Here is a 60948-nt window from a genome sequence, read left to right as displayed (position 1 = left end):
TTCGCTGTGCCGGTCCTATGCTGTGGAACACTCTTCCAGCAGAAAGTTGGCACTAGGGATGGAAAGATCTACCAGTTTCAGTTCTCTCAGGTCCTCATTTTTCCAACCTTAAATTCAATCCTCCACATTTCTGCAGCAATCTGATTTTTTTCTTTTAAAAAATCCTCCTGAAAATTCTCCAGCATTTTAGTGTGAATTTCTAATAAACACATTTTATAGGCAGTTTTGACTCATGTACACACATTGCAAGCCATTTCTCATCATATAAAGCATTTTGTATGCTATTCTCACTTGTAAATTCATTTTTATGCACACTTTCCCCTAACATATGCATTTTTCTAAACATTGGTTGGCGAACTGCATTGCAAAATTCAAAAAAGTGTGAATTTTGAAGGATGGCTGTGTTTCAGTTCTCATATTGTTTTGGAAAGTGCGAATGTAATAGATTTGGCTTGAAATGAGAACTGAATCAAATTTCTTGCCCATCCCTAGTTGGCACAGGCATCCTTGCTTTTGACTTTCAAGCACCTCCTGAAAACTTTTCTTTCTGTGTTGACAGACTTATGCAATTGTTTCAATTTAACATTTTTTTTGTTGAGTAGTCAGTCATTTTAAGTTTTGTTCTATGTTGCCTTTAAAGGTTTTCTTTGTTGCTTTTTAATGAGAAAATGGCATAGAGTTTTATATATATATTGTTCTTTATCCACTAGCCACTGCTTTTGTTGATTCTTGGCTTTTTCCCGCTAGGAAAAATATTGATATTTTGAAGGAAATATTGGTATTTTAAAAGGAAATATTGATAAAACCATTCTTAAAATTGATGTTGTAGAGGCAGATTTTTTTTTAAAGTCCGTTTTCAAAAATAGCTGTGGACATTTGCTACGTTAAAATTCGATCTTCAATGATTGAAAATAAGCGAATTAATGGGAAATGCGGTACAAAATCCAAATTGGGTGGAATTCTAGCACATCCCTAAATGGGACAGAAGTTGATGGGAACAGCCATCTAACTGGAACTGGGTTTGGGGAAGGTGTGACCCCAAAGCAATGGCATGTGTCAAGAGGGCCTAGAAGCAGGCTCTGGTGGGATGGCATTTTATTTATTGTTGATATAAGCCAACTATCAGGAATAGGTCAGGACAGAAAGTGTGGTGTAGTGGTTAAGGTGTTGGGCTACGACCTGGGAGACCAGGGTTCGCATCCCCACATAGCCATGAAGCTCACTGGGAACCTTGGGCCAGTCACTGCCTCTCAGCCACATGAGAACCCTATTCATAGGGCCGCCATAAGTCGGAATCGACTTGAAGGCGGTACATTTACATTAGAAAGATAGCATTTGAAATTGTTGTTCTGTTGTTTACTGGATTGTTGCGTTGGGTCTTGAGAGGATTTAGTATTTGATTGTTATTGCAGTTATGTGCCTCTTTGTCACTCTGTTGTGAGTTGCTTTGAGCACATTTTTATGGACTCGTGGCCTATAAATTGAAAGAATCAATCAATCAATCAATCAATTGAGAAATGGAAAATGTCAAGTTGCAGGCAACCATTTTCCTTCAGGGAATTGAAGGAGTGCTGCTTGTGGTGTGTACCTTTGCTTCTGATTAAACAGGTTAGGCATGTGTTTTTTTTTAATTGCTCCAAAAATCTGCAAAACTGGTTTTACTGGAAGTGACAGTGAGTCTAAAGAATTATACGCAGTGAAAAGGGAAACCTATCTCAGACTGTTTGAGTCCCGCCTACTTAAATGAGTTTTGCAAGTCTTCTTGTGCAAGTGTTGTGTGTGAGCAGTGTCTGTACGAGTGTACAATATAGAAGGTTGCCATATGCCAAGAGACGGAATGTTGGCTCATCTAGTTCAGTATTGCCAACACTGACTGGCAGCATCTCTCTAGAGTTTCAGGCAAGGGACTTCCCCAGTCCTATCTGGAGATGCCAGGAATTGAACCTGGGACCTTCTGCATATAAAGCATATGGTCCACCACTAAGCTACGGCCCTTAACTTTCCTACACACACACATATATACACACACATTCTGGCCTATACCATCCCTACTAACATTTAGAAGGGGTGGAAAAATAGTAACAACTTGTTGTGTACGATGTTAGCAAGCCAAGAAAACGAAGTGTTCCCATGGGATCTGGTGCCAGCTTTTGCCAAAGTTCTTTGGAAGGATTAATTTCAAAATAGGTTCACTTACAACCACAAATGCACACCTTCCTCTTGTTTACATGGCTGCTGTCAAATGATGTACCCCTCCCCCAAATGAATGTATTGTTATAGAATTGGGGGGTTGGTCTGGATTATATCTGTGAGTTCCCTCCCAGCCTATATTCCTGTGCCTGCAGAGACAAAGCATGCAATTTTTAGCAGAGAAACCTGCTCGACCTGTCAAACAAATTCTTTTCATAGGCTAATGGGTTGGTGAAGTGGCCCCATTAACACGTGCAAGGACTTGGTTAAGAGAAGATCTGTTGCCATGCTTGGATTCTCTTACTGCAACCAACAGGACAGTGGTGGCGAACCTTTTTCAGTCTTGAGGGCCACATTACCTTCTGGGCCACCTTCTGGGGGCCACATGCCAGTGGTGGGCACGACCAGAGGTAAAAGTGGACGGAGCAGCAAACGTAGATAATACCTTTGTACAATAGGTTCATTTCTATGCACAGTTGCTCGCACCTGTCTCTGTCCTCCATCCAAGCAAGCAAGAGGCATTATCAGAGCTCAAAGACACATTCCATCTGGGCAAAAACACTCAAGTAGGCTGTGAAATAGGGGAGGAGAGGGGTGGGAGGCAGGAAGAGGGGTTGTGATGTGGAGAGAATCCTGAGGGTCACATAGAGCAGCTTGGTGTGCATGAGGTTCCACACTACTGTGGTAGGACATAAGTACACAAGAGGAGCTCTGCTGGACCAGGCCAATGGCCCATCTCAAAATGGCCAATGGGAAGACTTAGAGACATACTTACTGTTGTGCCGGTTCCAGTGCGTCTCCACCTCTCTTTTCTGAAAACGATGCTAGTCAAACCCCTCCCCTTTTTCCTGTACAACCTGGTGGGAGCAGCTCGAATATGTTCTTTCTAAAATTCAGCTTCAGGCAGATTTTGCAACTGATTGGTAGACTGACCCCTTTGTCTTCCAGGTGTGGCCAATGGAAACACTTTGCTGCAGGCTCAGGCAGAGACAGTGATTGGCCCAACGCTTTTCTGTGGGTGGTCCTGAGAGGTCTGAAGGCAGCTGTGGGGAAGGGAGGTTTGGCCAGCAGAGGGCAGTTGCTTCAAAATGCAGCCAGAAAAACCATTCCCGCTGCTTTTGAGGTGACTAGTGTGCCCACAGCCTGACTAAATGTTTATGGGAAACCTGATAGCAGGACTTGAGTCCAACAGGGTTCTCCCCACTTGTGATTTCCACCAACTGGCATTCAGCAGCAAACTGTGACGGTGGAGGTAGAACATAGACATTGTAAGCTAGTAGTCTTTCAAAGCTCTTAACATTGGCTGTATTGGGCCCTGCTGAGAGAGAGAGTATGGAGTTGGAAGAAAGTGGGCTGTTCATAGGCAGTTTGGCAGGGGATTTTTTTTGTCTGGGAGGGCTGTTTAATTATTATTAGCATTGCTCAGATGGTGGAGGAAAAGGTGGAGGGGCTGGGCTTAATAAAGTTGTCAAGCCCCATCCTCCGACTCCTATTCTTTGGTGGCTGGTGGCTCCATGTCAGCGGGGCAGTGGAATCCGCTCTGGGTTTTAGTCTGAACTTTCAAGGAGCCAGCTGGTGGGATTCAATGGCATACCAGGAAACTCAGGTTGTGCAATTCTAGTTGATTGGGAGGTTTGGTACTTTCCCTAAAGATCAGACTTTTTACAAACAAACCAGGATACAATAAACAAGTTGTCTGAAATGTCCACTGTCTAACCACCATGTTGGCGTTATGGAAGCATATTAGGATAAATGCTGGAATGAACAGGCAATCTGGAGGAGTTCTAATACATAAGAACAGTCCTGCTGGATCAGGCCCATGTCCCATCTAATCCAGCTTCTGGTTCTCACAGTGGCCAATCAGATGCCTCAATGGGAAGCCCAAAAGCAGGACCTGAATGCAAGAGCACTCTCCCCTCCTGGAGTGTCCAGTAACTGGTATTCAGAAGCATATTGCCATCGACAGTGGAGGCAGAGCATAGCCATCCTGGCTAGAAGCCACTGAAGACCTTATTCTCCATGTATGTGTCTAATCCTCTTTTAAAGCCCACAAGTTGGTGGCCATCACTGTCTCCTGTAGGAGAGGATTCCACAGTTGAACTGTGTGAAGAAGTCCTTTCTTTTGTTTGTCCTGAATCTTCCAACATTCAACTTCACTGGATATCTGTGAGTTCCACTGTTATGAGAGAGGCAGAAGAACTTTTCTTTGTCCACATTCTCCATGCTGTGCATAATTTTATATACTTCTATCATGTCACCTCCTGGTTGCCTTCTCTCTAAACCAGGGGTTCCCCAACCGCGGTCTGTGGACCACCAGTGGTCCATGAACTTCAATCAGGTGGGCTGCATCTTGTTCACACTGAATATTTGTACTGATTTTTCATTGTATTTTTGTTGCTTTTAAAAATTATTTTATTACACTACCATTTGAATTCTATGGAATGTAAACTGTAATACTATGAAATACAATAAAAGAAGGAATTAAATACAGTTTTAAAAAATCACACAGTGTCTTAACACAGTGTGTTACAATTGTTACAATAGGCAGAAACAATCACCAAGTGGTCCACCAAGACCATCAGCAATTTTCAAGCGGTCCATGGGGGTAAAAAGTTGGGATCCACTGCTGTAAACTAAAAAGCCCCCAAAACACTGTCTGCCACCCCTCTGGGAGCTGTTTCTTTACTAAGAATTTGAATCAAAATCCTCAGGGCTGAGCTACAGCCAAATGGCAGGTTTTGTAAAAAGGCTGTACCCTCCCATGGTGCAAGGCAATTATGGTAATAATGAGGCACAGCAACTAGCTGGCTTATGGGAGGGCCCTTGTGAATCCTGGAAGATGAAGATATGACTGGGAATCCTGCTGAGAGCTTGGAGTCGGAGCTGCACTTTCTGGCAAAGCATAGCTGTGCTTGCTCCAGAACAGCATCCGGTTATTTACAGGGCAGTCAGAGCCAATCTTCAAGAGCATCAGCCCAAAGGAGGAAGGCAGGGAGCTTTCCTGCGAAGCTGGAAACTGAGTCACTCCTGGATAGAAGATGAAGGAATCCAGGCAGAAGCCACTGCACTTCAGACCAGAGTCCACGGTAAGAGCCCCTGGATAGATAGGAACTTAAGAAATTGCCTTATACCAAGTTCAGACCGCTGTGCCATCTAGTTTGGTATTGTCTACACCAGAGCTTGGAAAAGTTACTTTTTTGAACTACAACTCCCATCAGCCCAATCCAGTGGCCATGCTGGCTGGGGCTGATGGGAGTTGTAGTTCAAAAAAAGTAACTTTTCCAAGCTCTGGTCTACACTGACTGGCAGTGGCTCTCCAGGGTTTTAGACATGGGACATTCCCAGACCTACCGGAAGATACCGGGGATTGAACCTGGGATCTTCCGCATGTTGAGGAGATGCACTGCCATTCTGACGGATAGGCCTCACCTGAGCTACTGCAGCAAGGCAGTGAACATATCCTCAGCCAGGGCACAACGACCCCCTTGCAAGATTGTTCCAAGACAATCTGTCCATTTTGGATGGCAAGCACAGCTTCCTGTAAGGCTCTCTCCCTTCACTCCCCCAAATAATCCCCCAAGGATGGGGAACCTATTGCATTTCAGAAGTACTTGGACCACAATTCTCATCATTCCTGACCATGGGACTAGTGGGAGCTGGTGTCAAGCAACACCTGGAAGGTCACAGGTTCCCACCCCTGCAATAAATCAGAGAAATTGACAAACGGCCCTTTGGTAAGGAGAAGGGGAGCCTACCCTCTGAAGTGGTTGTATATTGGGGAGGATTCTGGAGATATCTTTTTAAGAGGCATTCTTGGATCAAAAGGGGAAGTCTGTGGGACCTTGCTGATGCAGGCCTCCAAGCCCAAACTGAGGATGCACCCCAGAAATGTGCTGTACACTGCCCCCTGCAGTGCATCGCACTGCCAGTCAGTATACCCCAGTGCATTGCAGGGGAAGATAAACAGCCAGAGACACTCGTGATTTTCAGGGAAGCTTATGAGAAGGGAGCCTGATAAGCTTATGAAAAACCCCACAGTTCCTAGGAACAGACTTTTAAAACCTTCAACTGCTCCATAGCCAAGATTCACCCCTTAACTTCAACCTGCAATATGGCTCTTGTTTTCAATGTTGTTATCCTATGTGCTATTTTTTCCTTAGCTATCACCTTCTCCCATGCACTTTCCCTCTGGGAGCTTCCAGAAAGGTATTTGTTGTGGAATGGGCACTCCTCATGCATGGAAACTTACACAACGTTATTGGCATCAAAAGGCCAGCCCATTTAATCTTAAATATTAGATAGGCGCCATCTCTGTTATCTTTCCGGCACCTACTGAAGACCTTCCTCTTTCAACAAGCCTTTTAAGTAGACACCTTATTCCAGTCTGTGTCTCTCCTGGAATTGCTTTTTAAGATGTTTTTAAAGCTTTTTTAAAAAGAAGTTTTAAAAGATGTTTTGTTTTAATATATTTTAAATTCTGTTTTTAAGATATTTCAGAATATTTTTAGTGTTTTGTTTGTCATGCTGGATGGACTCCTACCGGGAGAAAGGGCAGGATATAATAATAATAATAATAATAATAATAATAGTAATAATAGTAATAGTAATAATAATAATAATAATAATAATAATAATAATAATAATAATAATACCTTTTCCAGGAAGCATCCATAAGGGCCCCTCCAGACTGGTGTTTTATTGAGGGTCTATTGTGCCAAATGTTCTTGACACAATAATAGCACATTAGTAGTGGATTTATTCCCCTTTTTTAGTTTGTTCTGGGATGTTTCCCCAATGCCACCACATCATTGCCGTCTGAAAGGACCGTAAGCAGAATGAAAATAAACCACAATATTTGTGGTATAAAATAGTATGGAATTTTAGCAAGAAGTTATGGGAAATGCACTGCCTGGAAATGAAGCCATGTGACTCACCCAAAACTTTTGCAGACACAAATAGTATTGAAAATGGGATCTCATGTGAATGTCCCGATAGCAGCATGAGCACAAATCTTGGTAAATGCTCAATGAAAAGGACATCTCTGGTTTAAAAAATAATAATAAAAAGCAATTCCAACACAGAAGCAGACTGGGATAGGTCTCAACTTAAAAGGCTTGTTGAAAGAGGAAAGTCTTCAAAAGGCACCAAAAAGATAACAGAGATGGCACCTGCCTAATATTTAAGGGGAGGGGATTCCACAGTGTAGGTGCTGCCACACTAAAGGTCCATTTCCTATGTTGTGCAGAACAGACCTCCTGATAGGATGGTATCTGCAGGAGGCCCTCACCTGCAGAGCGCAGTGATCGACTGGGTATATAAGGGGTAAGATGGTCTTTCAGGTATCCTGGTTCCAAGCTGCATAGGGCTTTGTACACCAAAACTAGAACTTTGAACTTGGCCCTGTAGCAAATGGGCAGCCAGTGCAATTCTTTCAGCAGCGGGGTGACATGTTGGCAATACCCTGCCCCAGTCAGCAGTCTCGCTGCTGCATTTTGCACCAGCTGCAACTTCCGGACCAACCTCAAGGGCAGCCCCACATAGAGCGCATTACAGTAATCCAGCCTGGAGGTTACCTGTGCATAGACAACAATGGTCAGGCTATCCCGGTCCAGAAATCGCCGCAGCTGTCTTACCAGCCGAAGCTGGTAAAAGACACTCCTATCCACAGAGGTCACCTGGGCCTCTAGTGACAAAGATGGATTCAGGAGCACCCCCAGACTACGAACCTGCTCTTTCAGAGGGAGTACGACCCCATCCAAAGCAGGCAACTGACCAATTATCCAAACTCGGGAACCACCAACCCACAGTGCCTCTGTCTTCCTAGGATTCAGACTCAGTTTATTATTTTATTTTTACAACAACCCTATGGGGTAGTTTAATCTGAAAGATGGCCAATGACCCTGCTTTAGGGCTGAGCAAGGATTTGATCCTGGATCTCCGTGGTCCTAGTCCTTAGAATGTTTTGATTTGCAACTGTTTTTAGAAAGTTTTAAATTGTTAGTATGCTCCTTGTTGTTAACATGTTTTTCTTGTAAATATGTTTGCTGCCCTGGTCTCCTGTGGGAGGAAGAGCAAGATATAAATTTAAATAAGAAATAATAATAATTGTAAATGGTCTAGCTGAGCACCCTGGAACTTCCCCGCCCCCTGCCTTGCCCTACCAGTATATCTCTCTCTCCCCCTCTCCCAAAGATGCTCTCATGGTCTGGCGTGACCCATCTTTGGTCAGATTGCAGCTCAATTGTCTGGGCAATCCATCACCTAAAGATGAATGTTGTAAAGTTTCGGAGATGAAGGGGCACGGCAAATCTGCCAGTGAGAATATTTCCAAGGTCTTGCATTTTGTAGCCAAACTAAAGACACCTTAGGGTTGGAAATTGCAACCTGCTAGATCCAGAGGTGATGCTGCGCAGAAACAGGCCAGCCGTTGGCGTGAAATCTGCAGAAATGAACCAGAAATTAATCTCTGTGTGTCCAAGGCTGGAACTAACCTAGCCGCATCAGTGCCTTCCAAGTCATTTCTTTGCTTTTCTACTTGCTTGGTCTCCTTCCTTCCCACCCTTCTGAGATGAGTGAGAGGCAGGCTGTACAAAAACAGGGGAGAAAACAGACATTAAAACCCCCTTTTCATGCGCAAAGAGGTGGCTCAGAGGCTTGGAGAAATACAGCCTGGTTTTTCCAGTACATATAAGCTCATTAAAGTTTCCAGGGCAAGTAATCCTGGGTGGCTGCAGAAGATGTGGGTGGAAAGTTTAGGAAGCAAATAGCTTGTCTTGTTGTGTGGGCTGTGTATCTTTCAAGTTGTTGTGGGCTGGGTGGGAGGGATGGCTAAGTTCAGTGAAACTTGGCAGGGCTCAGAAGGAAATTATGCAGGGCATGAGAGAGTAGATTGAGAAACGTTTCCTTCTCTCATAACACGAGAACTCGGCGACATCCGAGGTTTCTGAATACCAGTTGCTGGAAACCACAGGAGGGAAAAGTGCTCTTGCATGCAGGTCCTGCGTGCGAGCTTCCCATGGGCATCTGGTTGGCCACGGTGTGAACAGGACTTTGGACTAGATGGGCCAATGGCTGTTGGGGTTTATGGGAGTTGTAGTCCAGCAACATGTGAAGGTTGGCAATCACTGTTCTGCAATGTCGATTACACTGCTACTGGCTGGGTAAGCCTGTTCACCAGCAAATACACGGGAGGGAGGGCTGGCAGCTTTAGCGGTGCTGTTGCCTAGAGAGCCCATGTGGTTGCTGGTGCCGGGCCCAATCAGTACTGGTTGGAAGCAGCTACGGCAGCCTGCTCAGCACCCTCCAAGACGCGGAGCTAGGTCTGCTTGCGTCTGCTTGCCAACGTGGGGCTCAGGGGTGCCCATGGGCCCACAGAGTCCCCTCTGCTGAAATGTGGCTTGAAAGAAGCAGTCTGTTGTAGCCAAGAGAATAGGTTGTTGTGTGCACTTGTGTTGCTCATGATAGCTTCTGCAGTTTGCATATGGACCCATAGGCCCACCAAGTTTCTGGCCCCTGGTGTATGGGGTCGTACCTCCTGCCCACAATGGCGACATTCTGTCCTAGAGCTCTGGAGGGATCCTTTTGCCTGCCTTCTTCAACTGACTCCTGCTGGAGGTCAGATCATGGTACTCAGTGAGGAGCTTTGCTTTGGGGCAGCCGGAGGGGGCGGGGCATGGAAGTAGCTCTGGGTTAGTTCAGGGCTATGAGCAGCGGAGCAGCCAGCAGGGCGAGTAGGGCGCTCTTGCCTCTTCTTTCACCCTGGCCTTGCTCTCTGTTGCAAAATGGGCCCTGACAGCAGGTCATGTAGCTGACAGGCAGCTTGGGCATCAGGGCTCCATAGAAGGCAGTATCCTGGCAGAGCCGCTGGTTGGCGCAGCCGGCTCGGATCCTGGCACGGCGGACGTAATCTGTGTTGGAAGAGAGGAATGGAGAAAGTGTGTGGATATGGCCTGCAGACCATGAGTTAACCAATCCTAAATTTGGTATCATGGCACATCTTGCATGCTGATCAGGCGAGAGATTCCACTGAGCAAACCTTAAATACAATTTGTGTTGTAATTATCTCTGAGACTTAATCAGGGCGCTGTCTGTTTTGAGCTCAAAATAAAAGCAAATATATATACCTTTAACAGGATAATCCAAACCCTTCAGGCCACAAAAAGCCAAACCATGTGACCAGGTTAAATTATTCAAAATGGAGCTATTTGCATATCTTGGCTTATTTTGCATACCTTATTAGGGAAGCGCAAAGAGCTCTCTGCTTAGCTCTGAAGCCTCATCGTGGCACTCACTGGAGAGTCTGCTTTGGGCTACAATTTGCCCACATGCTTTCAAGTCCAGCAACAAGGAGGCAAACACCCTGGTATGGTTAGTGGTCGATTTTATACGTGACTTTCTTCTTTGCGTCAGCAGTGTTTTCTTCTTTCGCCCCTTGCCTTTGGTTCAACGTGAGTTGCTTTATCTTTTTTTTTTTTTTAACAATATGCCCAAAGCAGCCTAATACCCAGAGTTTTTCCCAGCCCCACCTAGAGATGCCGGGGATTGAACCTGTGACCTTGGCAGATGCCTGTATGAAAGGCAGGTGCTCTACCACTGAGCCCTTGCCCCATGCCCAAAAAGGAGCTGTCAGCAGATTTGGGAAAATTGCAGTAGTACAATTTTTATTTGAGAAAAAAAAACCCTGAGTGTGTGTTTGTGTGACTGCATAAAACAACCCGAGCATGGGCACAAAACTGCAGGCCCAATTAAGGGACACATCTTAAAAATAAGGCTCTTAAAAATTAGGAGTAAAATCACTTAACGCAGATGGAGTCCAGAGAGAAAAGTCCTGGTAATATTTTAATGAGCAAACTGAACAAAAAACAGTGTATAATTTGAGGAGGAAGGATCAGAGAGGTTTTGTCTTTCACTTTCAGCCTTGTACACAGCAGGAAAACATACAACCAAACATACAGAAGAAAACTCCCCCAGAATTACATAACCAATTGAAGCATGTGCTACCTCAGTGAACATCATTCCACCCTGGTTGGTAAGCAACACACACACACACACACACACACCCTCCCTCCCTCCCTCTTAGTTAACTGTCGTACTAACAGAATTAACCCTTAAGTTACAAACTGAATGATCCCCAATACATCCATAACCCTTCGAAATATATTACCTGGCAGCCATTGGCGGGAGATTTTCACGCAGTGGTTCTCTTTACCTCTGCACTGGGTGCTGGGCATGTCTGTCTCATTACACTCCTCTAAACTGCTGATGCAACTGTAGCATTCCACTCCATTGTGTTCTGTGCTGTAAGTGACTTCTGGGTGGCAAGAAAGAACATACCATAAGGACCACGTTTTCTCCCTTCCATTCTGAGTTATGAAACTATCGATTCTGGATGTGAAATCCTTAACAGGGGTCGCCAGTGTGGTGCCTCTGGGTGCCAGTGTGCCCAACAGTACCTCCTATGGTGCCCACAGAAAGTCTCAGTAAATATCTACAGTGCAGGAGAGAGTGTTTGCTGTTCCTGCTCGGTTCCTGTTTGCACTGGCTTGGCCATTCCTCCATGGAACAAGACCCCTTAAACATGCCCACATTTGACTGGATGCCAGGACTGTGCTGCATTGATATCATTGCTATAGCGGTTATGTGGTATGAAGACAAGAGAGAGAAAATAATCGCAAACATTCTTGCTATACCCTGCTTTCCTTTTTTTCCCATCCTCCCCTGCTGTAAATGATGCTCTACTGCAGGGATGGGGAACCTCAGATCCAGGGCCAAATGTGGCCCTCCAAGTCTGTCTGGCCCTTGGGACTCTCCCTATGCCACCCCTTTCCCTCATGCCACACTCTATCCCAGTTTTGCTTGGCACCAGGGGTGTAGTGGTTCAGGGTCTCAGGTGGTCTTAGATCCTTTACTTTTGGGGGGGAGCAGGGTCCCAACAGGGTCCCTATGTCTCCTGCATCCTGTGAGCCAATTAGCATGAAAGGGGAGTGTGTTAGCCACTGAGAACAGTCTTTTAACATCCTTCCTTGTCCTTTCCTGCTGACTGGAGCCAATCAGAGTGAAAGGAGGTGAATTAGACACTGAGAAGACTCTTCTCAATAGCAAACACACTTCCCTTTCATGCTAATCAGCTCCTAAGGACATCTGTTGTGAGAGAAGTTGCACATGGGAAGAACTGAGGAGTGTGGAGATGACAATGGAGAGCAAGCAAGTGAGCGCGGAAGCGTGACTGTTAGGGGATGTGGCATGACTATGATGAAGGGACCTTGCACTTCCAAATTTGTCACTACACTACTACTTGGCACCCTCTTTGAGTGTTTTTGCCTGGCTGGAATGTGTCCTTCAGTTCTGATAATGTCTCTTGCTTGCCTAGATAGAAAACAGAGAGGCATGTGTAGGGAGACTAGCCCACTGTGCAAAGTTAAAATTTACATCCACTTTTTGGCAATGGCAAGTGGCCCCCAGGAGGTGACCCAGAAGGGAATGTGGCCCTCAGGCTGAAAAAGATTCCCCAGCTTTGCCCTACTGGTTAGCAAGCAGAAATTTGACACTGCAGTATCTCCTTACATGTAAGAGCAACACCTGGTGAAGTTCTGCCCTCCACACAGATGCTAAAACTGTCTGAAAAGTAGGTCAAGAGAAAAGAAAGAAGAGACAACGCTATTCCAGCAGCCCAACTTGGGGGAAAAAAAGGAATATAGCAACATAGGAAACTGCCTTGTACCAGGCACAGCATTGGTCCACCTAGCTCAGTATTGCCACACTGACTGGCAGTGGCTCTCTAGGGCTTCAAGTAGGGAGTCTCTTCAAGCTCTAACCTGGAGATGCTGGGGAATGAATCTGGGACTTCTGCATGCAAAACGGAGGCTTTATTACTGAGCCACGGCCCGTCCCCAAAGGGAATATAGTGAACTCCTTTGAACCAGGTGAGCAAATTTGTCTATCTGGCTCAGGTTCGTCTACTTTGATTGGCAAAGGACTTCCTAAGCCCCAGGCAGAGACTCTTTCCTATCCCTTTCTACCTGATCTTTTTAACGGATGGTGCCGGAGAACTCAGAGCTTTCTGCATGCAAAGATGCACTGAGCTGTAGCTGCCGCCCAGAGGAGACGTTTGACACCAGCTGCGCAGCAGAGAGGAGGTGATAGTTAGTGGCACATGGAAGCAACAGAAGCAGTTTTCTCCAGCGTGTCATGCATGAATCTGGAGAGCTCAAAGGTATGCTTATTTTCACATCTGGGTTGACTGCACTCCAGAGACGTACCATTGTAGGGGACGATATTGCAAAGATCTTCAGAACAGCAGAAGATGCTTTGTGAGATGAAGCCCCTGCGGACGGAGAAGTAAGACTGGCAGTAGTGGGATGTGGTGCACCCTCTTTTCAAGGTCTCACTTATGGGGCCTAGGGAAGGGAAGACACACCAAGAAGGTAGTTAATGCACTGGATGAGGCTTACAAACAGTGAGTCACCCCTGCAGACAGTGAGAACCACCCCCATGCAACCACATAGGGAATATTCTGTAAACTAGGGACCCCTCCAGACATCTTTTTTATTGTGCATCCATGATGATATGCACTGATGATGCTATCGGGGGTGGTGGTCTCACAAGATCCTGCTTTTGATACTGTTTGCGCCTGCAAAAGTTTTGGGTCAGTCACACTGCTTCATTTTCAGTCAGTGCATATCCTGTAACTTCCTGATGAAATCCTGTAACATTGTAAAATGTTCTGGTTTATTTTTGTCTCGCTTTTGTTGCTCTATAGCCTCACTGGACAGCAATAATGTGGTAGCATTGGGGAAACATTGCAGAACAGACTAAAGCAGAATAAATCCATCACTAATGCACTGTTATTGTGTGGAGAACATGGGCTCATCTACACTGTGGTTTACTGTGTGTTTGGTGCTACTCACATCTCCTTTTAATTCGCATGGTTTTCACATGACATTACTAGCTATCACGCTGTTTCCCCCCTGTAAATCCATACTAACTCAGTCCATTTGTGATTATACAAAAAGAGAAGGAAAAAAGTCTTAACTCTGTATCTCTAGTGCTTGCAGACGTTTTGCTCCGATGCTTTTAGATGGGTGTGTCAAATGTTCTCCTTTCCATGCCTACTATCTCCTCCCTTCATTCATTTTATTTCTTGTAGGCTGACAAAACAATTTCCTGCTGCTCTCCTCCATTATGCTGGCCTTTTTTATGTTGCTGCAAGCGGTGCCTTTATTCTCTTTTCCCCCTAAGTTGTGCGCAAAAGCATAACAATGCTCAAAGATTTGTATTTCAGCTGTATCCTACCAGGGAAAACACAGATATTTGCACTTTTGGGTTTTTTTTTAAAAGGGACCCACTGCAGCATGCTTGATTGCCAAGCAACCAGAGGCAGTGGAAATGTTAAATTAGAGGGTGTGATCATTAGGAAACTGTGTGATTGATCCTTCACCTCAGTGTGAATAGAAAACACAGTGTTTGCAGCTGGTATTGAGCCCTTACTATGGACAGTGCAAATAGAAAATGGAGGTAAAAACAGCATCTTTAGTACGAAGTAATGCTCCCATGTGGATAAGCCCCATGTTGCAGAATACACCCACAATAAAACACCAGTCTGGAGGGCCCAGGAAGAGAATCAGTTCTTTCATTATATGACTATAGCCCTTTTAATTCAGAGAACTTCCAGACAACTGGTTGACTGAGCATTCATCCCGATTTGTTTGCAGGGGGATTAGATGATGTTGGCTATTTGATGAGCTTTCATCCTGACTTGTTTGCAGAGATAATAGATGACATTGCATCAAAACAAGTGTTATTCTACACTTTCCACTGCATTTCCCCGTCATTTCCATTATTGCAAAAAGTCCAGTCTTTTGCGGAAAACAGTTTGTTGTGTAAGAGCTCTTAATCAGCTTTAATTGTGCAACCTGAACGTGCGGATACGTGATTGAATCCTACTAGAAAAAAGCGACAGTCTGGAAGTGCCCCCAGCGAACACATGAAAGGGCAACAGGACTGTGACAACTAGTCTCATTCCTGACTTCAGTTTGCCCCACCCCCAATGGACGCATGTTCAATGGAGTGCATTAAAGGGGCTCCTATTTATATGCATAGGGGCTTCCAAGCAACCATGAACCCTGTGGCTTCTTGAGTGGGTTTCTTAATCGTGCATTCAACCGAACTGCATGAACACAAAGGATGTGGTTAGAGGGGTGCGGTGATGTAGGGGGAGTGGCTAGCCAGCACAGTCCCATTCTCCACTTTTGTATTCAATGAATGTGTCAGAGACTGAGACCTCCCACTGAGTAGTAGCCTTTCCCTACAACAGGTGTGGGGGATCTTTGGCCCTCCAGATGTTGTTGGGCTACAACTCCCATCACCCCCAGCAAGCATGGCCAGTGGCCAGGGATGATGGGAGTTGTAGTTCAGCAACATCTGGAAAGCCAAGGGTTCCTCACAACAGCCCTAGAAGGTGAGAAGGCATTCCTAGGGTTCTTGAAGGCCATTATCTCAAACAAGCAACAATGGAGCATTGCTCTGACAATTAAACACCAGGGATGCCCCCTTATTTTAGTCTTTTATTACAAAAGGATCATTTAAGCCCTTCTTGGGCTTCCCCACAGGGCTGATGGGATGTGTTTGACTTGGCGGGCGACAAATTCTGTAGACCCAATTAGGAGCCGAGCCAAGCTTGTATCTCAGATTTCTATCACTTTTTAAAAAAATTCCATGTGTGACCTTGGCTGCTTAGCTTTGCCTCCAGGCAGAGAGAGTCGTTAGCTCCCCATTTAAGGGCTTCCTGACCTGGCATTTTATATTTGTTTTGCTGCTTCACTGGTTTATGTGGTTGTGTAAAGGAAGCATATGACTGCCTAGGAGAAGCACTGCTGTAGGTTAACATCGGGCAAGAAAGCAAACTCAGGGAAGGGGAAGGATGACACTTTTAGAAGTTAGGGATGTAGGCCACATCCACACCCTACATTTAAAGCACATGCTGATTGGCTCATAGGATGCTGGAGGCATAAGGACCCTGCTGGGATGCTGCTCCTAAAAAAGTAAAGGGTCTAAGACCCTTTGAGACCCTGGACGACTACACCTCCGCATAGCTGTGGGAAAGGGCTGTAGCTCAGTGGTACAGCATTGCCTTTGCATGCAGAAGGTCCCAGGTTCAATCCCTTGCATCGCCACGTAGGGCTGGAAGAGTCCCCTTTCTGAAACCTGAGAGAGCTGCTGCCAGTCAGTGCAGGAAATACTGAGCTAGACGAACCAATGGTCTGACTTGGTGTAAAGCAGCTCAAGGTGTTGGACTACGACCTGGGAGACCAGGGTTCGAATCCCCACACAGCCATGAAGCTCACTGGGTGACCTTGGGCCAGTCACTGCCTCTCAGCCTCAGAGGAAGGCAATGGTCAACCCCCTCTGAATGCCGCTTGCCGTGAAAAGCTTATTCATAGGGTTGCCATAACTTGAAAGCAGTCCATTTCCATTTTTTTTCATGCTCTGATGAGTGGTTGAAAGTTGGCAACCTTACACAACGTAGGAGGCTGCCTTATACTGCGAAAAACCACAGAAAAACTGCTACTGTTGAGGTGAATATTTCACATCTTCTTCATTTGCATCCATTATTAGCATTCCCAGGCAGGCCTGCCTCCTTTTCAATGGGCCGCTGTCGCTGTGCTTTTAACTGAACAGCAGCTTGATCTCTTTTCTTTATTATTACATTTATATCCCACCTTTCTTCCAAGATGGCTCTCCCTCTCTCCATGTTACCCTCACATAGGGTTGCCAGGTTCAGGGCCTGAGGCTGATCCTGTATCTTGAGGAGAAGAGAAAGTCAGCCAACTGCAGGTGTGCTTGCAACACTTTAATGAGAAAAACCACAAGGTGGAATTCTCCCTTCCCCCTGCACAACTTTTAAAGTTGCTTTTCAGGTTCTAGGTCCACAGTGTCACCACTCCACCACACTATAGGCATTAGTAGGTAGTGATGCAAAAGTTTCTGTAAAAAAGCTTCACCTGATGATTTCTGCAAATCAAGGCACACACGCAGCTTGAGTCAGTTGGCAGCCCCAGTTCCAGGCCACGTACCGTAGGGAGCTCGGGTTTCCTCCATGCAAAGAGTCTCGTCGCTGCTACGGAGTTGTTCATGGTTGGTGCAATTCTCCCGTGTCCCCAGGCATTTGTGACATGTTAGACCCAAAGCTGTGGGAAGCAAAGCAGAAACAATATTTTGCATACTTTGGCATTTTGCAAAGGAGTCCCCTCGCCCTGGGCAGTTTTCCCCATCAGGGGGCTTCAGGGATTGGATAAGTTATCCTGTGGAACTGCCTAGGTGGGCACCCCTTGGGCCACACTCCTTTCCAAATGACTTTCCAGGGAAACAGCTGTGGGTCGGAACTAATCTGGGTTCTATTTCCAGCAATAGGAAACAAGGAATGGAATCATAGAGTTGGAAGGGGCCTATAAGGCCATCAAGTCGAACCCCCTACTCAATGCAAGAATCCAAATTACAGCATACCCGACAGGTGGCTGTCCAGCTGCCTCTTGAAGGCCTCCAGGGTTGGAGAGACTACCACCTCCCTAGGTAATTGGTTCCATTGTCATACCACTCTAACAGTTAAGAGGTTTTTCCTGATGTTAATTTGAAATCTGGTGTCCTGTAACTTGAGCCCATTATTCCGTGTCCTGAACTTTGGGACGATTAAATAATAATAATAATTTTATTTATTGGTCGCCTATCTGTCCAGGTTAATGGACACTCTAGGCGACATACAATAAAAAACAATACATCATATACAATATACAAAATAAAACACAGTCATAGTCAATTTAAAATCAGTTTCCAATTAAAACATCATAAAACTAACCCTCCCCAATCCCATAGGCCTGCCTGAATAGCCAGGTTTTTAAGGCTCGGCGAAAACCTGTCAGGGAGGGAGTATGTCGAAGATCAAGAGAAGGGAGTTCCAGAGGGTGTGGGCCACAATCGAGAAAGCCCTCTCTCTGGTCCGCACCAGCCTAACCTGGCTCTCCTCTGTGTGGCAACCTTTCAAGTACTTGAACAGTGCTATCATATCTCCCCTCAGTCTTCTCTTCTCAAGGCTAAACATGTACAGTCTCTCCTCATAGGGCTTTGTTTCCAGTCCCCTGATCACCCTTGTTGCCCTCCTCTGAACCCGTTCCAGCTTGTCTCCATCCTTCTTAAAGTGTGGTGTCCAGAACTGGATGCAGTACTTAAGATGAGGACTAATCAGTGCCAAATAGAGGGAAACTAGTATTTCACGCGGTTTGGAAACTATACTTCTGTTAATGCAGCCTAAAACAACATTTGCCTTTTTAGAAGCCACATCACACTGTTGGCTCATTCAGCTTGTGATCAACAACAATCCCAAGATCCTTCTTGTATGTAGCATTGCTGAGCCAAGTATGCCAGATCTTATAACTGTGCATTTGGTTTCTTTTTCCTAGGTGTAGAACTTTGCACTTATCCCTGTTGAATTTCATTCTGTTGTTTTCAGCCCAATGCTCCAGCCTATCAAGATCCTTTTCATTTTTGTTTCTGTCTTCCAAAGGTATTAGCTATCCATCCCAATTTTTTATTATCTGCAAATACGATAAGCATTCCTTGCACCTCCTCATCCAAGTAATTAATAAAAATGTTGAAGAGCACTTGGCCCAGGACTGAGGAATCGAATCATGTTAACAGGGGAGCGGTGGTTGCAGAACATCAGGAAGACACATGGTATTTTTCCAGCTTGCAAAGGGAGCAGCAGCCAGACTGTGGCTGACACAGAATTCTAATACATACTAGGAAAGAGGAACGACGTATGGTGGTGACAGCAGTAGGGAAGGGAGAGACAGACTGCAATGTTCCTATTCCAGAATTAGGTGAGGGAGTAATTCAGGTGCAGATGCAAAGGAGGCTACCTCTTGAAGCACGGATGGGGAACCTGTGGCCCTCCAGATGTTGTTGGATCATAACTCCCATCAACAGTCCAGCAACATCTGGAGGGCCACAGGTCCCCCATCCCTGAATTAAAGGGTCCTATGCCATCAATAGTTCAATAGAAGAGGGGATATTTTGGAAAATGCTGCTTTTCTCCACTCTGCAACAAGGTGAGAGGACAAGCCAACACTTGCCCAAAGTCCTTCTTTGACCCAAGGAGCCCTTGCTCCTGTTGCACCGGAATGACTCCCCTCTAACCCAGGCATAAGAGGAAGACAGATTATTCACAGTAGCAGGGAGTCCCCCTGGTGGCAACAACCCATCTGTGGCCAACAAGGCAATCAAGATGGTAAACTTCCTTGTCTTTTTCCTTTTTAATCGCCTCTCTGGTCTGTCTCGTTCTCTGGCTCGGCTCAGCGAGGTGTTCACTCCCAGCTCTCTGTCCCAATAGCCTCTGGTTGGGGAAGGCAGCTCGGCCTAAAACCTGCTGGGCAGCTCCGAGAGGGGAGAGGACAGGATGATGCAACCAAACCATCCATGAACAAGGTGGTTCCCCAGGAACCTTGGCAGGTTTCCTCTGGACCAGATGCAATTGGCACGCTTGGGGATGAGCTAAACAGCTGAGGGCTGCAGAGCTCCCGCACCTTTAGACGTAGGGCAGCAGAGAGGGAAACTCGGAAGGTGCAGACGTAGCTCAGTGGCAGAGCATCTGCCCGGCATGCAGAAAGTCCCAGGTTCAATCCGTGGCATCTCGAGATTGGGCTGGGAGAGACTCCTGTCTGAAACCTTGGAGAGATGCCGCCAGTCAGTGTTGACAATACTGAGCTAGATGGACCAATGGCCTGACCTGACATAAGGCAGCTTCACGGGTTCCTACGTCCTTCATAGGAGAGAGAAGCTGTACCTGTTGAAATTCCCTCTTCTATGCAAGTATTACACAGCACATGAGCCAATTTTGACTGGTCGAAAATGTCTGAGTCCTGAGAGGGGAGGTAAGGCATATAATTTCTCTGTCTGAGATGATATATTGCATTGATTGCACTAACCAGTTAAAAGATGCACAATCTCTGGAGTTGCACAGAAGCACTTGACTATGTGTTGCATTCAAACACCGATGCATTTCTGAATCACTGCATTCAAAATATGGCTGTACAGAGAACCAATGCCTCTTGGCGCTTCTCCTGACATCCTGGAGAGGTTGCCCTAAACAGTTTCACCACTCAGGAAAACAGAAGTGAAAAATGTCACACTTATTCAGTGGCCTTGGGGTGCCTTTGAGGGTGGCAGAGTGAGAGGCTGATGCATCTGACCCATAGACAGGACTGGCCCTAGACCAAATGGCACCAGAGGCATGGAGTATTTCTGTGCTTCCTTCCATTTACTTATCTTTCAAGTACCGTTTTAAAGATTGCATTTGTCATTTCCTGATTTTGATGCACAATTTGCGTGCACAATGCATGATATATCATGTTTGATTATAAATCTGTATTTAGCCATGCTGTATATACTGTTCCACCCTTGCATTTAACCACTTGCCTGGTGGTCCACCCCTTAGCTCTGTTTTTCTTACGCCACCTGTTTGTCAGAAGGCGATTTCTTCCCCTGAGGCTTTTTAGAGGCTAGCATTCCCAGCCTGGTGGCAGAGGGAATGGGCTTCTAAGGCTAGGGGTTTTTTTTCCTTTAAATGCAGGCTGGAATCATACTTTGGGAGCCTACTCAATCTGTGGCTGATTGCATAATGCAATACATGTCAGTTGCATAATTATTTGCTGTATTTCTCCCTGAGTGGAAAATGGTGGACTCCTGGTGGCATGGATTGTAATAGCAAACAACAGCAACAGGCCTCTCAGAAAACACTGGCAGGTGGATACAACTGAAACAACAAATGGCTTGAGTGGAAAATTTTGGTCACAGAAGGTAGTGAGCATTAGGGGTGGGAGTGTGTGTGTGTGTGTGTGTGTGTGTGTGGAACAGGCTGCTTTCAGATGACAGCTTGTTAACCTTTATGAGCCATACCTTCAGAAATAAATTCTGTGGCACCCAAGGTCATGTCTTGCTTCGTCGCCCACACGGCTTTTGCATAACTGGAATGTTTTCCACCCTTGGCATGGCATTGCTCAATTTCAGGGGGATGGGGAAGGCAGGATGTGTTGGGAGGTGGCCTTTTTTAAATTGCTGCAAAGAGTCATCCTTGTTTTTACAGTTGCAAACCAGCAGTGCCTGCTCAAGATCGTTAGTTGCCGGAACCCAAACGGTGTCACCACACTTCACAAGGGCCAACACTTTTATGTACTTATTTGTTTGATTCCATTTATAAATCACTTTCCCTAAAACAACTCAAGGCGATTTCACAGTAATGACATAGGTAACAAAAACAACCCCATATGTAAAAAAAAATTAGAAAACAGTCCATATGTACAAACAAGTCCATATATAAACACGATTTAAAAACAATTCCAGGCGCATAAAAACAATGTAAAACCATTTCATATATAAAAACAGCTTCAGATCCAACAGAGATACCGAGTGGGAGAAAGATCTCCACGTAAAAGGCTTGTTGAAAAAGAAATGCCTTTAATAGGTGCCCCCAAAGAAAAGAGAGATGCTGCCTGTCTGATGTGCATTGTGTTTTAAACCAAGGGAACACAGGAAGGGGCCTTGTACTGAGGCCGCATCTGCACTATGCATTTAAAGCACTCCTAGACCACTTTAACAGTCATGGCTTCCCCCAAAGAATCTTGGGAACTATAGCTTGTGAAGGGTGCTGAGAGTTGTGAAGAGACCCCTATTCCCCTCACAGAGCTGTGGTTCCCAGGGAAGAAAAATGGACTGTTAAACCACTCTGAAAATTGCAGCTCTGTGAGGGGAACAGAGGTCTCCTAACAAGTCTCAGCTCCTTTCACAAACTACAGTTCCCAGGATTCTTTGGGGGGAAGCCATTCTAACAGTGTTTTAAATGTACATTGTGAATGTGGCCTAGTTCTGGTTGGGTGCAATGACTAATTGTTCTTGTGGACATACAAGCAAAAACTGTCGGACTGGGCAACAGCTTGCCTCTGGAGGTGGTGAATTTACCTTCCTTGGAGGTATTTAAGCAGAGGCTGGATGTCCATCTGTCCGGCATGCTGTAGTTTGGGGTCAGGGAACCTTTTCCAGCCAGCATTTCTTTCATTTGTGGGGAACCTTTTTGGGGCCATATGGCAGCAGCGGGTGAGGCTGGAGACAAAAATGGCCAGAGCACTGGATGTGACTCTTACCTTTGTGCAGTTCGGCTACATTCCAGCCATGCAAAAGTCATAGGTGTCTATATGCACAAATGCATTCTTTCCATCCCCAATGAAAGCAAGCAAGGGGCATTCCCACTCTTCAAGGACACATTCCAGCAAGGGAAATGCTGAGCAGGGCTGGTGAGGGGTGTGGCCTGGGAAAACGGCTTGGTGAGGGAGAGTCCCAAGGGCCAGAAATGTATACACAAATGCATACACTAGGGCAGCCTTTCCCAACCTTTGGGTCCCCAGATGTTTCTAGACTACAACTCCCATCAGCCCCAGCCAGCCTGGCTGACACTCAGGAATTATGGGAACTGTAGTCCAGCAACATCTGGGGGCCAGCGAGTTGGGAAAGGCTGCCCTAGGGTAAAGAGTTCATAAAAATGCACATTTTAGGGATGTATCACTGAACACTAAAGTCAGGGTCATTCAGACCATGGTATTCCTGATCTCTATGAATGGATATGAAAGTTGGACAGTGAATAAAACAGATAAGAGAAAAATCAACTCATTCGAAATGTGATGTTGGAGGAGAGCTTTGCAGATACCATGGACTGCGAAAAAGACAAATAATTGTGTGCCAGAACTATCACTAGAAGCTGAAATGATGAAACTGAGGCTATCATACTTTGGACACATCATGAGAAGACATGATTTGCTAGAAAAGACAGTAATGCTGGGAAAAACAGCAGGGAGTAGAAAAAGAGGAAGGCCAAACAAGAGATGGATTGATTCCATAAAGGAAGCCACAGACCTGAACTTACAAGATCTGAACAGGGTGGCTCATGACAGATGCTACTGGAGGTCACTGATTCATAGGGTTGCCATAAGTCCTAATTAACTTGAAGGCATATAACAACAACAAAACAGACAAAAATGCATTATGGACTCAATGGCTTTAAAGGCCCCTTCCAACTCTACTTTTTTATGATTATATTAGGGAAAACCGCTTTGTAAAAATGCATATTAGGCAACAACACTGCATACAAAAATGTGCGTATCAGGAGAAAGCTACACTAAGATGCTGATGAATTTTCATAAGGAATTTTAAACATTTGCAAACTGATGTGGAGGATTGAACTCAAGAATGGAAAAATTAGAAATGGAGAGAAACTGAAATGGACAGATGCTCCTATCCCTAGCGGTACCCTTGACATGAGAATAGGGATGTCCCTGTTTCCATGTGTGACATGTTGGAGGGTATGCGCTTGTGTGCATAGCAGCATTTCTTAAACGGAGGGCTGCCCCCCCTCCCATAGAAGAGCTGTAAGAGACCTTCATGGAAGGACAGGTGTGAAGAATTACTAGTTTGCCCATCATTGGCTGGGCAGTCGCAGTTTTCCTTAGCTTGAATGGCTTGCTTGGGGGCACATTGGCCTTTCCAGCTTTCCAGCAAGAAGGGGCAGGACAAAATGCCAGTGTTGTGTGGCTGCCTCTTCGTGCCCCCCCCCCCGGCTCTAGTGCAACAGATCTGATACTTGCAGCACTGTGAGAATCCATTCCAGAGCACCATTTGGAGGGTCTGAAGTGGGAAGCCTCACTTGTGGTTCTTTGCAGCCACCTTCTGAATCCTTTCCTAAGTCTGGGACCTAGAAATTAGTCTACAGTCAGCAGGGATAAGCAAGTCTGAAGAAAAAGGTTTGAGAAGCTCTGGTGCGTGGAGGAAATGTTAACGGGCTTAATGCACCCTTTATGTTTCTGCCACATCTTGTCAGGGAGATTCAGAATTGTAAGTTTGTTCCACGCTTTTATCCATTTAGGTTTTACATACATCTATTCAGATTTGCATAAGTACATTTTATTTCATCCCATTGTACTTTATTTTAATATTACATCTGCATGTTTATTAAGAGAGGAACAGTGTTTACTTTTTTAAAGGAGAAGGTTTTTCACCTGCCAGGGAAATTGGGCATTTTAAGCTTGTTCATGTTGTAGCTTATTGGAGCCTGAGTTAACTTCTGTTGATGTCACTTTGTGTTACTTTCACACTGTCACAAACTTTTGTGGTGTGATGGTCTGATGACTAGATGTAAATGTACTGCCTTCAAGTCAATTCCGACTTATGGTGATCCTAAGAAATAGGGTTTTCATGAGGCTGAGAGGCAGTGACTGGCCCAAAGTCACCCAGTGAGCTTCATGGCTAGGTGGGGATTCGAACCCTGGTCTCCCAGGTCGTAGTCCAACACCTTAACCACTACACCACAATAAATGAAACTGATGTTTCTGTTGATTTTCCAGATGTCAAAAGGAGGCTGCAGATGATCAGAGAACATCTCTAGCAACTCAAGTCCACAAAAGTAACATATCTGGTGTGAGATGGCAGATCAACCAAAAAGCTGTGTTAAGCTGGGATCTCACAACTAGCATCCCATTACACTGGAGACCAACGGTGGTGAATTTCCCAAGAAGAACAGATTGTATTTTCCACCTTGTTTTCAGCCAAACCCAGCCTCTTTTGTTCTTGGAGAGTGGACTGCAGGCATTCAGAGAAACCTGCAGTTGGCTTTAGGCTAGAGGGCATGTTCTCTGGTCACTTCTAGCCTGAGTGGTTGTTGCAAATACACCTTTTACTGGAAGGGAGAAAGTGCCTAACCTGTGAGCAGGATGGCGGCATGGGAGAAATGCCAGCATGGGATCAAGGCTCCACTGGTGATAGCCATGTACTTCTTCTCCATGTTGGTTGCAGGTAAGAATTATTAATCAGATAACTAGGAGTGGATTTTATCTGTGGAATACAAACAAGCAGTTAGGGCTTGGGGAAAAAAAATCTTGCTATTTCTTTGCCCCCAACATCTGCCACAGGAAACAAGGAAGGTGCTTTATACCGAGTCAGACCATTGGTCTATTTTGTCTCTACACTGACTGGCAGCAGTTTCCTGATTAATATTGTGCCCCCCCTTGAGCTGCTGATTTGCCTCTGAAGGTGCTCTTTACTGCAAACAGAACCTTTGGGGGAGACTAGCAGCTGGGGCAGGATTTTTTATTTTGGCAGGAAAGTGGCATTTGACCCTGATCTGGATTGGAAGCACGTTCTGGTTCAGGGTACCATGGCTTCTTTTTCTTCAAAATAAAAGTGGCCTGTTTTTAAGCACTCTTTTTTTAAAAAAAAAAAAAGCGAAAAACGACAAGGTGTTGTTTGGCTCTTGGTTCAAATGTGGAAAGAATTTGGAATGGGTTGAGCTTTGCCACCAGCCAAGAGTTTGCAGACATTTGAGGTGACTCAGCTGTACCTGAGTTGTCTCTGGTTGTAGTCTCTGGTCCTGCTGAACAACCCCTTGAGCATGGCTGTATCTTTGTGTTTGCAAAGTGCACGTATGCGCATGCATAGCCTCCTTTTCCTCAGAGCAGCATGAAAACAGAGAACACTGTACGCTCATAAGGTGTGTGAGGACAGTTGACTAACAACTCCTTCACAATTCCCCAATGAGCAAATAATGTCTTTGGGCCACATCCTGTGGGCTGTCTTTATCCATGGCAGAACCCCCAACTGAGGACTGTTTGCTAACTTATCTTTCCCCCCCCTTAGCCAACAGCCTGCGGTGCTATCAGTGTGTGGGAATGTTCCATGAATGCGTCCAGGCGGAGCAGCTGTGTACGCCCAGAGACCGCTCCTGCTTTGCATCTACCATCAAACTCTTCTGTAAGAGGCTTCACCTAGACCAAAAAAGCACATCCCTAACAGCTGATCTGATGCTACCTTTCTGGCTATTTACTGAGCATTTATTCATTTTTATGAGCAATAAAAATCAGCATGGACAAAACATTTTGAAAAAGAAACACAAACATCTCAGTAATGTTGTTTTAAAACAGTGACTGCAGCTAATGCGAAAACCAGCAGACAAGAACCGTTCTGAAATGGTTGAAGAGGGATGGGGAACTTGTGGGCCTCCAGACGTGTTGGAGGATTCTGTGGACCGCATATTCACCATCCCTGGTTTCATCGGCATTCTCTCTCCCTCCCCAAGCATTGAAACTGTGGACCTGTGAGGGCAGCTACTAGGCAGGAACCTTTAATATGACATTGTCAACAGTGCATAATTCGCAGGATTCTCCGGGGAGAACTGTGACAGTCAGATTAGTATAAAACTAACCAATGTAAAGTAAGCCTTCAGATGTTGGAAGAGCTATGGGCCCAATAACAGAGCAATCCAACTGCCGGGCAGGCAGTGGTGGTGGAGCTGATGGAAAGCTCAGTGGGATCTTCCTCCTGCTTGGTTGCTGCCGGCCCAGCTGAACGCCCCGCTCCATGAGGAGCTGCGTGCATGAACTGACTGGAAAGTGCCATCTCCAGCCAACAGGCCTCCTGGGGAGTAAGAGCTCCCTGTAGACCTGAATGGGATTTAAAAATGTTTTTTACTCTGCCAGCAAAAGGCTGATGGAGTCTGAAGGAGGATCAGGACCTGGGGGAGGGGTTTGAATGCAAGAAGGATCTAGTGTAAGTCCCCCTGCAGCTCCACCCCGCCACACCTCTGAAACGCCATTTTTGTGCCTTCTGCCGGCTTCTGCTGGGCCTCTGTCCCTCAGGGCTGGCCATCCTCGGTGGACCCTTGGTGGCACTGGAAGGTTCCTAGTAGAGCCACATCTCCGCCACAGTGGAGGGCTGCTGCCGGTGGAGCCTGGCACCGCCAGGAGCCTCCTGGCACTGCCAGAAATCCACAGCATCCAACTCACCCCAGCCTGGTGGAAGGGTGAGTTGGATTGCGCAAGAATCTAGCAGGAATGGAAAACTGTGTCCCTCCAGATATTGTTGGACTACAGCTGCCATCATCCTTGACCATTGTCCATGGGGCCTGGGACTGACTGATGGGAGTTGGTCCACCAATATATGGAGGATAGGGATGGGTGAGAAATTAGATTCCAATACACATTTTGAGCTGAATCTATCAGATTTGCACTTTCCTAAACAATATGAGAACCAAAACACAGCCATCCTTTGAAATTTGCACTTAATCAAATTTTGCAATGGAGTTCGCCAACCAAACAATGTTTACAAAAATGCATATGTTAGGGGAAAGTTCTTGTTAAAATGAATATATGAGTGAAAATAACATAGAAAAATTCATTATGAGATATGGCTTGCAACAATTGTACGTTAGTCAAAATTGCCTACAAAAATGTGTTTATTTGTAGAAATTCGCACTGAAATTGAGAGAGAACTGACATTGACAGATCTTTCCACAATGGAGGGATGCAGGTCCTTAAACAAAAGCAACAACTAAGATGAACTCCAGGCTCTTTTACTGATTTTCTGCCTCCCACTTCTCTTCCAGATAAGAACAACTACACTGAGGTGTTTATGCTGCCAGGTGAGTCACGCTGTTTGGTCATTATTCTTTAATGAAAGGTGCTGGGTCTCAAACCTGAGTATTGTCCTTTCTGACCTGGACATTTTTTCAGTCTCTCCAGTGCTGTGATGGCTGAAGCCCATTAGGACTGTCAGGGTAGAAGACAGGGAGGCCAGCTGTAGGTGGAACCAGAGCCAATGACAGCCAGAGCCAACTATTTCTAAGGATATAAGAAGAGCCTGCTGGATCAGCCTAAAGGCCCATTTAGTCCAGCATCCTGTTCTCACAGTGATTAATCAGATGCTGATGGGAAGCCTGCAGGCAGAACCAGAGTGCAACAGCGTCCTGCCCAGCAACTGGTATTCAGAAGCATACTGCCTCTGACAATGAAGGTAGAACATAGCCATTATGTATTAGAGAGAAACTTTGCACTCTAAGGTGCCTCTAGGCAACTCTCAGGCACGTGCTGTCCGTTCCTCTCTCTCCCCCCACACCAGGTCTATTCCAAATGACTGCTGTTCATACAACGCACCCTGTGCATCCTTCCCTCAGCTTGGAGATATTCACCTTCTCCAGGCTCCAATGTGTGTCTTCTTCAAACATGCAGATAAGTTTCTCATTACCTCCGAATCAGCTGACCCTTCTGAGCAATCTGCATAACAGAAGGATATGTGAGTACAAGTGATGCACATGCGTGCCATGAGCCAAGATGGCGGCAGAGGCTTCAGCCCCTTAGGGAAACATTGGCCGCCATCTTGGGTAAGGGCAGCGCTGTGCATGCAACCGCACAACAGCCAAGAAAGGTAGGTTGCAGCAAGGGAATGGTGGAGGCTCTGGAGCTGTTGGCATGCAAATTGTGGAAGGGGAGTGCTGGGGCCCGGGGCAGGCTTGTGCCCAAGGGCCCTGACATGTCTGGGGCCAGCGCTGTATCCCACCAGTAAAGAGAGAGAGAGAGAATTCAATTGGTTATTAAGCATTATTGCTTATTGCCACACACGTGTGCATAGTCTTGACGTGGTGAGGAGCAGACGTTTCAAGGGACAACTCTGAATCACAAGGGAGACTGGCTCACTTGAAGAACTTTCAGCTTCTGTCACCTTTTGCCTCTAGGGAAGGTTTAGGGAACCTTTGGCCCTCCAGATGTTGTTGAACTGCAACTCCCATCATCCTAGCCATTGGTCATGCTTGCTGGGGCTGATGGGAGTTGTAATTTAGCGACATTTGAGGAGAGAAAGGTTTCCTGCACCTGTGGCCTGGCTCCCCTTGCATTCCCTACCCCCTGCATTTCTATCCCCAGACCTAGAAATAGCTGAGTACGTGATGAAAGGCTGCTCTGGGGAGGGCGTATCCAACCGCACGGCCAACGTGTATTCTGAAGATGACCAAGAGGTGCACAACGCATACTACTGTGACTCAGACCTCTGCAACATCCGTTTCACAGGCGGTAAGTGGGGTGGATCAGATGCACAATCCATTGAGGAGGGTGGCTATGGGGGATACAGACATTTGGTGGTTAAGTTAACCTTTCATGTGCTAGTCATCTTTCAGGAGGTTGGGGTAGGGCTTGTCCTTCTTATTGCATTGTTGGATGAGCATTTTAGGAATGTTGTACTATACATTGTTTTTAATTTGGCTTTTAATTAATTTTACTTGTTTGTATTTTATGTTGCTGTTAAGTCACACTGAGACGCTTTTTTCCTGTATAAAGCGACTAGCAAATGGATGTTCTCTGGGAAGAGGTACTGACTGTTAAACAGACCTGGCACCAGTGGGCAGCCAGGTCGGGCCCTGGCTGAGGGCCCCTGTGGCCCAGAAGGGCCTCTGGAGGCCCCCTCCTTAGGCTGGGAGGGTGGAGTTCCTGCTCTGCAATCCACGCCAGCATTGGATTGTGGGATCCAGCATCCCGATGCTGCTACGAATCGCAGAACAAGGGCCCCAGGCAACACCCCCCAATACAGGTGGCACGGGCTTAAATAAGTCCACCTGCCCCCTACGTCCCACATCAGCACTTCAGCCTGTTAGCACATTGTGTGTACATGCCTGCCATCACACATGATGGCGGTAGGGGCATCCCTAAGGGGTTGATGCCCCTGCCACCATCTTGGGTGATGGCAGGCATGTGTGCACATAGTGTGCTGATGTGGGAGGTAGGTGGGGCAAGTGGGCCCATTGAAGCCTCCCCCACCTGCATCAGGAGGGAGTGCTGGGGATTATGAAGCCATAGGCCTGGGGCAGGCTGGTGCCCAAGGGCCCAGTCATGCGTGGAGCCAGCCACCCTGTAAATTGTACCTCTGTGAGAATAGGGGTTTTCTAACAACGCTCAACACCGTTCACAAACTACCCTTCCTAGGATTCTTTGGGGGAAGCCATGACTGGTTAAATGTATGGTGTGAATGTGGCCTATGTCTAACAGCATTAATAGCTAATAATTTGTAGCCAGGGCCTTGTGTGGCAGCCCGATGCCAACCTAGTGTCCTTCAGATGTTTTGGACTCTAACTCCCATCAGCCCTAGCCAGCAGGCATTGTGGCCCCAGGAATATAAGAGAAGATGGCGCACAGGCTGAAAATGGTTTTCTACATATGCACTAGGGACTAAGCAATGAGAGCCCCCACAATTATTGGTCTCTGGGCTGATGCAGTAGCAATTCCATTTTCATTGGTTATTTTATTTAAATGGATTTTAAACTGGGCTGTATTATATGGTGGCAACTGACCTGGGATTATGGATGTGATGAAGGGTGGTCTTGGAAATAGATGGATAAATGAATGTATGAATGTATGAATGAATGAATAAGACAACAACAATAAAATTATGCCATCCTCCTTCTCTGCCTTCCTAGCTCCTGCCAGTAGCCCCCAGGTGGCCAACGGCATGGAATGTTACAGCTGCTTCGATCGAGGCACGGGAGAGTGTGCCCCAGGCAATGCCACCCGGATCAAGTGTTTGGGGGACATGAACCAGTGCATGGATTTTACTGGTAAAGTAGGACCTCTCTTGAATGCTATCAGAGGCTCTTAAAGGGAGACAGTATTGCAAGGCAATGAATGGGAGGCTCTTAAAAAAAGGAATGTTGAAATAGCTTAGCAAGCAAGGCGTCCTGCTTGGAGGAGTGGGGAGCTCCAGCCTCTGGGCCAGTCTTGGCCTGCTATGGGGTCCAGGTTGGCTAATGAGGCCATTTTCCCCATTCAAGAAGAGGTTTGCATGGAAACCCCTGTTAAAAATGAAAGAAAGGGATCTTTTTAGCAGGGGATTCCAATGTGAACTCCTTCCTGTTTTGGGAAGGAAGTTGCCTGGAATCCCCTACTATAAAATGAAGGCTTTTTCATCTGTTTTAGCAGGGCCTTCACTGCAACCCTCTGGAAGGGTTTCCTTCATTTCACCACCCACAGGATGGTATTCAGTGCTGCATTCAGCATTCAAGAGCAGAGACATCAACAAGACTAATTTAGGTTCATTAATTTTAGTGGGTCTACTGAGAGTAGCACTGAGCTGAATACGACCTCAGGAATGGGAAGGTGCAGGGGGCCTTGGTGAATGCCAAGGGGAATGTCTGCAGGTGCTGTGGTGTACATGGGCACCACACTGAGAATCCCAGATGAAAAAAGATACTTGATTGGGATTTTCAATGTTGAACTCTATATTGTGCTTAAGGGATTTTGTGGTGGCAGTGATGAAGCCTCTGGCTCTGATTGGCTGCGCTGACCTGATGTCACTTTGTCTACTAGAAGGGGTTGTCTGTCATTGGCTGAGCTATTCCAAACCTAGGGCTTGGGCTACGGTTCAAGGTTAGGTTTAGGGTTAGGATTAGGGTTAGGGTTGTCCTGACCGAGCCTATTGGAATCAGACTCAGACTAGCTGGTGTACTTGTCTCCAGTACGTTTAACGAAAAACCTCAGTTTAGAGCGCTTCATGGATTAGTTTATAGGTCACACAAGATTCTGCATGGCTACACAGCATAACTAGGCAGGACTACTCAAAACTAAGATGTTGTTGCAACCCTTAAGTAGATTTGGGTGGACTCTTTCTGTTTGCGTGAGGAAGACATCACAGAATGGGAATGTGAGCACAAGTGAGCGCTCCTCCTAGGTGAAGAGCGGGGGCCATCTGAGCCTGCCGTCGCAGTTGTCTACAGGTCTGGGGGCGATGGCATTTCACTGAGATCCTCCTCCTCTAAAGGAGGTGTGCACAGTAGCAGCAACCTGAGAGAAAAGAGGGGGTGGAGGGAAGAAAAAGGGACAGGCTCCTGAACAGCCAGAGTTCCCTCTGTTGTAACTGGAACTAAGGGGGAGGAGCTGTCCCTGTCAAAAGTACTGAAGTTGACTGTCTCAGTACTTCCTGGTTGCAAGTTGCTAAGATCTCCCCCCGGGATCCATTCTGTAGCTTCATCTTCTTCTTCTACATCACTCCGGGACTGCTCCACGGAGCCCATGACAATGGTTAGGGTTAGGGTTAGGCCTTGGGCTAGGGTTAGGATTGGGGTAGGGCTAGGTCTAGGGCTAGATTTAGGTCTAAGGCCAGGGTTAGGGGTAAGTCTAGGTTTAGGTTTAGGACTAAGGTTAGCATTAAGGCTAGGGTTATGGTTTGTCTGGGGCTTGGGTTAGGATAAGGGTTAGGTTTAGCGCTAACACTATGGTTAGTTTTGGGGCTAGAGTTAGGGTTAGGACCAGAGCTTGGAAAAGTTACTTTTTTGAACTACAACTCCCATCAGCCCCAGCCAGCATGGCCACTGGATTGGGCTAATGGGAGTTGTAGTTCAAAAAAGTAACTTTTCCAAGCTCTGGTTAGGACTAGCATTAGAGTTTGAGTTCAGGTTTGGGTTGGGCTTAGGGCTAGAGATAGGGCTAGGGCTGAGGTTATGTCTGGGGCCAGGGCTAGGGAAGCAAGAGGGAAAGGAAGCAAGGGCCTAGGAAAAGTGGTGATTGGTTGAGCTGTTATGTTGTCACAGAAGGGATGTGGCTGGCAGATAGATCTCTGCGTCCACTAGCAGAGCTGCTCTGAACTTAAGAGGTGGGCAGGTGGAAGGTACTTTGGAAGCAAGGGTAGAAGAAGCTGGGCCCTAGCAAATGAAGAGGCAGTGGACTGAGGAGGATGCAGCAGTGCCTAAGAATAGAGAGATGGAAGCAGGAGTGGTTCAGAGGAAAGAGGGGAAGAGGCAAAAGGAGGAAGGAGGAGAGGAACCGAGAACTGGGGGAAATGATTGGACAAAAAAGGAAGAGGTACTAAGAAAGCCTTCCCCATACTGGTGTCTTCCTGATGTTTTGGAGTACATACAACTCCCATCAGCCCCAGGCAGCAGGGAGGGCACCTGGTTAGGGAAGGCTGGCCAAGAGCCTAAAGGAGTGAAGACAACTGAAATTTGCACATTGATTTGCTGCAACTGGATGATATAGCCATAACCAGTTTGACAACCCCCTGCTCTGAGATCTTTGCAGCCTGCAATGTGCTATTCTGTGTCACTTCCTAGTGATCAACGGTGCCTGGAAAATGACCTACCGGACGTGCGCCCTGGAGACACTCTGTCGCCGGCAGTATGTGCTCCCAGACCTCTCGGGGAGGCTGGATATCAGTTGCTGTTCCACCCCTCTGTGTAACGATGGCCGCCCTGGGCTGAAGAGCCTCTGTAGCCACTTTTCAGAGCAAGGTAACATTTCAATGGTGACAGTAAACCGGCACAGTGATGTTCGGACTAGAACAGAAATGCTGCCCTATGCATCAGCGCAGACTGGCCCTGCTGTTGAGCAGGGGGTTGGGCTTGATGGCCATATAGGCCCCTTCCAACTCTACTATTCTGTGATTCTATCTTGCAGATGGCTTCCAAGATGATGATGAGGGGATGGTGGTGGTCAGTGCTGGGTCCTAGATGTGGAGGAGCCCTCAGCCACTGAGGCCACATGAGAGTCTTGCTAGATCAGGCCAGTGGCCCATCTAGGGCCGCATCCTCTTCTCACAGTGGCCAAACAGAAGATCACGGGAAGTCCGAAAGCAGATCCTTAGTGCAACAGCACTTTCCACAACTTCAATTCCCAGCATCTGGTATTCAGAGGCATACTGCCTCCAACAGGGGAGGTAGAGCAGAACTATCATGGCTAGTAGCCATTCATACCCTTAATCTTCAGGACACGCAAACTGAAAATCCTCTTAAGGCTACATCTCAGTGCAAAGTGGAAATGGCAGCACTGTTAGGGCAGTGGGCCCTGTGCTGCTTTTTAGGCCCTGACAAATGCCCAGTGTTGCCACCCTCTGGAGCCAGCCCTAGTGGTGTTGAAAGAACCACTTTAGCATGGCCTCTGTGGGAGGGATCCATTTGCAGGGAACTCTTAGCAATGCTGCTGAATGCATTCTGCAGTTCTACCAAAATAATTAAAGTTCAGGTAAAACTGATGGTTATTTTACAGGAGGGGTATGACCAAAGAGAAGTGGAGGTGGTACTAAATAGGTGTGGTTAAAAGGAGGATGGGTGAGGCTACAAGATCGAGCTGTCTTCAAGAACTGTATTTTGTATTTACTCCTTTTTCTATGCCCGTACCTTTGCAGGTATCTCTCAGGAAGTTGAGATTAGTGGTTTTCAAGCTGTGTTCCAAGGAGCCACTTGATTCCTCAGAATCTATTTCAGGAATTTTTCAATTAGAAGGGCAGGAATGGTGAATAAGCAAGGTGAAACCACAGGGGAGCAATGAGTGTGTTTTCTAGGGCACAGCCTCAGGCTGTCAGCAAAACCTAAATGGGCTGGCTGGTGCATCATGGGAATAGAGGGTGAGCCCTAGAATATGTCCCAGAATCCTCTGCAGCACACAGACACAGAGGTTCCTCAGCAGACAAAAGAACGAATGTAGAGTAGTGGGCAGACTTGGACCAGAGAGATGGGAATCAGTCACCAAGTCTCACCGGATGGCTTTGGGCCAATTCGCTCACAGAACAAAACAGTGATGGGCATCAGCTTGGATAGCTCTAAAAGAGGGTGATGACGGTGATTACGTTTATTACCAGTCCTTCACCTGCAGGATGAAAACCACAGGATGAAACCACTCCCAGGGTGGTTTTTGTCAGCTTAATATCTATTATTAAAAACAATTAAAACATATTATATTCACAGGAATAGGGTGGGTCCTGAAAACACGCTTCTGAGGTGTCAAAGGCCAGGGGAAAGAGGTGCATCTTCAGCATCTGCTGAAAACTGTACAATGAAGGTGCCAGACATGCCTCTGTTTGCCTTGTGCTCCATGAATTTTTCTACCAAGGACCACTAACCATGTACTGTATTGTACCTCCACTGTTGGAGGCAGTGAGTTTCTGAATGCCTGTTGCTGGGGATCACAGGTGAGGAGAAGGTGCTGTTGCGCTCAGGTCCTGCTTTCGGGCTTCTCCTGTGAGGACAGGTAGCTGACTCAATGAGCCCTTGGCCTGATCCAGCAAGCTCTTCTTATGTTCTTAAGTTCAGTCATTGTATCTCAACCTAACCTCCCTCAAAGGAATCCTTCTAGGTTGAAAGTTGGAATGGGGGAGAAATTCGATTCAGTTGATGTTTAAAATTGAATCTATCAAATTCACACTTTCTAAAACAATATGAGAACCGAAATGCAGCCATCTTTTGAAATCTGCACTTATCCGAATTTTGCAATGCAGTTCGCTAACCAAACAATATTTACAAAAATGCATATATTAGGGAGACGTGTGCATAAAATGAATATATTAGTGAAAATAACATACAAAAATTCATTATATTTAGGAGAAATGGCTTGTAAAAATGTGTAAATAATTCCAAACTGCGTACAAAAAAGTGTTTGTTAGGAGAAATCCCTGCTAAAAAGTTCAAGAATTCCCATGAGGATTTTAAAAAATTACTGCCGTAAGGTGGAGAACTGAATTTAAGATTGGAAAAATGTCAAACAGAGAGAACTAAAACTGGCAGACCCTTCCATCCCTAGAACCATCACTTTCTTTGTCCCTCAGGGATCAAGCGGAAGCCAGAGAATGGCCTGGAATGTGCCAGCTGTTGTGACTCAGGACTGGGTGAATGTGCCCCAGGAAACTGGACTCACGTCAAGTGCGTTGGGGACCAGAACATGTGTGTGAATGTCACAGGTGAGTTGTGTGCATGTGCGTAGATAGGGAGGGGGTGGAATTGAGGTGACACCATCAGAGCCCTTTCCTGGGAGAGCAGCTGGAAAGTCAAAGAACAGGGTTGGTGCTGGAGGCATGTGAGGTGCAGATCAGATTGATGTATGGCCTGAAAGCAGGGGTGGGAACTCTGTGGCCCTCCTGATGTCATTGGACTTCAACTTCCATCAGCCCCAGCCAGTGGACACGGATGAATGGAGATGTAGTCCAGCAACATCTGAACGGCTGGAGCTCAGTGACAGAGCATCTGCCTTGCATGCAGAAGGTCCCAGGTTCAGTCTCCGGCCTCTCCAGGTAGGGCTGGGAGAGTCCTCTTCCTGAAAACCTGGAGAACCGCTGCTGGTCAGTGTAGACAATGCTGAGTTAGATGGACCAATGATCTGACTTGGTAGAGCTTCCCAAGTTCCTCTGTTCCACTTCCCCTACTCTAAAAGCATCTTGGGGTTTATTTCATGCTATACCGGATGCATGCGTCAATGCAGGATAGACAGCAGAAAATAAAATAAAAAATAATCAGACGCGAATTCTAGCCCATGTAAGTCTTGCATCTGAACTACGGAAATGGAGAATCATTAAAATGGGCACGGTGGAATTGGCTAAAGAGCTGTTGGCCATGGATCAAGATCCTGACACTTGGGAAGTTTTAGCTCTTGGCCACTCCCCTCCCCCACCCATCTCCCGTCCCCACACAACTGCAAATCCAGCAAACCTTCAAATGACATGCTTCTTAAATTAGACAATTGACAAAATCCCCACATTTGAAGTGACCGCAATTGAAGCGACCGTAATTAACATGTCAAAAAGATCTCTGTGTTTGATAGAAGTAAGAAACAAAAACTGTGCTCAGTTTTGAAGTTGTGACTTCTGTTCTGAGTTCCCAAAACCTGCATTGCAAACATAGGCAATTCAATGAGGTCCTATTTTTCACATGTGTGAGTGTAATTTCAAAACTGGTAACTGCCACTTTGAAACATTTCTGTTGTCAGTCATGCAGGTTGACAAATTTGGATTTTATTCTTTCCGATGAATTTCACTTCTTACTTGAGGGTAGTTGAGTCTTAGATGGCATACATACAATTAATGTAAAGCACATTTAAAGTCCATGTCTTCCCCCAAAGAATCCTGGGAACTGTAGTTTGTTGAGGGTGCTAGGAACTGTAGCTCTGTGAGGGGTAAACTGCAGTTCCCAGGCTTCTTTGAAGGAAGCCATGTGCTTTAAATGTGCTTTACATCACTGTTCTACATCACTGGGTCCCCAGATGTTGTTGGTCTACAACTCCCATCATCCTTGGCCATTGGCTAAGCTAGCTGGGATTGATGGGAGTTGTAGTCCTACAATATCTGGGGACCCAAGGTTGAAGAACAGTGCTTTAAATGTATATGTGTGTAGCCGTAGCCCTTCACTGCTCCTCAGACGCAACCAGCAGCACTTTCCTCCCCCACCATTGCTGATTCACCCGTAGACTTCTCCAGATTTCATCTACAGAGTAGCGATGGGGAACCTTTTTCAGCCCAAAGGCCACATTCCTTCATGGGGAACCTTCTGGGGACTGCGTACCATTGGCGGATGTGGCCAGACGCCCACCACTCTCCACCCTCCATCCAGGCAAGCAAGATTTATCTTTATGGTTCAAGGACACATTCGAGCCAGGTAAAATCATTGGAGGAAGGTCCAGAACAGGACAAGTCAAGGGCATGGCTTCCAGAAGCGACGTGGCCTGGGCAGTCCTGAGGGCCAGATAGGGAGGCCTGGAGGGCCGCATTTGGCCTGTGGTCTTGAAGTTCCCCACCCCAGCAATAGAGGATCCTTATTAGTACACTGTTACCTCCCCGGGTTGTATGTCTTGATCTGCCAGTCCCTTCCCTGCCTGCGCACTGAGTGCCATGCACATGTTTGTTTCTAGAAGGAGGCCAGACATTGCTGCGCAGCTGCAGCCTGGAGAAGCTCTGCAGGGAGAGGCCGCAGCTGCTCGGCCTGGGCAAGAACGCTTCGATCCGATGCTGCTCCGGCTCCCTTTGCAACCACAGCATGACGCCAGCCGCCGGCACGGCACGGATGCATCTGCTGCTTCCTGCTGTCCTGATGATGATGTGGCTACTCTGATGCACCCCTGAGGACGCATGGACTGCAAGGAAAGGGAGAAGAGCAGAAAGCATTTGACCAGCACTGTGTGTGCTATTGCATTCTCCCCTCCGGTGCCACTAGGTCACTTGCGCTCGTCCACCATGCATCACATGCCCCTGTATATTGCAGCCTGCGGCCCAACAGCGTTGCACTCAAGTCTGGATTCTACTGCTCGAGCCTACGTGACTGCGTCCTCAGTGACTCCTGCTTCCTACTTCCGTAAAGAGGAATGTTCAGGGAGGCTTTTTACAAGGTTCAGTTTCCGGGCAAAGGAAGAGAGGTCTGTTTACAAGTTAAGGAGGGCGAGGGCAATAGGCTGGCAGACACCTAGACTGGTGGTACTAGTCCCTCTGAAATAACATCAGTCCCCACAGAGCAACCACACGCCCTTGCGGCTCTTTGAGGCTGCTTCTTGCCTGCCCAACCTCCAAAGCCTGGCTTTGTTCTCTTTCGCTGCCCTGATTGAAACTGCAGAACCGTTTCCTTCGCCCCCTTATAACAAGGAAGGTGGTGCTAGGACACAAACGGTGATGCCTTGTCATGACCGCTTGTCATGTAAGACCACTAAGCGAGCACCTTCAGCTCTCTCTAGCTACACCGAAGCCTAGAAAGAGAAGCATATTGTGGAGGCTCCTCCAGCCGCATGAACCATTTATTGAACATTCTGATTTGCTTGCACAAAGCTTAATGCGGACGTTAGATTATATTGAGTCTTTACTGAGCATTCATTCTGATTTGTTTCCAAGGTGATTATATGATAATCTACATTCATCCTGGTTGGGTTGTACGGTGGTTATGCCTTTTCCCATTAATCATTCATTCATTCCAATGCATTTCCTGGTCAATTTCCTAACCACTAAATGTCTGTCTGTGTGTTTTTAACGTGGATTTGTTACACCAGGGCAGCCGAGTGTTTCAATAATTGCATAGACCTAAATATCTGGTATACGCTTGAGTGCCTCCCACAAAATGCTGACGGTCTGGAGGTGACCTGGCATAACCAACCATCATGCTTATAGCCTCCAGCCCTTGCTGTTTTTTGTTGTTGTGGGTGCTGTTTTCTCCACTGCCTCAAGGCTGTAGGTGTTGTTCCATGCCGCCACCGTAACGTGTCGTGTGCTCGTGTCACCTGTGGAGTGTGATTACACTGCACAGCAGAGAGTAGCATAAGCCCACTGAGGCGCAGGGCTGCCCGAAGCAGCAGAAATGAAGAGGTACCAAGATAATAGGAGAAACCCTCGTGCATGGAACATAATTCACCCCACTTCATTCTTAGGGCAACAGGGCCAAATGGGACCTTGTGCGTCACTCCTTTCTCTGGAGCAGAGAGTCAGAAGTTGGGAACAACCTTGAGGGGTTTATGTCATCCTGCTCCCCCCTAATGCAATAATATTGGGAGGAGAGAGACTGGCGGATTCCGTTTGGGTGGGTTTTGTGATTCAACCCCTGGCGTGGGTGTATTCACTGCATTTTATTTGTATTGTAATTCTAGCGTTTGCTGTTTGTGTTTTAGACGTCAAACATTAGATGGAACTTCTTTACAGTAAGGGCAGTTCGGCAATGGAACCGACTGCCTAGGGAGGTGGGGGAATCCCCTTCGCTGGATGTCTTCAAGCAGAGGCTGGACAGCTATCTGCGGGAGATGCTCTAGCTGTGGATTTCCTGCTGTGAGCAGGGGGTTGGACTCCATGGCCTACAAGGCCCCTTCCAACTCTAGGATTCTATGATTCATTCTTTTGTCTTTTCAAATTAGCTGTACGCTGCCTTGATGTGAAAGGCAGTTTGGATTTTAATTTTTATTAGTAAATAAATAGACAATCATGCTCAGCGATGACATCGTAACGGCTTGGCCCCTGCCCAAGAGCCTCAAGCAGGAATGTGCAACTTTGATGGCGTTGAGAGCTTTGGTATTGTGGACAGACGTCCAATGGTGCAGCAAAGCAGCACTGCGTTACTCCAAAGTCTGTTTCAGCAACACGGTCCCTTGTCTCTGACTTTGCGTTGCAGAGCAAGACACAGCAGAGGCACATGTGGCCCTTTACAGATGATCAGAAAATAGGTTATGAGAATCTCTCCTGGCTCGAGGGCCTTCAAATCTAGCCATTGGTACAAGGGAGACAGCAGAGGACAGGGAGGGAAACGGTGCTGGGGTAAACCAAGGAAGCATATGCCAAGGCTTCAGGGGCATGTTCTTGAGCTTAGTTACAGGAGGGCAGGGAACCAGTGGCCCTCTGGATGCTGCGCTCAGGTCCCACATTCAGGCTTCCCATAGGCATCTGGCTGCCCACTGGGAGAACAGGATGCTGGACCAGGTGGGCCTTTGCCCTGATCCAGCAGGATGCTCCTCACATTCTTATGTTGTTGGACCCCAAGCCAGCCTGGCCAATGGTCAGGGATGATGTAGCCCAGCAATATCTGGAGGGCCACCACCCCTGCAAGGTCAGGCTACAAAGGGCTGTCGGTTTGTGGCCAAAGACCTCATGGAACAGGTCTTAAGCCTGAAGAGTCATAGCTCAGCAGTAGAGCATCTGCTTTGCATGCCGAATGTTCCAGGTTCAGTCCCTGGCATCTCCAGGTAGGGCTGGGAGAGTGGCCCCCCTGAAGCCCTAGAGACTTGCTGCCAGCTAGCATAGACAGCACTATGGACCAGTGGTCAGACTCGGGATCCGGGAGCAACCGACGTTCCTAAGAAGCAGGCATGGGAAACCAAGAATTCTCTCAAGCTGCCTCTGACCACATTGGGTGCTCTGTGCCAAGCGGGAGGGGTGGTTCTGTTGGGATGATGGGCCTGTCTCCAGGCTTGGGAATGACCTTGCTGCTCTTTGGACTGGTCCTGACATATCCTACTGTGTGTGGGGTGGAAACAGCAGCACAGCAGAAAACCAGGATCTGGACAAAACAGGTCACATCCCACCCCCTTCTGTAAAAAGAAAAAGATCTTGCGCTAGAAACTGTGTCGCCCATGTTAGTCTGGGAGTGACATCTACCTGTAGTGTGAATGTTCTTGAAGAGGAGAAGGCTGAGGCCTAACAGCGCATACAGTTTGCCACCTGGGGTTTGGGTATGAAATGGGTGCCATCTGTTACTCCAAAGGGCAGGACCTGAACTAAATGGGTTCACAGTGTCGCTTCAGATTACAAGAAAGGGGATTTAGATGAAACATCAGGAAGAACATCCTGATCTGCTTGATCTGCTTGAGACTGGAATAGTCTTGTCTCAGAAGGTGGTGAACTCTCCTTTGTTACAGGTTTTAAACAGAGGCTGGATGGTCACCTGTCAAGAATTCTGTAACCGAACATTTTCTGCATCAACAGGAGGTTGAACTAGATGACCTCTGAGTTGTTTTCCCTCCAGCTCTATGATTCTGATTTGCATCCTACCCCACTTTAAACTGCTTGCAGAGGCATCAGGAAATGGGCTACTGTGATAGAACTTTGCTGCCGCCTTGTGATGAGTGAGATAAGTTGCTAGGAGAGGAGAACCCAGGAGGGTTGTTCTTCATTATTTCTTGCTATTGTCACAGAAGCAGCCCGCTATCTATACAAAAGTAAGAACTCGGGTTTCACAAAAAGTTTTGCTAAGGAGGAAGTTTGTTTTCAAATCGGTTTTTGAAAATAGCCATGGAAAATTGTTACATAAAATCCAATCTGCAACAGAGAATAATGGAAAATTCAGTACCAAATCTGAACCGGGTGGAATTCTAGCACATTGCTAAATCACATAGGATTCATCTAAGATTTGTGCAGAGCACCAAGCTCCACTCCTGAGCCGTACCTTAGGACCGGAGCAAGGAACCTCAGGCCTGAGCCCCAAATCTGGCCCCCCAGGACTCTCTACCTGGCCCTTGGGACTTTCCCTAGGCCACACCCCTCACTGGCCTTGCTTCACACCTCTTTGAGTATTTATGCCTGGCTAGACTATATCCTTGAACTCCCATAACGACTCTTGCATACCTGGACAGAGGATGTAGAGGGATGTGTGAATGTGTGTAGAATGTATGTACAGTAGCCTACTGTGCAAAGGTAATATTTTCATTGATTGCTGTGCCCACTTTCCCCATTGGTCTCATCCAACACTGGCATGTGGCCCCCAGAGGATTGCCCAAAAGGGAATGCTGCTCTTGGGCTCCAAGAGGTTCCCCATCCCTGACAAGGATGCTCTTTGGCTATTGGGACGCTGTGTGCGGACAGCAGCTTTGCTGAGTCTCCAAAGTGGTACCAACTCAGCAACCAAATGAAGGAGAGGGAAACTTCTCAGCAACTCAGAAGAAAATATATCAGACCAACCCAAGAAGGTGCCACAGACGCATACAGCGCTTATCCTGCAACAATGGGGAAATGACTGGCCTTTCTCTGCTCAGTCGCTCATTCATCTTCACCAGCAGATTCTGGTCAAAAAGAGGGAGCGAAGGTTTGGATGTAAGTGAGATGAGAAAATTGTGCAGGGCTGATTTATATTCTTGAGTGCTGGGAGTTCTTGCTAGAACGAATCTACTTTCTCAGTGTTGCATGAGAAACTCACTTCTAACCCAGAGTTTTCTGCCAAGTGCTGATGAACTAAGATCACCCCATATGTGTCAAAAAGTAGCTCTGCAAGTCTTTGGGCCTGCTTCCTCCATCGAAATAAATGTGTCAGAGCAGATGCACAGTTCTGGGCAACTCTGCATATTATCATGAGGTACAGAAACATAACCTCAAAACAACGCAAGCAGGGATTCTCATGGTAAGGGTCCCTCCAGCCAACCTGTTTCTTGCACATTTACGATGATTTGTGCTTGTAAAGATGCAGTAATGGCCACCAGCTTGGATGGCTTTAAAAGAAGATTAGACAAATTCATGGAGGACAGGGCTATCAATGGCTACTAGCCATGATGGCTGTGCTGTGCCACCCTAGTCAGAGGCAGCATGCTTCTGAAAACCAGTTGCTGGAAGCCTCAGGAGGGGAGAGTGTTCTTGCACTCGGGTCCTGCTTGCAGGCTTCCCCCAGGCACCTGGTTGGCCACTGTGAGAACAGGATGCTGGACTAGATGGGCCACTGGCCTGATCCAGCAGGCTCTTCTTATGTTCTTATGTTCTTATGTTCTTATGTTCTTGTGACGTGGAGTGGTCACATCTGATTCCATTTTCAATACTGTTTGCAGTTGCAAAATGTTTTGGGGTGGTCACACCACTTTATTTCCAATGGATGCATACACTGGAACCTCCTGCTAAAAACGTGCAACTTTTCATGCCACAAATGTTCTGGCTCATTTTTGTCTTGCTTTCATTGAGCAAGAGTGTCCTCGGATAGCAAGAATGTGGTAGCATTGGGGAAGCATTGCAGAACAACTAATAAAGCAGAATAAATCCAGCACTGATGCACTGTTATTATGTCAAGAACATGGCCCCGTCTACATTATACATTTAGAGCACTATTTAAACAGTTGTGGCTTCCCCAAAGAATCCTAGGACCTGTAGTTTGTTAAGGGTGCTGAGAGTTCTCAGCAGACCCTTTCCCCTCTCAGAGCTACAGTTCCCAGAGTGGTTTAACCATCAATCCTTCTTCCCAGGAAACTCTGGGAACTCTAGTTCTGTAAATAAGGGTCTCCTAACCCTTAATAAACTAGGATTTTTTTGTGGAAGCCGTGAATATTTAAGGTAGGTTGATAGTGCTTGAAATGTATGGTGCAGTTGGAGCCCATGTTGCAGAATACACCCCCAATAAAACCCCAGTCTGGAGGGGTCCTAAGACACCCCCCCCAGTTGCATGTTTGAAAGCTTAACTAAGGATCCCTTCCCTCTGTTTAGTACCTGCCGATAGGAATCTGCGCTCATTCAAAAGCAAAATGCACCCCCTCTTCCACTGAAACACGATGTAGAGCATAGGAATCCCAGGCGATCAGATTGTGCCACCCTGCTTGCAGATTTGACCTTGAATTTCCCAGCCTGGCATAGAATAATCTTTCTGGTTGGACAGGTCCATCCAGATTCTCAGTCTCTTCTGCTCCACTGCTTTATTTGGGAGGGTTGGTTTCGTTGGGAGGTGAACAGCAGTCAGGGGAGAAAGGCTTATGTTTCATCATCTGGAAAAGAACTCAGACTTCGCTTGTACACTAATGGAAGAGGCGATTCTGCAGGGTCAGCTGAAAAGTCGAGGTGGGCAAAGCCTCATAAGCAGGAATCCAGTGGTAAATTCTGAAGTGCAGGCGCTCTGCATGTCACTTCCCATAGATATCCCCTTTCTAAGACTATAAACTAAAACAAACGGTTGCTTACCAATGTTGACAATACCCTGCCCACCCACTTCATGCAGGCAGATGAAGAGCTTTGCTGGTCTCAAAAGCTTGCTTAGTATTTTGTGACACTTTCATTGGTCATGGAGGGATTTTTTTTAAAAAAGGTCAGTTTACCCTCATGCTTACCATACCAAACCATCTGCCCCTCCTGCTTTATCCAGCCCGATGAAGAGTTCTGGTGGTCTCTGAAGCTTGCTCAGTATTTGGTGACATTTTGATAGGTCACAAAGGGATTTTGGAATAATTAAGTAAGTAATTAACAAAATTCGTGTATTGCTTGATTGTGAAAAACCTCTAAGCGGTTTAAAAAAAAAAGTTCATAGGTAGGGATGGGGAGAAATTCAATTCAGTTCATATTTAAAAGCAAATTTATTAAATTTGTACTTTCCAAAACAATATGAGAACCAAAACACAACCAGCCTTCAAAATTCATCCTGACCCGAATTTTGCATTGCAATTCTCTGACCAACCAATGTTTACAAAAATGTATCCAAGGAAGATCTGCTCGGAGAGAAAAATACAACATGAATAAAACAACAATATAAAAACATATGAAAGCAAATAAAACAGATGCAGGGAATATTTACATATAAAATAGGGTCTACTCTAGGGATGGGGGAGAAATTAGATTCAGTTTACATTTCAAGATGAATTTATCAAATCACACGTTCTGAAACAATATGAGAACCCAAACACAGCCATCCTTCAAAAGGCGCACTTATCCGAATTTCATGGTGCAGTACTCCAACCAACCAATGTTTACAAAAATGCATATATTAGGAGACTATGGGCATAAACATTATTAGTGAAAATAAGATACAAAAATGCATTACATTAGGAGAAATTGCTTGCAAAAATGTTTCCATTAGTCAAAACTGCCCACAAAAATGTATTTATTAGAGACATTTGCACGAAAATACTGAAAAATTTTAATGAAGGTTTTTTTTTAAAAAATTGCAAATTGTTGCAGAAATGTGGAGAACTGAATTTAAGATTAGAAAAATGATAAACTGAGAGAACTGAAATTGACAGATCCTTCCAGCCCTAGAATGCTATTTGAAAACAAATCAGGGCTGTGCTTCTCTTTCCAGCCCAGTTTCAAGACTAGCCTGACAGGCGATTGTTCCCTTTCACACACATATCTGGATGACCATACTCCTGTCAGGAGAAGGAGAAGCTAAGCCCTGATTGCCAAATAGCTTTCTGTCCTTCCAGAAGAGCCCATCCATTGAGAGGCATCTCCCTAACAAAAGCAGAACAGCTTACCACTCTTCCAGAACCATCAATCCTGCTAGGTTCATTAACCCTCTCCTGATCAAACCTCAGACTTACAACCAAGAGTGCGCCCATGTGGCAATTTTTTATGGACTTGGTACTTAACATGCAGGCAAGTTTTTTATTGTGCCATACACACAAGGTTGTCCTTATCATCAACATGCCATCCCATATTCTCCCTCCAACCTCAATTTAATCCAGACTTACCATTTCAGGAATTTTTTTTAAAAAACCCAGATTTTCTGCAGAAATGGAAAAATATGGATTAAATGGAGAGAGAAATATATGGGAAGGTATTTTGATGATGACGTCGTGTGGACTCTGCACAAAACCTGCATGCATGAGCAGCATGGAGTCCACAAGAAACTGCCATGTAGAAGCACTGCAAGAATCAGAGGGCTGTATGGGACCCCTACTATGACACCCAGACTACCTCTCCAAAAAGTTTGACGGTCTGTCTAGTCTTGAAACTGGGCTGGAAAGAGACAGAGAGCCATTTGTCATGGTGGATATCAAAACCAAAACCCCTAGATGACTGTCACAGTCCATTGTGGCCAGTTAGCTGAAGCACTGCTCATTTTAAAATGGAAACAGCGAGGATTATAAATGCTAAAACGTAGTTTAGCAGAGAATTAGACAATCCTGCTGGCCTAGTTTGAGCTAGGTTAGGGGTGGGGAACTTTTTGCCCTCCAGACGTTGTTGGACTCCAACTCCCATCAGCCCCAGCCAGCGTGGCCAGTGGTCAGGGATTATGGGAGTTGTAGTTCAGCAACATCTGCAGAGCCACAGGTTCCCCACCCTCGAGCTAGGCCTTCAGCCTGTGGGACTTAGTTTTCCCACCGGTCACAAGGGTTAATCCTGGAATATGTATTGGAAGTAATAAGTGGCCTGAGAGAACTATTGAGGGGCACCTTCCCTGGGGCTATTTAAGACCTGTGTGCCCGGAGAGAAGGTGGAAGCAAGGGCCCATCTGTCACCAGTCCCTTAGAGAACTCTGCTGCTCAAGGGTCAGAACGCAGGAAGCTGCCTTATACTGTGTCAGAAGGACCATTGGTCCATCTAGGTCAGTATTATTTACACTGTCTGGCAGCAGTTCTACACGGTTTCAAGAAGGGTTCTCTCCCAGCCTTACTTGGAGACGCCAGAGATTGTACCTGGGCTCTTCCGCATGCAAGGCAGATACTCTGCCACTGAGCGATGGGAACCTTTTTTACACTAAGGGCCGCCTTTCCTTCTGGGCAACATTCTGAGGGCCGCATACCAGTAATAGGTGGGTTGAGAGGCAAAACGGGGTGCAATCAGAGAGAAAAAAATGGGTGGAGCAATGATTATGACTGTTTCCTTTTTACAGTTGTTTACTTTCTACACATATTTAACCACCACCCCCCCCCCCACATCCCAGGGAAGCAAGAAGCCTGATGAGAGTTCAAGGACACATTTCAGCAAGGCAAAAAACACTCAAGGAGAGGGCAAAGCAGGCAAGTGAGGTTGTGGCCTGAGAACAGTCCCAAGGGTCAGATAGAGAGGTGTGGAGGGCCACATCCACCCCCCCAAGCCTGAGGTTTCCCATCCCTTACCTAAAGGCACTGGCAATCCCTTCAAGTCTCTCCTCTGACTTGTCTAGTTTTAGCTCTGCACCTAATGCCCATTCTTAAAAAACAAACAACAACAACAGGGCTTATGTTGGAAAGTATAAAAATAAAGATTTCTGGCTACTCACTTGCAACAGCTTTTCTAATAAGACAGTTATGAAAAGACAAGAGCATTATACAACACCATGACACATGACAGGCATTAAGCATACACCCTGTCTGAATTTGTGAATATATTTGGAGGGGGCAGCGCATGTGGCCGCATTAGAGAGAGACACTGTGACCAGGGGAGGAGTGTGGCTTTCCAAGCTTGTAGAAGGTGCAGAATCATTTATGGTCAGTGCCCTGGATGCTGGCTTAAAAAAAATGAGAAGGCTTCAAGGACTAAAGAGGAAGATGGGAGGGGTGGCTTGCTTGATAACCTGAAAGGCCAAGACTGCATCACAAAAGCACACTGTTACTCAACTCAGTTCCGTGCCCCTGCAGTAATCCAACCCCATCCCTCCCTGGCTCAGGTGTATAACTCTGCAGGGGAGAGGCGGCTTCTGACGCAGGCTCTGGAGAGCAGCTATGATCTCACCTAGCACCATGATGCACCCCTTGGCCCTTTCCTTCCTCCTTGCTCTCCTGGCTCCAGGTAAGTCACTGTTTGAACGGATCTTTGCAGATTGACCCCTAGCTGAGGAGGAGTATCTTTTTAGCCCCTCTAAAACAAACAATTAACCCCACTTTCCTCCAAGTGTGACCAGTGTGGGAGTTAGGGTGGCTAGATGCAAAAGAGGCCAGGGCTCCTTAACAGTTGGAGAGGAGAGGGGATTTCTGCCAGCATAGTTTATTGTGAAAAGTCATGTTACAACTGCAAGGGCCCTGTCCAATTTTGCAGCTGGGTGGGATCCCGATTCCCCCCTTCAGTTTCTTAACATGCATTCCTAAACTGTACCACCTATCAGGTTTGTGCATAGAGCTGCCAACTTTTGGACTGGCCCCAGCAGCTTCCCCTAACAGCATTTTGATGGGGGACAATTAGCAGGTGTGAAATGTTTAACTCTTTGCCACGAAGAAAGAAGAAGCTTCATCTTATGATTTCTGTGTATCAAACCGCAAGCCAGGCTAGTTTATTCTGGCCAGCTGGCATACTTAGCTGAGAAAGGTTGTACTTTGACCCTATCCTTTTGATGCAGGCTTAGGGTTGAAGTGATGATACTAATCTGCTTGCAGGATGGTGGGAATGGAATGGGACCATGACGGTTGTGGCAATTCTCCTTGATTAGGCTGTCCCTGAGGACAGTTTGGCAGCTGTCTTTAAGTCTCAGTTCCATTTCAGTAGGGGCACGATGATACAGATCTCCTGGGGGGGGGAAGTTGCCAACTTTTTAATCTGGCTTTCCTCTATGCCTTTAAAGCTTTAATAAGAACCTTACACGTGGAAATGTAGTAGGGGAAACTTATTCCCGGCATGGAGCTACAGTGACAGAAAAGACGTCACCTGTTTAATTTGTCTATGTCAGGAGGGTGTCAAAGGCACTGGAGCAACACTAGTGAAAAAGTTGGCAACCCTCAAATACAGGCATGTTGTAAGGGCTGTTAAGATAACGGTTGTGAAACACTTTAAATACTCTTGTGCTGCAAAAAGAAAAGAACTAAGTATTATTGTGTGTGGCATTTTTCTTAGAGGAAGGAGGATTTTATCTGGAACTCAGCACTTTGTTTTCAGAAGAGATTTTTATGAGGAAACTGATTATATTTTTCTCCCCCTCCCTCAAAAAGAGGGCCATTTTATAGAACATTCTCCACCTGTGTGTATGTCTGTGTGGTGGCTGCCATTTTATTTTCTCAGAATTCCCTAGAAGGGTGCTTGGCCTGGGAGAGGGATGGAAAGATCTGTCCATTTCGGTTCTCTCAGTTTCCCATTTTCTCCAATCTTCAGTTCAGTTCTCCACATTTCTGCAGCAATTTGTCAATTTTTATTTTAAAAAATCCTCACGAAAATTCTCCAGCATTTTTGTGTGATTTTCTCCTAATAAACACACTTTTGTAGGCAGTCTTGAATAATGTACAATTTTTTTTGCAAATGATTTCTCATCATATAATGCATTGTTTGCATGTTATTTTCACTCATATATTCATTTTTATGCATACTTTCCTCAAATAAATACATTTTTTAAAACAGGGTTTGGTTGACAAACTGCATCACAGAATTCAAATAAGTGTGCATTTCAAAGGATGGCTGTGTTTCGGTCCTCGTATTGTTTTGGAAAGTGTGAACTTGATAGATTCGGCTTCAAATATGAACTGAATCAAAATCCTTGCCCATCAATAGCCTGGGGCAATATGGGGGATTCAAAATGGCCAGCGGGCCGCTTACACAGGTGTTGCAGCTGCTTATAGGAACAGGAAATAAATAAATCCATCCATCCATCCTTAGGAGAAAAAGAAACCAAGATGCTACAGGTGGGCAGCCTCACTCAAACCCCAAGAAACTATTGGAGAGTTTCTCTTCTTGGAGAATATTTGGCAAAATGGTATCCTCCCTCTCTCCAATTTTCCCGCTGGCAAATAGGGCAGAGAGAATATCAGAAAGCCATTAATCGCTCCACTCAATTTCATGCTTTTTAACCTTTTTTCCAGAACAATAGGTGTAGCTTGACAAGGGCGGGGAACCTATGACCCTCCAGATGTTGTTGGACTACAACTCCCATCATCCCTGGTTGCTGACCATGCTGGTTGGAGCTGATGGTTCAACAGTGCCTGGAGGGATGCAGGTTTCCTACCCCTGGTGTAGAACATTGTGAAGCATCAGTTTTCTAGACCTCCCCCCCTTGTACCTTGAACACAATGCGCATTCATGAGCAGGTGCTAACATTGGTCTGTACGCTGTGAAAAGTTTCAGAGACGAGTTTCTGCACATCAAGCTGCAATCAGAGGCACAAGAACACCCTGGACTTATGTCTTTTGTTTCCAGTCATTTGTACCACTAACTAGGAATTAGGATGGAGAGCTGCAGAAGAGGACCAGGGCTCCTGCACCCTTAACGGCTGTGTAGAAGTTCAGCAGTTGTTGCAGCTTGGATGTCAAGCAGTATCACAACTATTAAAGGTGCAGGAGCCCCGGTCCTCTTTCACAGCTGACCTCCCTGCTAGGAACTCCAATTTAACCACAGCTTTAAAAAAATAAAAACAGGCTAGAAAAATGAGGTTTAATATATGCGGGAGAAGATAATGTTGATGGTCCTTTTTGAAACCCCTGCGGCAGGATATGCCTATTTTAGTAAAATAAATGAAGCTCCCTAAATGTCCAGAAGGTTTATTGCATACTGAAAGGTAGTATTTCATTCTCTTGTTTAACAAAGGCTTGTCTCTCTTCAGCTGCAAACCTGCTTGGGGACTTTGGGCATTCAGCCCCTTCCCCTTCCTGCAATATGGGTATAATAGCACATTGCCATACAAGATTGTAGTAAAGGTTGAGATAATGAGTGCAAGAAGCACTTAGAACACTCTGATGTGCTGTGTAAATGCTACAGTATTCAGCATATGTTTGCTAGAAATGGCATCTCATTATTGTGTGAATGGTGGGGAACCCCCGCTGCATTTTTTTTTTTTAAGTGAAGATTGAAGAGGAGGTTGCTGACAGATCAGAAAGAACACACTGTGTCATGGTCCTGCCTGTCTAATAGCTGCCTGCTCAGCAGGTGGTTTTTATGGCAAGGAGATAAGGATTATCAGTTGCTATTGTCTGCAGACCAAGCAGCTATTACAGGGAGAGAAGCAAAGGACCGGTAACTTTCCAACACTATAGCCCTGTTCAGGTGTTTTCCTTCAGCCTGTGGAGGGAAGAGTGTGCTCATGCATGCTACCCTCGCTGTCCACATTGCTTACAGCCTCAGACTTTTGTGCATTGAGCAGGGATGTTTGAAGGTGAAAGCTATGTGCATTTGGCTGAATGCCCTTAGCATCCTCTATGCAGTCGGGAGCCTAGTCTGAATGTGATTCCTGTTCATCTGAAGCGCATTTAGCAAGATGTGCAAAGAGCTCCTCCAGATGGCCTGTTTATTTAGCATTCATCCTGATTTGCTTGCACAAAGCTTATGCGATGTGTACACTAGGTCTTGTCTTTACTGAGCGTTCACTCGGATTTGTTCGCAGGGTAGTTAGACAAAAAAGAACATTCATCCTGATTTGCTCACAGGGTGTGTACATATCTCCTCATTAATCATTCCTTCATCCCATGCTTTTCTGTCCGTTTCCCTCTCACTTTCCTTACCGCAAAAAGTCTGTTTCTTTTTTAAAGTGCATTTGTTGTGCTAAGGCGATAGAGGATTTTATTCCGCTTTAATTGCACAAACCTACATTTCTGGTATGCCCTTGAATCCCTCCTGCAAAATAACGACAGATTCCCCCATCAGATTTTAATCTTTCATGTGTGAGAGACAAGGATGCTGCCAGTAGGGAATGGAACATTTGGAGCAGGGCTAGCTGTGCAGCGTTCCGCTTCTTCCTCCGTGCATTTTGGGAAGGATGTACCTTTGTACACAGAAACATAGGAAAGTGCCTTATCTAGAATCAGAACATTGGTCCATCTAGCTCAGTACTGCCCACACTGACTGGCAGTGGCTCTCTAGGATTTCAGACAAGGTTCCCTCCCAGCCATACTTGGAGATGCTGGAGATTAAAACTGGGATCTTCTTAGGGTTGCCAGGTCCATGGCCTGATCCTGATCCTGTATCTTTAGGAGAAGAGAAAGTCAGCCAAGTGCAGGTGTTCTTGCAACACTGTAATGAGAAAAAACACAAGGTGGAATTCTCCCTTCTCCCTGCCCAACTTTTAAAGATACAGAAGAGCTCTTGGTTGCCAAGCCCGGCCTCCAAGAGGTCTTCTGTATCTTTAAAAGTTGTGGAGGGGGAAGTGAAAATTCCACCTTGTGGTTTTTCCCATTACGGTATTGCAAGAACACCTGCACTTGGCTGACTTTCCCTTCTCCTAAAGATACAGGATCAGTCTCAGGCCATGGACCTGGCAACCCTAGACCTTCTGCACCGCTGAGCTATGGCCCTTCCCCAAGGTGGAAATGCTGAACAGGGTTTATATATTGACATCTGTATTTTAGCCACATATCTGTTCTGTTCACATATAAATCAGTGGTGGCTGGTCTACTATTTATATCAGACAGAGAATATGGGGGAGGGTAACGGGATACACCCTGTCCTGTTTCTTGCCTCGCTGTGCTCCACTGCTTTAAGCAATTTTCTTCCCACCCTGCTCCTTTTCTGGTATTGGTGGTGGGCTGTGGGAAAACTGCTTAAAGCCATGGAGTGCATACAGATAAGACAGAGGAAGGAAATGTAAGGGATAGTTCAGGGGAAAATCCCAAGCTCAGGGTGGCCAGGTGCAAAAGAAAGCTTCTGCACCCAGTGGTGGCTGGTGTCCGTCAGGACTGGTGGGGTGGAAGGCAGGGAGCCCAACGGTAGGTGAAGCCAGAGCCAATGACAGGCAGAGCCAACAGGCAGGTGGAGGCTGGCTGAGGCTGGTAGGGCAGTGCCCCATTCGCCCAGATGGACCAGCCTCCACTCACTGCATCTTGAATGGTTGTGTAGAAGAGGGAATTTCACCTTGCATGTGAACAATTCAAGGGGCAAGAACCCTGTCCTTTTTTGCACCCTGAACATGCTTGTCTTCCTCTTTTTGTGGAATTTCTCCCTTCCACCTCCTGTACACAGCACGAAACCACATAAGCTTCAGTGAAGGGCGCTGCTAACTTGATTACGTGCCTTCAGTGGCAGCTGGTAGCGACTGGACGTGGTGGGGATGGCCAAGGGGGTCACCAGAGAAGATGAGGCCAATTTGTTCTGGTTTTCCTCCCCACCTTCCTCTCTTGCAAAGGTACTGTGGACACTTAAGCAATGTAGTAGTAAAAATATTGGTAGGGCACTGCCTCACCTCGCCCTGGTGACCAGCCTTCCATGTAGCATTCCTTACTGTGCATTACTTACTGTGTAAAGAGTAGGCCCCCTGCTTTCTGTGTGAACAGGGCACACACAGGCACTACTGCCCCATCACGTCCAGCTCTTGCCTCACCCTCCGACCCTCCCTTTGATTCAGTGGAAGAGTAGCAGGGTTTTAAAAGGAGAAACTGATAAGATCTACTATACCTATGCAGGCACTAAGATTGTCATGTTTCAGCCTCTGGCTTCATGGGCTTTTCCACTATCTGAAAGCTTTCCCTCCCAACCCAAATGAAACTGCACCTTATCATTTCTAGATGGGTGGCGGTGTTAGGCTGTTACAGCAAATGCAATGCAGACTCTCATGCAGGGCTGGCATCAAGGGTTGGGCTTCAGCCGAGGGTCCCTGCCTGAGAAGGAGGGCCATGGAGGGTGTCTTGTCCAAAAGACCTCCAAAACCCGGAGCCAACACTGTTCTTGTGGCTCCATAAAGAAATCTGGATTTCACTGTTGCATGTGTTTTTGTGGGCGCACGTGGATTGGGCTCTCTACTCCACTTGCAAAAGAGGACACAGATTTTTTTTTTAAAAAGGCATAGGGTTTGAGTCATCTTCAAATTTGTGTCCTCTGTTTCAGGTGGAGCGGAGGGCTAAAAAATAAACCAGCGGCCACCCACGTAACAAAGTGTCTGACAGACAGAATGTGAGCAGGCGGAAGCTTTCCCCATGCCTGTAGTTCTATACTAGAAAAGGCTTAGCCTGTTAAATCGTGGCCTGCCACACAGCTGTTAAAGGCACAAGCTCCCTGCTTTCCTGCAGGGCCAAACTGCATTTGCAGGGGAGAGGGGCATGAAACTTTGGAGGCGAGGCTACTTGGCGCGGCCCCACTCTTTGCTCCCATGTTGCATATAACCAATGAGTGTCGAGGTAACAGAGGCCTGCACTTTGGGCTGCCTGGTTCTGTACTGTGACAGGAGTAGTACTTTAAAAGAGGAAGACAAAAGAGCCAGTGTAGTGTAGCGGTTAGAGTGCCAGACCGGGACCTGGGAGACCAGGGTTCAAATCCCTCCTCGGCCATGAAGCTCACTGTGTGACCTTGGAGTCAGTCAAAGGCTCTCAGCCTACCCAGCCTCACAGGGTTGTTGTGAGCAGTAGTGTAGTGGCAAATCCAGAAGTGCAGGGTCCCTTCATGATAGTCACAGCCACACCCAGCCATGCCCCCTTCTAAGATTATAGAATAACCTGGCCAGGCTTCAATGCTGCATTCTGCTTCTCTATCACTGCCCTTTCTTGCTGCTAGAGTTATTGCTTGAATTACTGAATACTGTTTCTCCTGCTGCTACCCAACTGCTTGATGATGTGAATGGGATTGTGTCATCAGGATTCATTGTCTCTTCTTCTGTGATTACAGAATTCTCATTCTCTACAACTTGTCTTGGCTTTTGGAAGTAGGAACCAGAGCTTGGAAAAGTTACTTTTTTAAACTACAACTCCCATCAGCCCCAGCCAGCATGGCCACTGGATTGGGCTGATGGGAGTTGTAGTTCAAAAAAGTAACTTTTCCAAGCTCTGGAGGAACTAATAAAAGCCTGCTTGCAATCGACACTCATTCGGATTCTGCTCAGTGGCTTACACACTCCCCTTTCATGTTGATTGGCTGGTAGGACACTGGAGACATAGGGACCCTGCTGCGACCTGGCTCCCAAAAAAGTAAGGGGCCTAAGACCCCTTGAGACCCCAGATGACTATACGCCTGGTTGTGAGGATCAATTCGGGAGGGACAGAACCAGGTTTGTACTCCACTTTGAGCTCTTGGAGGAAAGGTGGGGTATAAATGCAATAATAAATAAATAAAATTAAAAAAGATTGCTTGGGACTTTGCACAATAATCTTTCTACAATCTTGTCTTCTGGGCTTTTCAATCCATGGTGAGTCCTCTAATCCGTGGTTGAGCCATTAGGGTTTATGGTCCAGCATGAGACTTGGCAGGGCCAGTACCAGAGGGTGGCCAGGTTGGGCCCTGGCCAAGGTCCCTGCAGCCCAGAGGGGGCCCTGAAGGGCCCCTCCCAAGGGTGGGAGGGTAGCACTCCCATTCTGTGATCCGCGGCAGCGTAGACTCCTGACCCTGCCACAGATCACAGAGAGGGACCTCCTAGGTCCCTCCATACAGATCATGCAGGCCTGAAACACCCATCCACATGCCCCCACCTACCTTTCCCATTGTTTTCAGTGCTGCAAACGCATACCTGCCATCAGCCAAGATGGTGGCGGAGGCTTGACTAAAGGGCTGACACTCCTGCTGCCATCTTGGTTGATGGCAGCCATATGCACATGTAGCATAGTGCGCATGCATGCCATCAACCAAGATGGCAGTGGGGGCATCAGTTCCTTAGGGAAGCCCCTGTCGCCATCTTGGTTGATGGCAGCCATGCACGTGCAGCATGCAGGGATTGACATGAAGCAACAGGAAAGGTAGGTGGGGAGGGTGGGTGCTGGCCCTGAGGCTTGGCCCAGTTCCTGAGCAGCAAAGGAATGGTGTTTGATTACTTGGTGTGCCTAACCTCTGACCAGCCATTCATTCAGGTGTGTTCTATTATTTTTTTTAAAAAAGGGATGGCAATTTTTCTTCTGACAAAGTCCTTAAGCTTTTCATAGCTGGATGAATAGCAGAAATTCATCAAGCAAAGTTTATCTGCCTTGCAAAGCCCAGCTAATATGAGAAAGAAAGAAAGACACCAGCTACCCTATGGTGAGAAGGCTGTGCTCAGATCTTCATTTTCCAGTTCTGGATACTGAGAAATAGTATAGAAGTGAGTGCTTCTGAGTTTGTCAAAAGTGCATATTCCACAGCCATTCCAAAATTGTGGTCATCTCCCATACATACTGGGCCAAAGAAAGGAAAGTTTTGGGGATCTGTGGAGGTACAGTTTTCAGGCGAACATGAGTCCCTGTTCACTTTTTGGAAACATTTGGTTTAGGCTGTGAGCAGAGGGGAAATTGGCATGTACTGGAATGGTTTTAGGATCAACCTCAGCCCCAAAGGCTACACTTGCTTTCTGCATTCATCCACAGGCAATGCTATCTTCTGCTTCAACTGCACCAGCAGAACAGGTTATAACTGTTCCACAGCTCAGCAAAAATGCACCACCTCAGTCAACAGCTGCATCACCATTGCCCGGGATGAGGACACGGGTATGGTAGTTATATGGCGTCTCTTGAATCTTTCTCTGCTGCCAGGTTTCTGAGAGCTACAAACCCTTAAAGATTGTTACAGTAATGTCCTCTGTTGTTTTTAGTATGCTGATGGTGTAATTATCATGGTTTTGAAAAAATGTATTGTTTTGCCCACCCCACTTTTTTCAGTGGTGGGAAGTTCCAAATGTGGAGCACTTAATCAGGTTTGAATTCCTTTGGAAGGAGATCACTGGAGATTTACTGGCACATTTGAACTGGCCCCACTGACACTCTCCTTCCTCAAACCCCATTTTCCAAGCACTATTTTTGTTTTAATGACTTGTTGTTGGGTAAAAAGCTCTGAAGTTCCAGATTGAGTCTCACAATCAGGTATGTTCCCCCTCCCCCCAAAAAAGAAGTAGATGCTGGCAAATACAAATAAATAAAATCAACAGAACTGTAACACTTAGTCTGTTTAGCGGGTTTGATTAATTAATTAGATTAATCGATTTAAAAGGTTTAGATTTACTAAAAACCTTCCCCTTAAGTGGGCAACAGTTTTAATTTGAGGCAGAACAGTCTTAGGAAGCTCCCTTATGCTGAGTCAGACCATTAGTCCATCTAGTTCAGTATTACTTACACTGACTGGCAGTGGCTCTCCAGGGCTTGATGCAAGGGTTCTCTGAGTCATACCTGGACATGCCAGAGATTGAATTTGGACCTTCTGCATGCAAAGCAGATGCTCTGCCACTGAGCTAAGTCCCTTCCTCTATCCCCTGGGGGTAGAAGAATCTGTGACAGATTGACCACTGCTTCCTAAGCCCTACTGGGCTCAGGCTGGCAAGGCACAATGTGGAGGTAGCTTTTTCCTTTTGCCACCCCTTACTGGCTTTTCTTTTTCTATAGTTTCGCTCTCATTAGTTTCAGTGGAAGAGACATTCAACATGCTAGCATACTTCCCTAAACCAAGTCTATGGGTAGAGACACACTATTGTGGCAGTTCCAGTGCGTCTCCACTTCTCTTTTCTGAAAATAGGGGCACACGATCCTAGTCAAACCCTACCCCTTTTTACTGTAAAACCTGGTTGGATCAGCTCGAGGGAGTTTTAAAAAAATTCAGCTTCATACAGCTTTCGCAGCTGATTGGCAGATCAACCTGTTGCCCCTCCAGGTGTGGCCAATGGAAGCGCTTTGCTGTAGGTGACTAGGCTGAAATAAGGAAAAAACTTCCTAATGTTAGAGCAATATGACAATGGAACCAATGACCTTGGGAGGTGGTGGGCTCTCCAACACTGGAGGCATTCAAGAGGCAACTGGACAGCTACCTGTTGGGCATGCTTTAAGTTGGATTCCTGCACTGAGCAGTGGGTTGGACTTAATGGCCTTATAGGCCCCTTCCAACTCTAGTATTATATGATTCTATGATTCTTTACCTGCAAAAAGGAAACACATATATTAATAACTTGTTTCATCTAACACACTTTTCCATTCTTAGGGGCCCAGGACATAGAAAACCCAAGTTATGAAAAGAAGTGCAATTCAGATGATCGCCTCTGCAACCAGTTCTACGGGCTGATGGCGGGGGATTTTCGCATGCGCTGGAACTCTAGCTGCTGCCGTGCTGATCGCTGTAACACCAACGAAATAATTGGTATGGAATTGGGGTTGTCTTATGTAAGAGGAGCTGGTTTGGACTTCTGTACTGGGCTGAATTAATCAGTTTGCTAAGTAAATCTTAGAGTACAATCAGAAAATCTTCTATGCTGTGAATATCTGTGAGTCCTTTTGTGTGAAATGCAAACACATCCAAGGTCCAGGTGTAGAACACTTGCCCTTGAAACATAGCCTGCAACAAGGTTCTCTAAAACCATGCCCAGGATGTTAGTCCTAGAGATGTTTACCGAAATGTTGAAAGCACAAACAAAGCATAGGTTTTCCCTGGATTACCTTTTATTTTAATAAATAAAATTAATTCTAAATCATAAATCAAAATTTCACCTGGGGAAAAACTGAAAGTATTCACAATATGTACTTGGCTGAATCCAACAGCCCTGTGGACTAAGGAGAGAAACAGGTATAATCTAGAATTTGCTGGCTTTTCCAAGTTACCTGACAGCAGGGATGGAAGGAGATGTCAGTTGCGGTTTTCTCAGTTTTTCATTCCCCACCCACATCTTAAATTATTTATTTATTTAAAATTTCTATCCCACCCTTCTACCCTACAAAAGGCCACTCAGGGTGGCTCACAATGAAATCATACACAATAAAATCACAAAAACATTGAAACAGATAAAAATACATAAAATATAATTAAGAAATATAGGGGGGTGATATTAAAAGGGACTAAAGAGGTAAAAACTAAAAAAAAAGGGGAAGGGGAAATAAAACCAGTTTCAGGTTCTGCCTTCAGTCTCTCCCAAAGGCTGTCCAGAACAAGATGGTTTTCAGAAGTCTCCGGAAAACCACCAGGGAAGGAGTAGAGCGGGCTTCTTGGGGTAGGGCATTCCAGAGCTTGGAGGCCAAAGGCTTTTCAGCTGTGTTTCGATTCTCATGTTGTTTTGGAAAGTGTAGATTTGATAAATTTGGCTTTAAATGTGAACTCAATTGAATTTCTCGCCCACCCCTGCTTGACAGAACACAGTTTTATTGGTTAGACCAGTGGTTCTCAAACTTTTTTTGGTTTGCGGCGCACTGTAAAACTTATAAAAAATTTCTGGCACACTTTGTGTACAAAATTAAAAATATATGAATATATTTTAAGCTATGAATAAAAATAACAAACTATAGAAAACTATTACTTACCCTATACAAATGGGTTTCTTCTCATTTTTAAAATATACTTTCATAATATTTGAGGCACACCTAGCCACCTGTTAGGGCGCACCAGTGAGCCTGGGCGCACCGTTTGAGAATCACTGGGTTAGACTGATAAAATACTGACTATTGGACAACCCTTAGGTCTTATACACGTAGGACTATCAGTCACATGGATCCATCTGCCCCTTTTTATGAAGAGAGGCCTGCATGTGTGTAGAACCTAATTCACCCTGAAGTTTCTGTGTGTGGTGGTGGAGGAGGTTGTGAGCCCCAGATCCATAGCATTCCTCAACTTGTGCCTTCCAGGTGTTTTGGACAACAACTCCCATCAGCCTTAGTTAGCACAGGTGTGCTAGCTGGGGCTGATGGGAGTTGTAGTGCAGAACCTTTGTAGGGTGCCAAGTTGAGGAAGCTTCCCTACTCCATTATGTGTTAAGGAACTAGATTTTAGAGAGCAGAGTCTTGCAGGAAGTCAGACCTCCCTTTTTGTCGTCTCCATCCACAGTACACAAAGCATCAGAGGAGCCTAACGGCGTTCGTTGCAATTCATGTTTTGCCCGCGGCTCTGATTTCTGTCTGAACAACACTGAGGTGGCTTGCACAGGGACCCTGAGTCACTGCATCCACTTTGCTACCACTACACAAAAAGGTAGGTGGGGCAGCTGGAGGAGTAAAGTGTTGGGCAGCCAATGCAGACTACAACTCCTGATCAAGGGCCATGCTGGCTGGGGCTGATAGGAGTTGTAATTCAGCAACTTCTGGTGGGCCACAGGTTACCCACCCCCTGGCAATTCCTACTCACCTGTGGCGATCAGGCAAGTATTTAAAAATACAGGGTTGTGGTACATGCTCAAAATCCTCTTTTCAAGCATTAAAGGTAAGGACCCCATCTATCTTTCCATCTAGTAATCCCAGCTCCCTTCCCTCTTCATAACAGACACATAGCCAACACCTCTTCCCACCCTCAGTTACATCTACTGAGTCTGTGATATCTAAGAGATCTAAAGAAGGGAATTGGTGAGGGAGAGGAATCCTCGTTTTCCAACATGCTCATGTGTGATCTATGGATGTTTGGGACTTACTGTGGAAAAACACAACAGAGGTGAATACTCTCTCCTTGCTTGTGAGGGGGATGGATGAAGGTGTCTTTGTTAAGATCAGCTAACCCTTTTTGGGTGGTCTTGAGTCCTACTTTACAGGGGACAGTCCTCTATTTGAAGGGCTATGAGAGGATGGCCCACAGTTTGAAGGCCCCATCTGTACTACACATTTAAAGCACTATGATACCACTTTAACTGTCATGGCTTCCCCCAAATAATCTGGGGGACTGTAATACTATGGCAGATCCAGTCCTTGATCCAGACCAGGATTCCCGAATTGAGAACATCTGGGGTTATGATGCTGAGAGTTATTAGGAGACCCCTGTTCCCCTCACAGAGCTACAGTTCTCCGAGTCCCCTGGGAAGATTGGTGCCCACCCCTAATTCCATGTACAGAAGCCAACTGGACGGACAATGCAATCTTAGACCACATCTGCAACTGACATTTATAGCACTATTATACCACATTTAAAACAGTATCGTACCACCTGAAACAGTTATGGCATCCATCAAAGAATCCTGGGACCTGCAATTTGTAAGGTTGCTGAGAGTTGTTAGGAGATCCTTATTCCCCTCGCAGAGCTACAGTTCCCAGAGTTCCTTGGGAAGAGGGATTGATTATTAATCCAGTCTGGGAATTGTAGCTCTGGGTAGGGGAGGAAGGAGTCTCCAAACAACTTTCAGCACCCTTAACAAGTCACAGTTCCCAGGATTCTTTGGGGAAAGCCATGACTGTTTAAAGTGCTATAATAATGCTTTAAATGTATAATGCAGATGGGACCATAGTCCAGTTTATATGAATGGTGAGGGGGGACAGGGCGTGAAGTTGCTCATCAACACTTAGTAACTGGACAGCAGAC

General features: G+C 46.2%; 2 protein-coding genes across 6 annotated transcripts; one reads left to right on the top strand and one right to left on the bottom strand.

Annotated features, from left to right (window-relative positions):
• The first annotated feature begins 5030 nt into the window (after positions 1–5030).
• Positions 5031–43159, top strand: LOC133370615 (urokinase plasminogen activator surface receptor-like). 5 transcript variants are annotated; one of them, XM_061597179.1, is made up of 10 exons: positions 5031–5276; positions 17593–17757; positions 24627–25074; positions 25915–26028; positions 27659–27694; positions 28971–29117; positions 30515–30652; positions 33140–33316; positions 35626–35757; positions 37698–43159. In XM_061597179.1, the coding sequence occupies exons 3-10, from the start codon at positions 24993–24995 to the stop codon at positions 37895–37897; spliced, it is 1026 nt and encodes a 341-aa protein (XP_061453163.1). In that variant the 5' UTR covers positions 5031–5276; positions 17593–17757; positions 24627–24992; the 3' UTR covers positions 37898–43159. The 5 variants fall into 5 exon arrangements, with proteins under 5 accessions (XP_061453163.1, XP_061453164.1, XP_061453161.1 ...); XM_061597180.1 differs by lacking the exon at positions 17593–17757 and adding an exon at positions 11106–11218; XM_061597177.1 differs by lacking the exon at positions 17593–17757.
• LOC133370873 (urokinase plasminogen activator surface receptor-like) lies at positions 9880–17286 on the bottom strand. Its single transcript, XM_061597752.1, has 4 exons — positions 17262–17286; positions 13449–13586; positions 11354–11497; positions 9880–10097 (listed from the first exon to the last, which is right to left on the bottom strand). The coding sequence occupies exons 1-4, from the start codon at positions 17284–17286 to the stop codon at positions 9880–9882; spliced, it is 525 nt and encodes a 174-aa protein (XP_061453736.1).
• Positions 43160–60948: the final 17789 nt, after the last annotated feature.

Source organism: Rhineura floridana, chromosome 15 (assembly GCF_030035675.1).
Source record: "Rhineura floridana isolate rRhiFlo1 chromosome 15, rRhiFlo1.hap2, whole genome shotgun sequence".
NCBI classification, from domain to species: domain Eukaryota; kingdom Metazoa; phylum Chordata; class Lepidosauria; order Squamata; family Rhineuridae; genus Rhineura; species Rhineura floridana.
Note: the sequence above shows the minus strand (reverse complement) of the source record. Positions and strands in the feature narration are given on the sequence as shown.

What these genes read in the sequence shown, in the direction of transcription:
- LOC133370873 (XM_061597752.1), bottom strand. Translation starts at nt 17,286, where the DNA reads ATGGAGGAAACCCGAGCTCCCTACG. An exon ending in GGAAACCCGAGCTCCCTACG is followed by an intron (nt 13,587 to 17,261) that starts GTACGTGGCCTG and finishes TCCCTTCCCTAG; the next exon opens with GCCCCATAAGTGAGACCTTG. An exon ending in CTCCCGCCAATGGCTGCCAG is followed by an intron (nt 10,098 to 11,353) that starts GTAATATATTTC and finishes CTTCCAACACAG; the next exon opens with ATTACGTCCGCCGTGCCAGG.
- LOC133370615 (XM_061597177.1), top strand. Translation starts at nt 24,993, where the DNA reads ATGGCGGCATGGGAGAAATGCCAGCATGGGATCAAGGCTCCACTGGTG. An exon ending in CAACATCCGTTTCACAGGCG is followed by an intron (nt 29,118 to 30,514) that starts GTAAGTGGGGTG and finishes CTGCCTTCCTAG; the next exon opens with CTCCTGCCAGTAGCCCCCAG. An exon ending in CATGTGTGTGAATGTCACAG is followed by an intron (nt 35,758 to 37,697) that starts GTGAGTTGTGTG and finishes GTTTGTTTCTAG; the next exon opens with AAGGAGGCCAGACATTGCTG.